This window comes from Euleptes europaea, chromosome 2 (genome assembly GCF_029931775.1).
Source record: "Euleptes europaea isolate rEulEur1 chromosome 2, rEulEur1.hap1, whole genome shotgun sequence".
In the NCBI taxonomy this organism is placed as follows: domain Eukaryota; kingdom Metazoa; phylum Chordata; class Lepidosauria; order Squamata; family Sphaerodactylidae; genus Euleptes; species Euleptes europaea.
The window spans coordinates 7,715,850-7,779,718 of record NC_079313.1 but is presented as its reverse complement, the minus strand read 5'-3'; the positions used below and the strand labels follow the sequence as shown (position 1 = coordinate 7,779,718).

The following is a 63,869-nucleotide window of genomic DNA, read 5'->3' as shown; positions in this document are numbered from 1 at the left end:
AATCCAGCTCACCAGATTAGCCTCTGCCGCTCATATGGAGAAGCGGGGAATCAAACGCTGTTCTCCAGATTAGAGTTCACCACTCCTTACCACTGCTATTAAACACTACTCCTCGTTGGCTCTCTACACCACGCTGGAGGAAGCACAGCTGCCCCATTTCCTAAGCCACACTAACAACACTTGGTTGAAAGAGCACCATTCAAACAGATTCTTTCTTTGGCGTTGACTGCATAAAAATTTGGTGCCAACTCTGGATTGGGAAATCCCTGGAGATTTGTGGGGTGGAGATTGGGATGGTGGAGTCTGGGAAGGGGAATGAACTCAGCAGGAATGTGATGTCATATAGTTCAACTCTCTGAAGCTGCCGTTTTCTCCAGGGCAACTGATCTGGAAATCAGTTGTACTTCCGGGTAGGGTTGCCAGCTCTGGGTTGGGAAATACCTGGAGATTTTTGGGGCACAGCCTGAAGAGGGTGGGGTTTGGGGAGGGACTTCAAGGCCATAGAGTCCAATGGACAAAGAAGCCATTTTCTCCAGGTGAACTGATCTCTATCAGCTGGAGATTAGTTGTAATAGTGGGAGAACTCCAGCTAGTACCTGGAGGTTTAGGCAATTCAAAATAAAAGCACCAGCAAAATTACACAATTGAAGTAACTACAATACAATTGCTATTAGAAAAATATATTCATAAGTGCTTCTTGTTATCACAACCAAAGTTGAGCAAAACAACACAATGAATAGTTTTTTACAATTGGTCTAAAGAAGACCTAATGTGAGGACACAAAGGCGTTACAAAATAGGTAAATATTAGGCACAATTGCTCAGTTCTTTTAAGAGTCCATACACATAAAGTGCAAATGCAATAAATTAGGCAGCAGAGACCGGACGTAGTGCAATGGAAATCCGGTATAATTCCATTTCATGCGATACTTTTTCAAGCTTCATGAGTCCTTCCGTGCATTCATTCCATGAAGGAGTGTGCCTTCCCTGTATGCATGGACGGCAAAATAAGACGTACCTGGAGGTTGGCAACCCTACTTCTGGGAGATTTCCAGCCCCCCCCCCACCTGGAGATTGGCAACCCCAGTCAACAAGCATAAAAATGGAACCACTGGCATAAAAAAATGGCAATATGAAAAAGGTCACAATAGCAGGAGGGGGAAAGGAGCCCTTCATACATCACTTTTCAGTCTTTCCTACCTTCTAGGGTGATCATTGGGAATTGCGGGATGCATTTTTTTTTTAACACTATAAAGGGATTTCTGGTGTTCGGCTTTGGGGATTTGTTTGTCCTGCAAATGAGCCTCACTCGAGTTTTAGGATGCAGTTTGTGTAGCATTTATACCAACAACATTTGCCGTTTACAGAAGATCATCAGAAGAACTGTTCCGGTACATGATTACACCTGTAAGGATTGCTTTGGCTACAAAATGCAAATCTGAGGAGTGTCCAGGAATAGAAGACTGGAAGGACAGGTTAGTAGAATATGTGGTGATGGTGAAACTGGTGAACTATGTGAATAGAAGGCCAAGCAAAGAATTTCAAGACAAATGGAAATTAGATTTCTTATATACTTGAAATCTGGCGTGAGGGTGCAAGCAGACCAATAGATTTTCCCCCTGCTTATTCTGTAAGCTGCTGGTTATTTAAATATATGGTGGCAGTGGCAAGAGTGGAGTATGCAAGAAAGGGGAAAGCAAAAGATTATTCAGATGTAACTGCACGGACCAATAAAGCAGCAGAATTTGCAACTCTGGCTAAGTTAATGTCCTTGGCAAATAATAGTCCAACCTCTGATTTTTATGAAAAATGGGAAGTATTTCTCAATTATATCATTGTTAACTGATAAAAAATAATAGAATGTTAAAATTTAAGTAAGGAATAAGTTATAGTTAAATTGTAGAACTCCCTGCCCCAGGATGTGATGGTGGCTGCCAACTTGGAAGGCTTTAAGAGGGGAGTGGACATATTCATGGAGGGCAAGGCTATCCATGGCTAATAGTAAAAATGGATACTAGTCATGATGCACACCTATTCTCTCCAGGATCAGAGGAGCAGGCCTATTATAGTAGGTGGTGTGGAACACAGGCAGGATAATGCTGCTGCAGTTGTCTTGTTTGTGAGCTTCCTAGAGGCACCTGGTTGGTGAACAGACTGCTGGTCTTGATGGACCTTGGTCTGATCCAGCAGGGCCTTTCTTATGTTCTTATGTCATTGAATATGCAATTATAACATTCAAAGAAGGTATAATGGAAGTTATATGTAACTTCTGTTCTATTATACTTGCATCAATATAAATATAATATTAAAAGAATTATAATATTCCTTGGTATAATTATATACTATAATGTAAGAATTTGATGTGTATGTTTATATGCTTCTATGTCTTGTAATATCCGTTTGGAAAAATAAAAAGCTTTTTAAAAAACCCTCAAGGAATAAGACAGCGTCCTTACAAATCCCGGGCCAGTTGTTCTCACAATGGCAACCTTTGATTCTGAGACGTCTTTCCTCCCTCTCCCGCCCATCAGAAGCTACAAATTGGTTCCGACACATCGGTCAATATCCCTGTCACCTCCTGGCCGCCTGACGGCTACGCACCTTTGCTCCTGAAGGGACCTTAACCGGCCTGATTTTCCTAATAAAGAGCTTACACCGGGAAATTAACCATAGAAAGTTCTTTAATGAAGCTTGATCAATAACTCAGACAAAGGGAGGCCTTGGGGGAAGGATGGGGGGGATCAGCCACTAACTCCCAGAGAGACACACCAGGGGATTCGCGCACAGAGAGACACATGTTAACACAACAGCCTCCCGTTGGCGATGGTCATGCTGCCGTCCAGGGTAGGGTTGCCAGCTCCAGGTTGGGAAATACTTGGAGATTTTTGGGGCGGAGCCTGAGGAGGACAGGGTTTGGGGAAGGGACTTCAATGCCATAGTGTCCAATGGCCAAAGCAGCCATTTTCTCCAGGTGATCGGATCTCTATTGGCTGGAGATCAGTTGTGATAGCGGGAGATCTCCAGCTACTACTGGAGGTTGGGAACCCTAATCTAGGGGCACTGAGGAGATGATACCATAGCCCCAATTTCGCTGCACCGAGGATCAAACACTTGGCAGAAGTGTTCCCGATAAAGGGCATCCTTTAAAAAAAAAAAAAAAGTTTTTATTGAATTTTTAGGGTACAGAATAAAAAGGGAAGTGGGGAGGGAATTGGGAAAAGAGTGAAAAGTTGGTTTCTGTGTCCAAGTATATTCAATACATTTGTTACCATTTAATATATTGGCACTTACAGCGACTAAAATAATCAATCTTGTCAGTACTTAAACTAATATACACTAAAGCTTTGTCGCAATCACACATATAACTATAACATTTCTAAATTTTTATTTGCAGCCTCATAGACCAGTTGATGTAAATATTTAATTACATCCTTATGTATATTTATCCTAAAAGGGTTTCCATTTGCGCCCAAAAATTATCTAGTGGTTGTTTTTTTAACAAAACAAGTTAGTTTTGCCATTGAAGCGAAATCAAGTAGTTTTTGAATCCATTCGCTTTTCGTTTGCGGGCATCCTTTTAACAAACCATTCAAGGCATATTTTTACAACCCAGAATTTTATTTCATGATGCGCAGGGATAAAGGATGCCTCACATGTAAATTAATTATAAAAATAAGGTGGGGGGGCACACACACTTCCATGTTTGCATGCATTTCACCGCAGCTGCAACTGTAGAGGTCAGTGGGCTTGTCTCTGTACGAGTCCCCACTCCAGGGATGCCTTCTGATTGGCATAGCTCAAGCAGGGATTTACACAGGGGCGGTTCCTTCTGCTAACAAAAGTCAAGTTCAGACAGCCTCTTTGATTTCCGTTAAGTCTGTCTTTGTCGGGGTGTGTGTATGTGTGTGTGACGTGCCACCAAGTCTCTTCCGATTCATGGCAACCCTACAAATCAATGTCCTCCAAAAGGTCCTATCCTTAACAGCCTTGCTCAGATCTTTATTGGTACCTCGTTGTTTTTATCATTGCATTTGTTGACTTAGCAAAAAATAATAGTTTTCTTTCCTATTTTAAGAGTGTGGGTGTCTACCGGGTATTGGTCCAGGATTAGGATGGAAAATGAGATCTACATTTAGCAAACGAACATACTGGTGAGTCTGTTCACCAGAATCTGATCAGACACGTTTGATCAGACAACCTAGGGCAGGGAGGAGGAGAAAGATTGAGGTGGTGGCTGGAGATCTCCTGCTATTACAACTGATCTCCAGCACATATAAATCAGTTCTCCTGGAGAAAATGGCTGTTTTGTCAATTGGACTCTATGGCACTCCCCTCCCCAAACCCTTGGACTCTATGGCATTGAAGTCTCCCCTCCCCAAACCCTTAGGTCCCTATTCGCCACCGGTGGGAGGTTTTGAGGCGGAACCTGAGGAGGGGGGGGTTTGGGGAGGGGAGAGACTTCAATGCCATGGAGTCCAATTGCCAAAGCCGCCATTTTCTCCAGGTGAACTGGAGATCTGTTGTAAAAGCAGGAGATCTCCAGCTAGTACCTGGAGGTTGACAACCGTACAAACCCTGCCCTCCTCAGGCTCCGCCCCCACAATATCTAGGTATTTCCCGACCCGGAGCGGGCAACCCTACTGTGCTACAGCCCCTTTTGGCAAAAGTAAACCTTTGGCTCAGTGGCGCGGATTGCTACATGCAGTCGCTGGCTCCAGAATCTGATCAGACGCCTGTGACCAGACAACCTAGGGTGGCAGGGCAAGGAGGAGGAGAAAGATTAGAGCCATGATTTCCAGATGCAGTTGCTGGCCGGTGAAACAGACTATTGGTCCATCTAGCTAAGGAATCCCCCACATTTTTTAGTCTGTGGGTACCTTTGGAAATCTGACACAGTGTGGTGGGTGCAGCCACAAAATGGCATCTGCATAGGGTTACTAGGTCTGGGTTGGATAGGGTTACCAACCTCCAGGTGGTGCCCGGAGATCTCCCGCCATTATATTATAAGAAGTTAGATGGTCATCTGTCAACAATGATTATTCTATGACCTTAAGCAGATGATGAGATGGAGGTCATCTTGGCCATCTTCTGGGTATGGAGTAGGGGTCCCTGGGGTGTGTGTGTGGGGAAGGTAGTTGTGAATTTCCTGCATTGTGCAGGGGGTTGGACTAGATGACCCTCGTGGTACCTTCCAACACTTTGATTCTATGATTCCAACTGATCTCCAGCCGACAGAGATCAGTTCACCTGGAGAAAATGGCCGCTTTGGCCATTGGACTCTATGGCATTGAAGTCCTTCCCCTCTTCAAACCCTGCCCTCCTCAGGCTCCGCCCCAAAAATCTCCAGGTATTTCCCAACCCAGAGCTGGCAACCCTTGGGTTGGGATATACCTGGAAATTTTGGAGGGTGGAGCCTGAGGAGGGCGGGGTTTGGGGAGGGAAGGGACTTTAATGGGGTATAAAGCCATAGAGTCCATCTTCCAAAGCGGCCGTTTTCTCCTGGTGAAGTGGTCTCTGTCCCCTGAAGGTCAGTTGTAATCCCAGGAGATCTCCAGCTACCACCTGCAGGTTGGCAATCCTAGCTCAGGGGTTCAGCAATCTCTTCCCCCAACCCCAGGGAAAAAAGGCTGGCGCTTTGCATCTGAAGCATAGGTCTACTTCAACCATTCCACAGAACATGCAAAACAGAAAGGTTCAGGAGAGAATTTCTATAAAGGGAGATATACAGTTTTTATAAGGGAACAGGATTCTGATTTATTGCAATGTTTATTGCGGGGCTAAGTCTTGCTTTCAGGCCCTTGGCGCCTTCCGTCTTTGCAATCCCACTTTCTGCATTGTTTATCATACACCTTGCCTCAGACAGCTGGTTGTTCAGCCTGTAATCTCCGTCCTATCGCATTGTTCTTCGGCCATGTACGGTGTCCGATTGCATCGTGTGGACATTCGGTGACGCACCTGGCGTCTCAGCAAGAAGAGCTGGCTATAAACAAACAAGTCCAGAGCCTGCATGATATAGCTGAACCAGTCTGGGGTGGGGTGGGGGTTAATAGTGCTGGAGTAGGATCTGGGAGACCCGGGTTCAAGTCCCCACGGAAGCTTGCTCAGTGACGCTAGGCCAGTCACAGACTCTCAGCCGAGCCTACCTCGCAGAGGTGTTGTGGGGATAAAACGGAGCAGGGGGGGTGCAAACCACTTCGGGTGCCTGTCAGAGATAAAAGTGGCATATAAATAGGGTTGCTAACCTCCAAGTAAGAGCCCCGTGGCGCAGAGTGGTAAGCTGCAGTACTGTAGTCCAAGCTCTGCTCATGACCTGAGTTCGATCCTGACAGAAGTCGGGTTCAGGTAGCCGGCTCAAGGCTGACTCAGCCTTCCCATCTTCCGAGGTCGGTAAAATGAGCTCCCAGCTTGCTGGGGGTAAAGGGAAGATGACTGGGGAAGGCACTGGCAAACCACCCCATAAACAAAGGGGGTTCCGCACTTTGTATTCCCAGCGATGTATTAAGAGTTCGAAAATGTTATAAAAAACATTGCTTTAAAAGGGTTTTTGGATACCACGGCTTATAAATGGTTGGAACACGTCTTCACAGCTAAAGGGGCTAAACAAAGTGCGGACAGTATTTTTTATAACGTTTTCAAACTCTTAATACATCACTGGGAATACATAGAAAGTGCGAACAGTATTTTTTATAACATTTTCAAACTCTTAATACATTGCTGGGAATACAAGTGCGGTAACCCTCAAAGTCTGTCTAGGAAACGTCGGGATGTGAAGTCACCCCACGGGTCAGGAATGACCCAGTGCTTGCACAGGGGACCTTTACTTTTTAACCTCCAGGTCCTAGCTGGAGATCTCCTATTACAAATTATCTGCAGCCGATATAGACCGGTTCACCTGGAGAAAACGGCCGCTTTGGCAACTAGACTCCACGGGCAGGACTTTAGTGGCTTCCCAACAATTGCATGCTTCCTGTTGTCCTTTTGACAAGACACGGTTGACTTTTCACTTCTCCCTCAAGCCTCTGGGACACGTTCACCCACAGACTGGGTAAAAAAAAAAAGAAGAAGCTTATTGCACTACCTTGCAGATCAGGAGGAGGTGGGGAAGAAATGAAACCAAAGCCTCAAGAGGGAAAACTCTGGAAGTTTAATTGGGAACAGAGCTCTCTCTAAGCGGATAGCAAAAATCCAGGTACGTGTGCTAAGATAGCATAGGGCTCCTCAGCTTGCATCCTCATGGGAGTATACACATTTGAGATTTAGTAGGACCTTCAGTCATTAGGTTAGGGCCATAGTGCCGTTTATCTTTGACAACCTCCAGGTAGTAGCTGGAGATCTCCTGCTATTACCACTGATCTCCAGGCAACAGAGATCAGGTCCCCTGGAGAAAATGGCCGCTCTGGCAGTTGGACTCTATGGCATTGAAGTCCCTCCCCTCCCCAAACCCTGCCCTCCTCAGGCTCCACCCCCAAAAACCTCCCGCTGGTGGCAAAGAGGGACCTGGCAACCCTATCTCCAGGTATTTCCCAACCTGGATCTGGCAGCCTACCAATATTGCAATTTTATGTGCTGAGTAAATCATGAATGATGTATTTCGCATTGTTAAAACAGTAAAATTGCTTTAGGTTTAATAGGATAGTGAGTATTGCATACATTTTAATTCCCCCCCCAAACTTCCCTTTTCCCCCCCCTCCAGAAAAAAAGCGGTTTTTCCCCTTATGGCTTCACAATTTTCGGAAATTTTACATCTCTAGGCTAGAGGTCTATCTTGCAAGGAAGTTCCTATCAGATGTTCCAGTTACAGCTACAAACTCCCAGACGGGGCTCAAGCAAACTGTTCACTCTCGGCCTTAAGTTTCCCTAGCTGGAAAACGAGCACAAGGGCAGAGGTAGTTCTGAAACAGGTTGAGGGAGTTTTGATGCTCCACCTTCCAGATTATAACAGTCATTTCTGTTAGTAAAATTTAAGAGGTCGTGCTCCTGCTTTATGCTTCCTGGAACCCTTTTTTCGCCACTCCTACACATGTAGCCAGCTGGGTGACCTTGGGCTAGTCACACTCTCTCAGCCCCACCTACCTCACAGGGTGTCTGTTGTGGGGAGGGGAACAGAAGGGGATTGTAAGCCGGTTTGATTCTTCCTTAAGTGTCAGAGAAAGTTGCCATATAAAAACCAACTTTTCTTTTATGAATCTGTCTAATCCCCTTTTAAAGCCTTCCCCCCACCAAGTTTTATACTTGTACTCTGCTTTGAGTCCCAGGGAGAAAGGTGGGCTAATATCCCAAAACAAAGGATCTTTTTTTCATTATACTAAAACGTTTTTTGGAGGGGGGACTTCTAAACCTTCTCTTCGGGCATTCTTTCACCATTTAACTCTTGCCACCAACTGAAAGCAGGACTTAAACTAGAGATTCCCCCACGCCTCCCTAATTCTGATGCAGAAAAACAAACTATGCAGCTCCCTGTGTTAAATATGTAATATTTGTGTGGCATGGGCAATGCCAAAGCCCCCAACGTCAAGCCAAGCCACTGGCCCATGGGCCAAAGGGGGTTCTGATATCCTTTTACCGGAAGACCCCAGATCCCATCTGTCAGCACCCCCCCCCCAAAAAAAAACAGAACAACTCATTTGGAATTTTGTTTTTATTAGAAACATTTACAAAATAGTGTTAAACAGGTTTACAGTTGCTATGTACAATGTCTACATGTTTCATTATTATTACTGTCCAGTGTTAAACAGCCCGTAGGGTAGAGGCAGGAAGGAGGAGGGGCACAGAAGAAAAACTGGTAGCATCAATGGATGATATAATTGGGGTGGTGGTGGAAAGAACAGAGGCCAAAAGGCTCGGTTGAGATCGTGTCGGCCTTCGGGCACCAGGAGGAAGGACAAATGTCCGGCTTCATCCGCTGAGCAAAGTTTCAATCACTAGATGAGAAAACGGCCTTTCCTCCTGGGCAGGAAATCGGTGCCCCGAGGGAGGGCAGGGCCAGGCCGCCACGCCAAGCAACGAATCCCTGAATGCCCAGGGTGGTGCAAACCAGCGGACACTTGACAGTACAAAACCAGTCTTGTGTTTGTAGTGTGTGGTAAACAAGGTAGCCCGTGAGGCATTTTCCTTACCCCGGCCTCCCAAAACTGCATTCACGCCAATGGCAAAGAGAAGGTACCACTGAAGGCAGAGCGAGAGGAAGAGACCGCCACCCTCTTTCTCTTCCTGATATCAAGCCAGGGATTCTTACTGCTGATCTGTACCTGCGCCCCACTGGGGGGGGGGGGATCAAATTTACCCGGTTTCTAGCTGAGAACCCCAGCAAAAAGCAATACGAAAGAAGCTAGTCCCCAGAAGACTTGTGGCAAGGAGAGAGGGGGGAGAGAAATCATGCACACAACGTGCACCCTGGCTCATTCCTCTCGGTTTCAAAGTGCTTTTGCGGCTGGCCCCGGAAGGGCAACGGCCGTCCTGTATTTTGGAGAAACAGCCTAGGGTGGCCAGGCGTTCCCCTGGTACTGTGTGTGTATCTTCACATCCCCCGTTCTCTCTCCTGGGAGGAGGAAGGATTGAAGACCTGTAGTGGTAGATGAGACAATTCGGGCCTCCCCTGAAAGACACCCCCTGCCCCCAAGCCGCTATAACAGACAAGGTGCAAAGCAATATACCAATAGGGGAATGGGTACCCAAAGCACATGTACACAGAAAAAAATACCACCATGCAACTGAATGTAATAAATTATATAATTTCCAAAGGTTATTTCTAATTCGACATATAGACTTATAATATTCAAAAACCTTATATCCAAACAATGCAAACTATGCAAGGTCTCACGATTTTATCCTTGTTTTGCATCAGCTTAATCAGAACGTTGCTTTTTATTTTGCTATTTACAGGAGAATCTTGAGCTCGTCTTTTCGTCTCTCTGATTTTATTAACTTAAACATATCAATTCTAGCTTGCAAAAGAATTATACTTAGCAGCAGAATTGAGGTGTTTAAGCTAATAAAATCAGAGAGACGAAAAGAAGCGGCCAAGGTTCTCCCATAAATAGCAAGATAAAAAAGCAACAGAGTTCTGATGAAGCTGATGCGAGACAAGGATAAAATCGCGAGACGTATAGTTTGCATTGTTTGGACATAAGGATTTTGAATATTATAAGTCTGTATGTGGACTTAGAAATCACCTTTTTGAAATTATATAATTTATTACATTCAGTTGCATAGTGGTATTTTTTTCTGTATACATGTGCTATAACAGACAGCGCACAACTGTGCACTGCTGAAACCCCCACCACCACCGGGCATTTCCACTCAAGTCACAGATTCCAAGTCACAAAGGGGACCGAGAAAACGGGCTGGGTGTAAATTCCCCACGGCCCCCCCAAGGCATGGTATGCCGCCTGTCCTGACGACAACGCTATAATGCCGGGGAGCCGACCGGACTCTGAAGCCAAAGAGGGGAGCCTTGCGTTGAACATACGGGAAGGGGGTACGAAGAGCACATGGAAGATGCATCCTTGGAGCTTACAGCCGGGCAGATCCGGCTGTTGCTGCAGATCGCGCAGGGCAATCCACGAAGCTTGCGGCCGACCCTGGGAGCGGACACGCCGACATGCCCCTTGCGCCCCCTTCCCCTCAAGGGTGTAGCAGCCCCAACCCCACCCCTCCCGACTTACACGTAGCTCCCGTTTGCACGGACGCAGGGGCCCTTTCGCATCATGAGCTCTTTCCATGCATATGAGAAAAACCAGGGCTTTAGGACCTGGTAGGGAAGGAAGGACACGTGCCCTTAAAGAGATGGGGGCCTCCTAAAGCACCAGTTGGGAACAAACTAAACCCCGGGGCTTCGGTCGGAGACGCCACCCTAGCCTCGGGGAGCTGAAGGCAGCCAGCAGGCACCCAGGGGGGAAATGATTCAAGTGTTTTTAAAAAAGGACTGCTTGGGAAGGTGGGGACTGTGCCCCCCCACTTCAGAAAACGCAAGAGGTAGGGGATTTTGTTCTCCCCGGCTGGGTTGCCAGTCCAAGAGCCGCAGATGCCTTTGGCTGATGGGCTGCCCCCTTAGTGCACAGGGCTGGGGGGAAAAGAAGGGGGTCAGACCAAATGTTTTTTTTTTTTTAGGAGGGAAGGGGGACTGGCTTTCTCTTCCCCCTCGCTTGCAGGTCAACGTCCCATATTTTGGGAAGAAGCGGCCTAGGGCAGCCAGGCGTTCTTGGTACCGTGTGCGAATCTTCACATCTCCCATTCCCTCTCCTGGGAGGCGGAAGGACTGAGTACCTGTAGCGGCGGAGGAGACAATTTGGGTCTCTAGGTGCCTCTAGGAAGCACGCACTCCCCCCCCCCCAGGCCTCCGAGTTTGACAGACTCTTGAGCACGACCCTTCCGGCCACCCACTGCATAAATGGCCACAGGGCCAAGCCCGAGGGAGCAGGTCGTTCCAGCTCCTGGGCAGGGGTGTACACTGTCTCTCTCTCCCCCCCCCCAAAAATGGGGAGCAATACCCCACCGTTTCCTGAACCTGGTTCTCAAATGTGGTACCGGCCTGAGAAGGCACGCTCGGATAGTCCATGAGAATGGATTCACACATACAACCCACTTGCAAGCATGATCCCAAGGAAGGGGCCTGTTAATCTCTCTCTCTCGCTTTCTGGTCTTTGATGCTCCCCAGCTGACATACGCCCTTCCTCCCAAGACACGCCCAATGACCAACATTGGCCTGCCCCAGACCTCCCTCCTGCGGCCTTCTGGCCATTCATGTCTCCCCCACCCCAACTCCCTCTGCCCGCCTCCCTGGTGGACTCGGCGCTGCAGCCACCCCCTGCAGAAACGTCCTCGAGCTGCGGAATGGGCGAAAATAAATTAGAAGCTTTCTTCTCACGGCCATAAATAAAAAAGGAAGGGAGGAGGAGAAATAGTGCTCTAGAGCCCACCTGTGAGCTGGGCCTCGGGAGAAGGGGGTTTCGGTCCCAGCCTGTGTGCCCAGAGAGGACAGGTACCCCGTCACGGCCCCAGCGGCATCTCCTAACGCCCGGTGATTCCTCTGGACACGGAAGGGGAAGGCAGAGAAACGCCCGTTGCAGGAACACAGGCCGGCTTGCTCTGGAGACCTTTATTGCACTGTGCCAAAGCCGCGAAGGTGAAGCCACCATAGGGAGGGCAAAAGTCACCGCTTCACTTTTGCATCTTCTTTGATCTTCCAGATCATCAGCTCCATGCATGCTCGGGCGTCCTCGCTGGAGTCATGACCGTCCACTGGCAAAACGAGAAAAGGGGACGTTTTAGTTCTGGGGGCAAGTGACGGGTGCCTCATAAGAACATCAGAAAAGCCATGCTAGATCAGACCAAGGTCCATCAAGTCCAGCAGTCTGTTCACACAGCGACCAACCAGGTGCCTCTAGGAAGCCCACAAGCAAGACGACTGCAGCAGCATTATGCTGCCTGCGTTCCAAAGCACCTAATATATTTGGCCTGCTCCTCTGATACTATAGAAAATAAGTATGCATCATGACTAGTAGCCATGGATAACCCTCTATCTCCTCCATGAACATGCCCACTCCCTTCTTAAAGTCTTTACAGTTGACAGCCATCACATCCTGGGGCAGGGAGTTCCCCAATTTAACCATCTGTTAGTTGGCTTTGCATGTGTCTTCTATAAAGTTTGTATCTCCGGTACCTGGCATTAAATTTTAGCGTACATATGCCCCGACCAAATGACATTTATGTCATATCCAGCCCTCGTAACAAATGAGTTCAACACTCCTGCTCTAAACTGAGTCAGCAAGGCTCAACTGAAAGCGGGGAGCACCGCGTCCTTCAACATATCTGCCTTCCAGCCATCATTAACTCTGTACTTAGACGTACAAAGGAACCTAAGCAAAGCCCTGATGGATCAGACCGCGGCCCATCAAATCCAGCAGTCTGTTCACACAGCAGCCAACCAGGTGCCTCTAGGAAGCCCACAAGCAAGACGACTGCAGCAGCAGGCGGGAACGGGTGGGGATTTGGTTCAATTTTTCCTGCGAGAATGCAGGAATTTTTAAAGGTGAAGAATGGGAGACATAGAAACACTACAGGGCAGCCCCTCCGGCCTTCTCCACTCCCCCCTCTCTCACCACTGTCCTGAATGATGCGCTTGAGGTAGTCGGCCATCAAAGTGCGCAGCGCCCGCTTGTAAGGCATGCCCAGCCGATGGGGAAAGACGATGGCCGTGTCCACCACCGTGCTGTGGAGGAGCTGGCAGAGGGAAGACAAAACAACACCCTGGTCATTTTGATGTTACCACCCCCATCTGGCGTTTCTGAGGCTGGTAACGTTTGGAAGAGGTGCATACATAAGTATGTAAGAAAAGCCCTGCTGGATCAGACCAAGGTTTGAACTGTTTGTATATGCATTTATTATTTCTGTAAACGTGTGCAGGCTTAACATGTGTTTTAATTAACCACTGATGAAGGCCCAATAGGCCGAAATGCATTTGGTATGTGGTTACAGAGATCAACCCTAGGAAATGCCATTGTGCTATTTTAATGCTTTTAAATATTTTTAACCTTTAGCACTTCTAATAAATTAATTTTTTTACACACACACACACACACACACACACACACACACACATATATATTTTCTTTCTACCCAACCTTGGGTACCCAGCTTCTGTTTTCAGCTTGGGTTTTATTCCCCTCTTTTTTCTTCCATTACTGGAACTCGGAACCTTTTGCAGTATCAGGGATTTGTGGATTACTCCTATTTTCCATGACATTGAGGAGCTGTCAAGCACCCGATAAGGGTCAGAAAGTCTTGGCAGGCATGGATTTACGAGTCACATTGGGTGGGGCCAAATATTTTTGCTTATGAAATTAAATTCAAAGGTCCTTTGAGAGAAGCTCAGAAAAGGACCTTTGAATTTAATCTTTGAGAGAAACTCAGAAAAAAAAACCTGACAGGGGGTGGGCAGAGCTAGGGAGCTCACTCTTTTCTGAAGTAGGGAGGGAGTCTGTTTTTGGAAACCTGCGTGTCCCGTAGCTGGGTTTGACTCTGGGAACCGGAGGGTTCAGATTTGCCTAAGCCAGGGTTGGGGAACGTCGGGGCCGTTTAAGGCCCTTGAAACCCTTTGTGGGTCCTGGCAGATCTCTAGCTCAGAAGGATCTAAGACTGGCGATCCGCCCCCTTCCGCGGACAGGAATAGCCTCTATTCAAGGCAGATGTGAGTTTGTTTTGCTGAGGAAAAAAAAAACTTCTTTCCCCCCTTGCAGAAGAGTCGTTAGCTATGGAGCTGCTAGGACCGCCCAAGAAACTGTGTTACCCCTTTCCCACCTGGACCATGGAGAAAGATATTTTCTCTGCACTACAAGAGGGCTGGGGGCGGAAGTGGCGACAATGGAGGGGTTAAAGGGGTCAGGGCCAAAATGCGCGTGGGGGGGGAGTTCTTAGCCAGTGTGTCCTCATTTCACCCCTGCAGACAGAGGTAGAAGGAGCTGGCTGTAGAAACTGGTCCCAGCCATGCAGAGCAGGAGCAACTCTGGTGTGCAGCTGGACGGCTATGCCCGGGTGGTGCAAAAGACCATCCTGTGCCACCAGGTGGGCAAGTGCGCCACCGGTTGGATGCCTGCCTGATTGCCCGTGCCGGGAAGGGGTCATCTGGGGCAGCTGCCTGTTGGGGCTTGGTCGGCTAATTTTTAAGTTGATAATTTTGTATGGCCTTCGAATGATGTTATAAATATCCAAATGGCCCTTGGTGGGGGAAAAGGTTCCCCACCCCTGGCCTAAGCAGTTGTGAAACAACTCCTGTGGAGTGACAGGCAGAGACTGGGAGGAAAGGGACCCTTTCTCAGGTCACTGGAAGGGAATCTGGGTAGGAGATATTCCAAATATAGGGTGTTGTTGAGGGATTACTGCCACAAAAGTGGGGTAGATCTATAGAGAGAACTGGGAGAGAGATCTGAGGAGCAATCTCCATCCTTCTTTGTTCTCTGGGGGGGAAAGATCGTATAATCTCCACGCTTCCCTGTTAGCTAGGCAGCAGAGTGAGTAGAAACATCCATGGAAGGTTCTGGGAACGGAACTGAATTTGGGATCTTAATTTAAGAACTGTAATTCTGCACTAAGCCATCTAAAATCTATGACTTCCCCACCTATCGTTTTCCCTCCAAGTCCATCCCTTGTACAGTGTTTAATAAATCTGTTACTTGACTGTTAACTTGAAAAAGTCTCTAGTGCCTCATTTCTACTGAGGTAAAATAGGTAAAGGGACTAAGGAGAAAAACTGTAACTCCAATTGAACATTTTGGCAAGCAGTCTCTCGGTTCGCACAGATCATGATAGATCTCAAGCGCGGGAACTGGTTGGTTTATTTAAATTATTTATTTTTCAGCCGTGTCTAGCATCACTGTGCTCAAGGCCTGCGGGCTAAATGAGCAGTTATCATTCAAGTAAAGATGGTCGCCTCCTTCAACCAGAATGGGCGGCTTTTCGGCAGCTGAGGTGTGCCTCGTGACCCCACCCCACACCGTCACACTGCCCACAACCCCTCCTTAGAGTGCCCACACAGGCACAGGTAGGAAGGGTCCACTTGCCCATTACCTTTAGTGCAAATAAATCGCTCTCCAAGCTGTGCCCGATGAGGATGGTGTCTGCGCTGAACATGTTCAAAAGAACGGCTTGGACGTCTCGCAGTGTTATAGTCACGTCCTCCAGATCTGCCTCCGTCACACCTGAGAATCTGCCAGGGAGGAAGTTGGTACTGAAGTTGGGAGGGGGGAGCAGAAACTTCCACATTCCAACTCAATGCAATGAAAAGATGCTTTGAGCTGAGTAGCGGATGGGGGAGGGTAGGTTGGTCGCCTTGAGAACACCGGTCTCACAGCCTTACAGATCCTGAACTTCCAACAGCCAAGGCATGATCCAAAAGGTTCACTCTCTGATTGGGTCAATGTTAAGAATGACAGGCTAGAAGTGGAACCGAACCCACCCTGTCTCCCCCCCCCCTTACATGAGACCCCAACCTGGGCCGGAAGGAATCAAAAAACCATGAACAGCAGCTCCTGCAAAGGCACAGCAGGCAGCCTCCCTGGTAGAATGGCCTTTGGGGTTCGCAGGAGGTATCTCTCTTGAAACCAGCTTCCCGATACTCGAGCCTCGATTGACGGGGCTGACCCCCCTTCGCGCCTTCAGACCCCCTCACCTGGTGTTGTAGTCCACCACTCGGCAGTCCGGTTTGACAAAGGTGTCGTAGACCACCTTCAGGTCCGAGTTGATCACGGTGACTCGGGTCAGCTCCAGGCCATGCTTGGTGTAACACTATGAAAAGCGAGGGAAGAGGGTCACTGCGGGTCTCTTCGGGGGGGGGGGGGGAGACGGCTGCTCACCCATGCCGAGACGCTGCAACCAAATCTTTCTAAACAGGCAGTTGTTGGCTTCAATGGGGGATTTTCACATTATTTACCGGTTTTTATTTATTGCTTTTACTTACGCACGGAAACCTACCTAAGAGCCCGGGGTACTGAGTGCCCAGGATATTCATGTTTTAAACAGACGGGGGGAAATGGCAGGCGGTTGTGAGTGGCACCACAGAGGGGCGGGTGTGCCCATGTCACCCATACTTTGCCCCAGCCAAAGCAGAAGTCAGGACAGCAAAAAAATATTTGTTTTTAAAGTTTCGTTTCTATCCAGCCTTCTCTTGCACCCAGGATCAAAAAGACAGTACTGGTGGAGTAGCTCTTATCCAGACTGCTTGGGACCAGAAGTGGTCCTTATTTCAGATCTTTACGTGTACTGGAATATTTTGGAATTTTTGCCTAACATAATCAGATGTCTTGGGGATGGGACCCAAATTCATTTATGTTTTATATACAAAATTCATTTATGTTTTATATACACTTTATACACATAGCCTGAATGTCATTTTAAATGATGTTTTTAATAATTTTGTACGCACTGAACACAGGGATACAGGTTGAGTATCCCTTATCCGGACTGCTTGGGACAAGAAGTGGTCTGTATTTTGGATCTTTACGTATATTGTAATATTTTGGAATTTTTGCATATACATAATTATAGAATCATAGAATCGGAAGGGACCACTAGTGTAATCTAGTTCAACCCCCTGCACAATGCAGGAAATTTACAACTACCTCTCTCCCCCCACACCCCCAGTGACCACTACTCCATGCCCAGAAGATGGCCAAGATGACCTCCCTCTCATGATCTGCCTAAGGTCATAGAATCAGCATTGCTGACAGATGTCCATCCAGCCTCCGCTTAAAAACCTCCAAGGGAGGAGAGCTCACCACCTCCCAAGAAAGCCTGTTCCACTGAGGAACCGTGCTAACTATTAGCAAGTTCTTCCTAACGCTTTTGATTTAATTTCAACCCTTTGGTTCTGGTCCGACCTTCTGGGGCAACAGAAAACAACCCAGCACCATCCTCTACATGACAGCCCTTCAAGTACTTGAAGATGGTTATCCTATCCCCTCTTAGTCTTCCCCTCTTTAAGCTAAACATACCCAGCTCCTTCAACCTTTCCTCATAGGGATCTTGGGGATGGGACCCAAATCCGCTTATGTCTTATATACACTTTATACACATAGCCTAATTTTTAACAATGTTTTTTAATGATTTTGTGTACACTGAACCATCAGAAAGAAAAGGTGTAACTATCTCATTAGAATACCTGTACCAGCTGTTAAACAGGAGCAACAACAAACTAACATCGTCTGGCTTTCAGTCTCCACCTACGATGCAGTGTACACAGTATTTTAATTTTTGGGACAGGAAACATTGCAAGCAGGTAGCACAGATCTGCCTGTGTGCCGGCTCGAAGGGTCCGGGCTTTTGGATCCGTCCAGATATAAGGATGTCCGGATAAGGGAAACGCTACTTGTACATACCCAGCCATGAAGGAGCTAGAAAAGATTCTCAAGTGTAAGGATGTTTCCCTGGCCACCAAGATTAAGTTAATTCATGCCGTTGTATTCCCTATTACTATGTATGGGTGTGAGAGCAGGACAATGAAGAAAGCTGATAGGAAGAAAGTAGATTCCTTTGAAATGGGGCGTTGGAGGGGAGGGTTACGGATACCATGGACTGCCAAAAAAACAAATCAGTGGGTTCTAGATCAAATCAAGCCTGAACTGACCCGAGAAGCTAAAATGACTGAGCTGAGGCTGTCGTACTTCGGTCACATTATGAGAAGACAAGAGTCACTGGAAAAGACAATCATGCCAGGAAAAGTTGAAGGCACCAGGAAAAGTTGAGGGCAGCAGGAAAAGAGGAAGACCCAACAAGAGATGGATGGACTCAATAAAGGAAGCCACAGTCCTCAGTTTGCAAGATCTGAGCAAGGCTGTCAAAGATAGGATATTTTGGAGGGCTTTGATTCATAGGGTCGCCATGACCGCACTTAACACGCACACACACACACACACACACACACACACACACACACACAGAACTTCTTCCAGCCAGGTTCAAAGCAGACCCAGACCAGAGAGGTGGCTAAATTATATCCCAGGTGCCCAGGGAACAGAACTTGGGTGCTCCAAACAGAAACAATGCACGCAAGACGAGCAGGTGCCCCGTTTATTCAGTTATGTGAAAACGTGAACGAATTGAGAGCATAATTCCACAGGGGTTCCATTCACACGCCTCTCCCTCCCCCAGTCCTCCGGGCTAAGCCCGGGTACTCACCATTTCACAGTCTAAGGCGTAGATGCCCGGATAGCCCACCGCACTGGGAAGCTTCTCGAAGGTCTTCACAAAGCCCGTCAGATTCTCCTTCCGGCCATCGTGGACGTGTTGCTGGAGAAAAGACAAGAAAGTGAACATAAGAACATAAGAAAAAAGCCCCGCTGGATCAGACCAAAGGCCCATCAAGTCCAGGAGTCTGCTCACACAGCGGCCAACCAGGAGCCTCTAGGAAGCCAGCAAACAAGACGACTGCAGCAGCATTTATCCTGCCTGCGTTCCACAGCACCTAATATCATAGCCACACTCCTCTGATCCTGGAGAGAATAGGTATGTATCATGACTAGCATCCATTTTGACAAGTAGCCATGGATAGCCCTCTCCTCCACGAACATGTCCACTCCCCTCTTAAAGCCTTCCAAGCTGGCAGCCACCACCACATCCTGGGGCAGGGAGTTCCACAACTGAACTATGCCTTGTGTGAAGAAATACTTCCTTTCCTCTGTTTTGAAACTCTCACCCTCCAGCTTCAGCAGATGACTCCGCGTTCTGGTATTATGAGACAGGGAGAAAAACGTCTCCAAGTCCGCTCTCTCCATACCATGCATAATTTTATAGACCTCTATCCTGTCTCCCCTTAACCGCCTTCTTTCCAAACTAAACAGCCCTAAGCATTTTAACCGCTCCTCATAGGGCAGTTGCCTCTTGATCATTTTGGTTGAGGAAGCGACGCTTAGTCCAGAGGGATTTTTAAAAGGGGGGGGGGGAAGCGCGAGAGACTGCTGGCTGACCCGAGGCTTTCCCATTTCAAACAGTTGGAGCAGGGAGAGCCAAGTTTGTAAAAGCCGCCCTGAATAAATGCTCTCTAGATTTCAGGGGAACCCAGACAACGGATCAGGTGAACTTTAGAACTGCTCTAAGTCCCGGCCGCGTGAGAACAGATGGGCGGGGCTGAGGCTCGGGGCTTTCTTTGCAGTGGCCCCCTGCCTGGGGAACTCCCTGCCACATGAAGTCCGCCTAAAGCAGTGCTGCACTCACTTTGGCCACCTGGCAGCCTGGTGATCCCACCACTCCTGAGCAGCAGCTGTAGTGTGTCTCCCAGCCACCGGGCACTAAAAAACAAAAACAAAAGAGAGACAAAGTGAGAAAACTGCTGGCATGCTCACGAGGTTCAATTCCCCACTCCTCCACATGAGCGGAGAACACTAATCTGGTGAACCGGGTTGGTTTCCCCACCCCTCCACATGAAGCCAGCGGGGTGGCTTTGGGCTAGTCACAGCTCTCTTAGAGCTCTCTCAGCCCCACCTACCTCACAGGGTGTCTGTTGTGGGGAGGGGAAGGGAAGGTGGCTGTAAGCCAGTTTGATTCTCCCTTAAGTGGTAGAGAAAGTCGGCATATAAAAACCAACTCTTCTTCTTCATCATCAGTGTTTGGCTCGCGTGGCCCTTTCTTACATGCCGAGGGCAATGCTGATTACCACTGGGGGGGGGGGGTCAGGAAGCAATTTTCCTCTAGGCTAGATTGGCCAGGTTCTCTAGATTAGAGTCCGCCGCTCATGTGGAAGAGTGGGGAATCAAACCCGGTTCTCTAGATTAGAGTCCCCCGCTCCTAACCACTACACCATGCTGGAACTCGAACCCAAATCTCCTCTCCTCGACCCAAGGGTCTGAACACTTCTCCCGGTGAGCGAGCCGGGGTCAGCAAAAAAAACCCCACTTGGGGGTTCACGTTACCCCTTTGCTTGCGCAGCTTCCCCCAGTGGTGCACGCACTCCTCCTTCCTGACGCAGTTCCCGGCCGGCGTCACCATGTACTCCGTCCCGCAGCGGCTGCAAACTCGACAGGAACCTTGAAGAACATAAAAAGGGGGGCTGAAGGGCAAAGATCCCGGTCTCCCCCCGCCCTTGCAGGCATCTGCTTCTCATCTTCTTCTCCTCCGTTTACAAGAAGAGCTTTGGGAACCTGCTCCGACGGGGGAACAAACCCACGGGGGAACAAACCCACTTTGCTTACGGGGACCGTCAGCGTCAAAGAGGGTTCAAGCTTCTCACAGTGTTTTGAATTCGGCATCATTGTGCCACCTTGTGGTGCAACCAAGAACTGCAGCACAGACCTGGACACCAAGGTTGTTTATGCATGGGAGTTGAACCCATGAAACTACCTTATACTGAACCAGACCCTCGGTCCAGCAGTCAGTATTGTCTACTCAGATCGGCGGCGGCTCTCCAGGGTCTCAGGCAGAGGTCTTTTGCATCACCTACTCACCTCTGATCTCACTGGGCGAAGGCACAAAGCCTACATGCACAAGGATGCTGGCCCCTCGAGCCCAATATAATCTGCGTGAACTGTCCACGGCCCCTCAACCACTGAAAGACGCATCAGTCTCCCTTCCGGCTTCTCAGACACCCCCACTATTGGCACGCTTTCAATCCTACTTTCTCAAACACGAGGACTAGCCCCATGTCTTTTCAAAAAGGAAACATTCCCAGGCAGCTGAATTCCATGATCTTTCATTTTCACTCCAATGAACTACAAGCAATTCTCAAGTTTCTAGCCCTGAGGAGTTGTCTCCAATCACATGGCTCGAATTTTCCAGAGGATGGGAAGGGTTCCCAACTTCCAGTGGGCCCCACCCCCCACCCAGCATATCACATGAACACATGAAGCTGCCTTTTCCTGAATCAGACCCTGGATCCATCAAAGCCAGTATTGTCTACTCAGACTGGCAGCAGCTCTCCAGGGTCCCAGGCAGAGGTCTTTCACATCACCTACCTGCCTAGTCCCTTTAACTAGAGATACCAGGGATTGAACCTGGGACCTTCTGCATGCCAAGCAGATGCTCTACCACTGAGCCAAGCCCGCCACACATATCCAGGTGTGGTATGTCACATTAAAGCAGGGGGGAAATCCACACCCGCAGTCCTGTGGCCTGCCACGGCCGGCACACGCACATTTCCCAGACAGGCACAAGGTGGCCCCTTACCGTCAGCCGTCTTCTTCTCTTCCACCGTGAACACGATGGCCCGGCCAGCCTTCTCGGGGCACGGCAGTGGGTAGCCGTTCTCTTTCAGCTGCTCCTCGGTCATCAGGTATTCCTTGAGCCTTCGGAACAAGGCAGCTCCTGGAGACGTGCAAGGAAAGAGAGATGTGGAAACGGCTGGGACTCCTGCGGGGACACGCGCGATGGGCCCTCGACCAAATGAGGCCCCAGCTTCCGGCCTTCTCACCCGCCAAACTCTTTGCACGGGGTCCCCAACCTTTCTGATCCGGAAGGCAGCTTTGGAATTCGGACCTAGGGCGGTGGGCGCAGCCACAAAATGGCTGCTGTGGGAGGTGGAGCCAACCACAAATGGCTGCCGCAGGAGGTGGAGCCAACCACAAAAGGTCTGAATCCCCTTCCAGGTGGCCCTTGCTTGGCAGTACCAGTCCACTCCTATACGCAGCACTGTAAGGTGGGGGGGTGGAGAAGGAAGTGAAAATATTTAAGCCTTCCCCCACCCACCACCAAATGTGGCTCAGTCATGTCACCTCCCCCCACCCCCCGCTTCACTGTCAACTAGACTGAACGTAGACATACAAACGTCTTCGAATATCATTCCCACGTTTTCATCACGGCACCAGTTAACAGAAATATCTTCTGTTTAATTATCGGATTGGGGCCTTCAACAAATGCTTGTTCCTTGGCCGCATCTCTCAGCACCACACAGGGTGGCTCCTACGAAGTCCATGGGATCAGCTCACAGCCCCGCTTCCAGAAAGCCAGCATAGCCATTTCTATGCCCCTTCAAGTAATCGATTAAGCCCATTCTGTTGTGGTAGTTTATGGGGGGTTTTTTTCATGTAAAAGAAGGCTCAGTCTTTAGACGATGCCATCGGGTTTAATCTGGAGTGTTTACAGATCGAGTTACTTTTTGAACGCACACATGAATGCATGAAGCCTTATACTGAATCAGACCCCTGATCCATCAAGGTCGGTCTTATCTACTCACACATAAAAACATAAGAAAAGCCCTGCTGGATCAGACCAAGGCCCATCGAATCCAGCAGTCTGTTCCCACGGTGGCCAACCAGGTGCCTCCAGGAAGGCCACGAACAAGACGAAAGCAGCAGCATTATCCTGCCTGTGTTCCACAGCACCTAATATAATAGGCATGCTCCTCTGATCTTGGCGAGAATAGGTATGCGGAACCCAAAGGGGTTGAGCTAAACACTGTCTACTATAACAAAAAGTACATTTTTTGACTAAAACGAGACTAGACACGTTTCGGCCCTTTAAAGGCCTTCTTCAGTGGTCATACATGCATAATTTTACAATACACATCCCGACATTTACACAGACGTCATACAAGGTAAAAAAAATATATAAAAGCCTATTATTCTGTGTGCCTTTATATAAAAATATTTAGTCCATGTGTCTTAAAACATGACTTACGGCTCACACCTTGTAAACAGTTTCCAGCATTTCAGGATGTGTATTACATCAACAAACGTTAAGAAATTTTGGTCATTGTATGTACTAACATCAACTGTATACGTGTTGGTAGTATTTGTAAACATTTCTGGGCTTTTTAGGAAGCCTCATTTTAGGCCCTGTGTTTTTAAATACAATTGTGCACAATATATAATAAAATAAATGTATTTTTTTTTTGTTACAGCAGATAGTGTTTAGCTCAACCCCTTTGGTTTCCTCTAACTTTTAGGTTGAGTTCCCCCCCCCCCCGCTTTTTCTTCAGTTGAGAATAGGGATGCATCATGACTAGTATCTGTTTTGACTAGTAGCCCTGGATTGCCCTCTCCTCCACAAACATGCCCTCTCCCCTCTTCAAGCCTTCCAAGTTGGCAGCTGTCACCACATCCTGGGGCAGGGAGTTCCACAATTTAACTATGTGTTGTGTGAAGATACACTTCATCTGTTTTTAATCTCTTACCCTCCAGTTTCAGCAGATGACCTCTCATTCTGGTATTATAAGAAAGGAAGAAAAGTTTCTTCCTGTCCACATTCTCCGTACCATGCATTATTTTATAGACCTCTATCATGTCTCCCCTTAACCACCTTCTCTCCAAGCTAAACAGCCCTAAGCTTTTCAACTGGTCCTCATAGGGACTGGCAGCAGGTCTCCAGCAGAGGTCTTTCATGTGACTTCTGACCTGGTCCTTTAACTGGAGCTGCTGGGGATTGAATCATGTACCTTCTAATGTGCCAACCACCGAGTCATGGCCCTTTCCTAGTCATCCACTGTTCCATGCCACCACACACACCCAGTTGAAAGGAGGGACAAAGAGGAATGAATGACCCCCCCAACTGAGCGAAACCCACCTGGAGTCACCCCGTGAGCTACAAAAAGAGGGACGCACCTGTCAGGTCCTCTGCTTGCAAGCTGGTGGAGCGGTTGAGGGAGAAGCTGATCTTGGTGGCCAGTTTGCCACCCAGCATGGCTTCATGGGACACCACCTTCTGGTTGTTGGGCTCTGGAAGAGGGCGCAAGGGGGAAAGGAAAGAGTCAGACGTGGCCAGCTGCGTATCACGCAAGAGGAGTCTCTTCAAGCCCCAGGTGTAGTTTTGCTAAGGTGAGCCGAGGCCCGAAAGACGAGTACATACTGCTCGTGCCCCGGGAAGGGCTGGGCAGCAGGCTCCGAAGCTTCTTCAAGGTGTTCACCGCCACGTTCAGGTAGATGTTCCGGCTGGTGCTGCGTTCGTAAGCCACCTTCTCCTCGGACAGAGCCTGCGAAGGACACCGGTATTAGAGAATCATAGAGCTGGAAGGGGCTGGACAGGCCATCTAGTCCAACCCCCTGCTCAATGCAGGATCCGCCTAGAGCAGTGGTTCCTAAACTTTTCAGGCCGCTGCCCCCTTGGTTCCACAAACGCAACCCCGGCACCCCCTACCCTATCCTATAAAAAGCATAATTCAAAACAGGGGTTTGCAGGACGTGCTAAAGACGACAATAACAACAAAATTTCGAAACAGTAACAATTAATTGCACATCTATTCAAAATCAAATTAAAACTTTTTAGTTGAAGTTTATTCAACAAAACTGATGAACTTGATCCAGTGGTACCAGCTCTTCAAAGTCTGGGGGGGAAATTCTGAACGTTTCCGCCAAATTTGCCAGCATGGTGCCAGAGCTTGATCGATTGTGAATTAGTGAACAACACAGTTGAAGGGGCCCCACCTCTAGCGCCCCCCTGCTGCCCCCTTGCCTCTTAGTGCCCCCCTAGGCAATCCCAATGCCCCCCCAGGGGGTGGCACTGCCCACTTTGGGCACCACTGGTCTAGAGCATCCCTGACGGTTGCGTGCGTGTTGGATTCACCTCAGCTGATTTTTACGCTCGATCCAGATCTGCCTTGGCATCTCCTCGGAGGAGAGGAGAATGTCGTAAACTGCTGTGGGCCCCCACTGGGAAGAAAGACCCCTGCCTTTATAAAGGAAGTAAACAAAACAAAAAATACGAGCTGGACAGCAACCACGGGGGAAGACTATAGCTTCTGTGCCTTTAAGCATAATTCCAGGGGCATTTGGTCAGCCCTTTGGGAAACAGGATGGTGGATTTATTTATTTATTTAACTGCACTTTTGCCCCACCCTCCCTGGTCCAAAGGCCAGGCTCAGGACGGCTCACAAATTCGCTGGTCTCAACCATAAGCCCGGCGGAATAGCTCCGACTTACAGTCCCTGTGGAATTCTGGAGGTCCCGCAGGGCACTGATCTCATTTGGGAGACTATTCCACCAGTCAGGGGCCAAGGCAGAGAAAGCCCTGGTCCTGGTCGAGGCTAGCCGGACATTCCTTGGGCCGGGGACCACCAGCAAGTTGTTATTCTGCGATCTTAAGTTTCTCAGGGGATCACACCAGGAGAGGCGGTCTTGAAGACTGGATTGACTGGCAAAACCCAGCAGGGATTCGCACGTTTTTGACTGAACGTTCTCCTATACCCAATTATTTTAATTTTTTTAAATCACTTTTGCCGTGTACCCTGAGTGCTAATGGCACAGATGACCGAACAAAAGCAGTCTGACAATTTCTGCAGAACATCTGTTTTCAGCCATTTCCTCCCTGCTCCATCCTTCGTAAAGATGACATCTGAATCAACGGCCGCGGGCCTGGAAAATGTGTTTCATTTTTTTAATTTAAGATTGATAAGGGATGATCTGTATGCTTTTCTGATTTCACTGACACCTGCAAGCATTTTTTGTATTATTCTGATTCTTTCATATTTAATCATTTCAAGAGCCATTGGACGGACTTGGAAGTCAAAAAAAGATAACGCGAGTAATCTTTGTTGGGGATACAAGGTTTTCATTTGATTCCTGGAATAAAGACACTTCTGACCACTTCAGTCAGATAACCTAACAACCTGTAGAGGGGATTATAGTGGAGAACAATAATCTCAATACAACCCTGTGGTTTAGAGGTTAAAGTGCTGCTTTGGAACAAAGAGACTCTTAATTTCCATGTGTCTGTTTTAACAGGAATGCTTCCCCCACAGAGAAGTAAAAAGACTCCTGTCCACTGCCATGGAGAAAGCTAGCACTTCAGGGAGAAAAGTTCCACCTTTGCCTTCTTCCCAACACACTAATTTTCTCAGAGGAGGTTTATTCTGGCTGTTACTGGGTAGGGTAGAATATTTCCGTTCCGTCTCACAGCCTGAAATGGTCACAGCCGAGACAGCCGCCTCCGTGAGCCTCAAGTGATGGGGCACGGCACTCCTCGCTTGACTACATTTCTGTCTAAAATGGGGGGCAGACACCATTGGCAATTTTTTTTTTTTAAAAAGGGAGAAAATTAAGCACAGGCTTGAGTGTATTCCACGGGGCTCCAATCTCACCGGGCCTTTTCTCTTTCTTCCCGCCCCCTCATGCCAGCTGCCCCCAGAGACTGGCAGTTACCAAATTTTTCCGTGTATAAGACGCCCCAGTTGAACCCAAAATTAAGAAATCGAGGCTGTCTTATACATGGCAGCGTGTACGGAAAAATACAGGCGGGGGAGACAGCAGGGACCATGGGAAGGCTGGAGCTGATGGGCAGGGCCAGCGGCGACCGTGCATTCCGTGTATAAGACAACCCCCAATTTTTTACTAAATTTTAAAAGAAAAAAACCTCTTCTTATACACGGAAAAATACGGTAATAGGCAAGAGGCGAAAATGGTGACGGATGAGCTGCTGTTTGTACCCCACCAAAAATATATATTCTTCCCCCCCCCACCCGCCCCCCCCAACACACACACCTTGTCAAAGGCTTCCTGGTGGGAAGAGCAGATCTTCAAGCACACGTCGATGAAAAGATTGAGGTACCTCTGACGGATGTTGGTGGGAACCTTGGCGCCAAACTCGGTAGGAATAACCGGCCGCTTTAAGGTGGCGCTCTGGAAAGAAAAAAAAGGGAGGGAGCCAATGTTGCTTAAGTCATCCAAACATCTGCATAACTCTGAAAGTTCAAGCTCTCTTATAGGCAGCCTCTAACCGAACAGATGTTGGGAACGATCCTCCTGAGCCCAGGACTTTGGAGGTGCCACTGCCAGCCAGAGCAGGCAATACTGAGCTAGGTGGACCAAGGGTCCCACTATGCATCATAAGAACGTAAAAAAGGCCCTGCTGGATCAGGCCAAGGCCCATCAAGTCCAGCAGTCCGTTCACACAATGGCCAACCAGGTGCCTCTAGGAAGCCCACAAACAAGATGGCTGCAGCAGCACCATCTTGCCCGTGTTCCACAGCACCTAATATAATAGGCATGCTTCTCTGATCCTGGAGAGAATAGTGATGCATCATGACTAGTATCCATTTTGACTACTAGCCAGGGATAGCCCTCTCCTCCATGAATATGTCCATTCCCCTCTTAAAGCTCTCCAAGTTGGGAGCCATCACCACACCCTGGGGCAGGGAGAAAAGCCCTGTTGGATCAGACCCAGGCACATCAAGTCCAGCAGTTTGTTCACACAGGGGCCAACCAGGTGCCTCTAGAAGCCCACAAACAAGACAGCTGCAGCAGCATTACCCTGCCTGCGTTCCACAGCACCTGACATAATAGGCCTGCTCCTCTGATCCTGGAGAATAGGTATGCATCATGACTAGTATCCATTTTGACTACTAGCCACTGATAGCCCCATCCTCCATAAGAACATAAGGAAAGCCATGCTGGATCAGACCAAGGTCCATCAAGTCCAGCAGTCTATTCACACAGGGGCCAACCAGGGGCCTCTAGGAAGCCCCCAAACAAGACAACTGCAGCAGCATGATCCTGCCTGTGTTCAACCGCACCTAATATAACAGGCAGGCTCCTCTGATCCTGGAGAGAATAGGGATGCATTATGACTAGTATCCAGGGATACCCCTCTCCTCCATGAACATGTCCACTTCCCTCTTAAAGCCCTCCAAGTTGGCAGCCATCACCGCATCCTGGGGCAGGGAGAAAAACCCTACTGGATCAGACCAAGGCCCATCAAGTCCAGCAGTTTTTTCACACAGAGGCCAACCAGGTGTCTCTAGGAAGCACACAAACAAGGCAACCGCAGAGTGGATTCCTAGTGGATTTTACCTGCAGAGAGGGGGCGTGTGCTACCCTTCTGGGGACGTTCGTGGTGGTGGTCTTGGAGGCCATTCCGGCCAGCGTGCGGGCTTTCAAGGACAACGCGTCGGTACCATTGGAAGACGCCGTGCTTCTGGGTAGGATGGTTTTCTGAGGACCTCCAGGGGCTGGAAGGACATGGAGCAAGAATTGGCCCACACTCGACTTTAACCCAAGAACCGCAGCGTGCACCCAACAACTGTACACGGGAGCAAGGAGCAAACCCCAGTCAGGCCCTGCCAGAGTCTGCCAGGATTAAAAACCTGAGTGAAACGAGGAGTTTTGGTGTAGCGCCTAGAAGAAAGCAAAGTGGGTGCTAGGTGAGCTTCGAAGGGGTAGGCATGGAAAGGGGAGGTGCCACCACCAAAAATGCCCTGCGTTTAGTTACCCCCCCACCTTGCCTTGAAAAGGCAAGGGCACAGCAAGCAGGGCTGGAGGGGCTGATCTCAACGGGTGGGCTGGATAGTACGGGAGGTGGCAGCCCTTCCATTACCCGGGCCCCAGCAGTTTAAGGCCTTAAAGATAAGAACCATTACTTTGAACTGAGTTAGAATCAGAGTTGGAAGGGGCCACAGAGGCCATCTAGTCCAACCCCCTGCTTAATGCAGGATCAGCCTAGAGCATCCCTGTCAAGTGCTTGTCCAGCTTCTGCTTAAAGAATGCCATTGAGGGGGAGCTCAACACTTCCCTAGGCAGCCGATCCCACTGTTGAACAACTCTTACTATAGAAATTCACCCCCTAATATCCAGCTCGCAATACCTTTCCTCCCGCAATTTAAACCCATTATTGCGAGTTCTATCCTCTGCTGCCAACAGGAACAGCCCCCCGCCCTCCTCTAGGTGACAGCCCTTCAGATTCTTAAAGAGAGCAATCCTGTCCCCGCTCAGCCTTCTCTTCTCCAGACTAAACATTCCCAAGTCCCTCAGCCTTTCCTCGTAGGGCTTGGTCTCCAGGCCCCTGATCATCCTCTCTGCTCTCCTCTGTACCTGCTCTGTTCTGTCCACATCCTTTTTGAAGTGGGGCCTGTAGAACCGCGCACAGTAATCCAGGTGCAGCCTGGAATCCAGGATCACCACACACAGCCTGATCGCGTCTCAACTCCAAAGAGACCCTTGAAGGCGCACAATTACTTTGCAAACATCCTGGCAGGCTGTAGGGATTCGAGTAAAACCAGACAAAGTCTGCCTGGTACACGGGCCATGTCATTCAGAGGGCTCTAGTGCGGTTCTGGGGTTTGAAAATAAGAGGCTGGAGAGATCCATTCCCGATGGAGGCCTCTTAAGATTTCAGCTAGGGGGGCAGGCCCAAAAGGCCGTCCAACCCACCACCCCGTCACCAACCTCCCAATTGTTTGTCCTGGGCATGTAGCAATCCGAGATGGACCGCTCTGAGAGAACCGTGACTAGTCCAAGGTCACCCAGCAGGCTTCCTGTGGAGGAGTGGGGAAACCAACCTGCTTCTCCAGATTAGAGTCCGCCGCTCATGTGGAAGAGTGGGGAAACCAACCCGGTTCACCAGATTAGAGTCCGCTGTTCCTAACCACTACACCTCGCTCATTTCAATTCCCCAGAAAACCTTTGGGGCCAGGAAGAAGGGACTGCAGGATGCCGGAAGGCAGGCCGGGGTTAAAAGGAGGAAGACTGTTGCTGGTCTGGAAGCTGATCAGGGGGGGAAGTATGTACCCTTTTCAAAGCGCATGAACAAAGCAGGCCTCCAGTTACAGAACACAGAAAAAATCCATGGTGTTAAGCGTCGAAAAAAAGGATACGTGGTGTTGCGAAGGGCCCATGGGACCAGATCGAGAGCAGCAAGAAGACGTGGGGGTTCCAAGTAGGGCTGGAGGTTCGGCCTGAACAGCTACTAACCCCCAAACCGTGCCGTCCCGACTAGCGTCAAGAGTCAAGGTCAACAAGTGTTTGACCCTCGCAGGCGAGAAATGCTCACTTACCACACCTGGTGGCCGCAGGCAGAGCTGTGCTGCTGGGCACGTGGGCAATCCGCTTCTTCTCTCCCTTGTGCGGCACAAGGGAGCTCCCCGGGGCCGGCACAGGGGCCGGCGTGGACCGCCGCAGGGCCAGCTGAGCTGCCTGCTGCTGCGCCAGGCGGATCCTCTGGTAGCAGACCTCCTGGGCAGAGGGCGGGCAGTAAGGCCGGACCACTGGCTTGCTTGGAGTTTCCACCTGCAAGAGCCGAGTGGCACAGGGTCAGTCGGCGCCGGCCGGAGAGTCTCGGATGGCCCCGGGCCACGCGGAATCCAGTCCCTGGGGAGGCCATGTTTATTCTTAACGGGGGGTCCGCCATTTTGAACAGACCAGATTCCGAAATGCGGGCTGGAGCTGCCATATTGTTACCGGGAAAGACACAGGCAAGAGGCTCTATAAATACACAAGTGAGTCCAATCCAAAGAGAATTTTTCCAATATGCTATCATGGGGGCGAGAATTCTGTATGCTTCATATTGGAAAAACCCCAAGACTCCAACACAGAAAGAATGGACTTACAAACTATTTGACTTCGCCACGATGTCAAAACTAACCTGTTTAATAATAAAAAAAAAAACACTAGATGATTTTAGACTTAAATGGCAACCTTTTTATGATAAATATGCATAATATGTACTATTGCTATTCATAGTTAATTTTATCAACAAGCGAATCAGATTAAATAAGTATTAGATATATCCAGGGATAGCTATTAAGGAAAGAAAACTAATAGATGGAGTACTTTATATTTTAACATCACATTCTAACAGAATGATCGGGTGCATTTTAAATTGTTTTTGAGGCATGCAATTATTGTATTTATAAAACTCGGGGACTGAAACTTATACATTTACCCCCCTTTTCCCTCCTTCCCATATCGTTTTTAATTCTGTACCCCAAAAAACCCAATAATATTTTTTTTAAAAAATACACATATGACTGAAGTGCATTCTGCTTTTTAGCTATTAAGAAAAGAAATGCACTCACATGTAAGGAGGTGGATTAATGGTCTTAGATACACAGCACTAACTTATATTGTAGCAGAGGCTCACAGAATTTACTTTCGATAGTCACATAGCTATTCTTAGCTTATATAACCAATTCGGATTTTTAGTTTCTGATTTTATACAGCTTTTCCTCTCTTTTTATAACTACTGACCGTAATTTGTACGCATGCTGGTCTCTGATTGCAATAGTAAACGAACCGGACAGAACTGACAAAGGGCGAAAACGCATGGTCGCTTTAGCCTCCTTTATTCCGTTTCAGCCAGGATTCAGTCAGGATCGAACGCATGCGTTTTCGCCGAACGTGCGTTCGATCCTGGCTGAAACAGGGAATAAAGGAGGCTAAAGCGACCATGCGTTTTCACCCAGAAGAGCCCATCTCTGCTAGTTTTGCTCCCGTTCACCCATGTCTTGAGTTTTTATAAGGGGAGAAACGATTCACTGGGAGAGGGGGTTAAAGGACGCTTTGCCTGACTCTCGTTGAAGGGGCACGCTGAGGTTATCGCGGCACGCTCTGTTCTCCCCATCTCCACACGCAAACACCTTTGCAAAGTGGTTTGTCGTGGCAAATATTTGAGCTACGGCCTTTCCGACCCATTTAATGCCGATCCCTTATCTCTGGCTGTTGTTGGGTATTGGGGGGGTGGGGAGAGAAGTTAATGGAGAAATTTGACCAAGGGCACACAAATGGCCAGGTGCTTATTTGCACTGACCTCAAAGGTTTTCCTTGTGACAACAGAGAGCTTATTGACCAAGGAAAGGAGTGGGGGGGTCGGTAAAGCAGGAAAGCTGGCATGCCTGGCCAACAGAAGGCCATTTCGTCCCAGGAACCCTGCCCAATCTGGTTTAGAGGGAAATTCCTTCTTGACTCCAAAGTGGAAATCGGCATTGCCCTAGGCATGTAAGAAAGGGCACGAGAGCCAAGCACTGACCCTTCCTGCCTTCCCTCTGATTATCTGCCTAAGTTCACAGAATCAGCATTACAGTAGATGGCCATCTGGCCTCGGCTTAAAAACTTCCAAAGAAGAGCCCACCGCCTCCCGGGCAGAAAGAGTTTGTGCCACGCAGAGAGAGGCTCGGGTATTAACTTGTTCTGTCCGAAGCTGAAGAAACGCATCTGAACGCTGGCATGTGTGTGTGAATGTACACAATCCCAGACAAAGATGCCAGCTGCACACGAGTTATGTGTGAGAGCCGGTGTGGTGTGTAGTGGTTAGAGCAGGGGTGTCAAATATAAGGCCCGCGGGCCAGATCCGACCCCTTGAGACCTCTTATCCGGCCCACAAGCCAGCCACGCCCCCCCTACTCTCGATCTGGGCTGGCAAGGCATGGCCTGGCCTGACCAAGTGACATTTATGTCATAACCGGACCTTGTAACGATTGAGTTTGACACCCCTGGGTTGGAGCATCGGACCAGGAAACTGGAGACTCAGGTTTTAATTTACGCTCCACCGTGGATGTTTGCTGGGTGGCCTTGGGTTGGGGGAAAGAAGGGGAAGAAGAAGAAGAAGAAGGAGTTGGTTTTTATATGCCGACTTTCTCTACCACTTAAGGGAGAATCAAACCGGCTTACAATCTCCTTCCCTTTCGCTCCCAACAGACACCATGTGAGGTAGGTGGGGCTGAGAGAGCTCTAAGGGAGCTGTGACAAGCCCAAGGTCACCCAGCTGGCTTCATGTGGAAGAGTGGGGAAACCAACCCGCTTCACCAGATTAGTGTCCACCGCTCATGTGGAGGAGTGGGGAATCAAACCCTCTCAGTTGTCTCCTCTCCAGGCTAAACATATTGAGCTCCTTCAACCTTTCCTCATAAGACTTGGTCTCCAGACCCCTCACCATCTTCTTCGCCCTCAAGTCCCTTGCCAGCATGGGTTCAGGGATGCATGCTGGCTCACCAAGGTCCTTGTGGTGCCCCCCCCATGGCATTTCACACCTTCAGCGTTGCTCCAAAAGAGCCACTTACACTTCCTTGCTTGGTCACGTGGGAGATTCTCCTCTTCTGACCCGGGAAGAGTGTGGTTAAACTGTCCTCCACCACCTTTTCATCAGTCTCTTCCTCTCGGGACAGCTAGAAAGGGAAGGAAGGGGTGGAGAGACAAAAAGTTTCAAAATAATATTTTAAAGTATTCAAAGATTTTTTCCCCTCGACGAGGGCCAGGGCTTTTTCAGCCCCAGCCTGGTGGAACAGACTCCCTAGCTACATCAGGGCCCTGCGGGACCTAAATGAGTTCCCGCAGGGCCTGTAAAACGGAACTGTTCCACCAGGCTTACAACTGAGGGCAACCACAAGTTTATCCACCGTGTCATTGGTTGCTGGCCACCCAATCCTTCTCCCAGCTGGCTTATGGGGGCTCACTGCTTGGCCAGGTTTTTCTAGTGGTCACAATTTATTAGTATTGAACGCCATCCTGTTTATTAATTATACAGAGTACAGAATTTTTATGCAAGCACCGGGTCATTTCTAACCCATGGGGTGATGTCACATCCCGACGTTTACTAGGCAGACTGTGTTTACAGGGTGGTTTGCCATTGTCTTCCCAGTCCTCTACACCAGTGGTTCCCTAACATTTCGGGCCACGGCCCCCTTGGTTCCACAAACTCAACTCCAGCGCCCCCTCCCTTTCCTATAAAAAGCATTATTCAAAATAGGGGTTTGCATGACTCACTAAAGAAGATAACAACAATACAATTTCAGAACAGTAACAATTGCACATCTGTTCAAAATCAAATTAAAACTTTTTAGTTGAAATTTGTTCAACAAAACTGATGAACTTGATCCAGTGGTACCAGCTCTTCAAAGTCTGGAAAAAAATCCTGATCGTTTCCACCAAATTTGCCAGCATGGCATAGCTTGATCCAATTTGCCATAGCTTGATCCATTGTCAATTAGTGGGCAACACAGTTGAAGGGGCCCACCTCTAACTCCCCCCTGCTGCCCCCTTGCCTCTTAGTGCCCCCCTAGGTAACACCACCGCCCCCCAGGGGGTGGTACTGCCCACTTTGGGAACCACTGGTCTACAATGTACCCCCAGCAAGCTGGGTACTCATTTCACCGACCTCGGAAGGATGGAAGGCTGAGTCAACCTTGAGCCGGCTACCTGAAACCAACTTCCATCGAGATTGAACTCAGGTCGCGAGCAGAGCTTTTGACTGCAGTACTGCAGTTTACCGCTCTGCGCCACCAGGCTCATGAGGTTTTAAGGTCTGTTTTAATTGATGTTTTTATTATGCACTGTTGTAACCCACTCTGAGCCCGACCTGCTGGGAATGAATAAATATGAATAAAAAAATAAATGAGTATCCTGCTTTTCTTCCTGTTTGCTGCCCGCATGGACTTCCCCATCAGCTCTGGGAAGCTGGGGGCATGGGTGGCAGAGAGTTTGCAAGCAAATGGGCAGGGAAAGAAGACGAGTTTTTATATGCCACTTTCTCTACCACTTAAGGAAGAATCAGACCAGTTTACAATCACCTTCTCTTCCCCTCTCCACAACAGACACCCTTTGAGGTAGGTGAGGCTGAGAGACCTCTATCAGAGCTGTGACTTGCCCAAGGTCACCTAGCTGACTTCATGTGGAGGAGTGGGGAAACAAACACAGTCCATCAGATTAGCCTCCGCCACTCATGTGGAGGAGTGGGGAATCAAACCCGGTTCTCCAGATCAGACTCCACCGCTCCAACCACCGCTGTTAACCACTACACCATACTGGACATGGACAGGTGGCAAAGGAGGCAGGTGTGTGTGGGGGGGGTCCATGACAGCAGGCCCCACCAAAAGCCCTGAGTCCCAGCAGCTGCCCCACCTAAGGCTACGCAGACACCGAACCTGCAAGCAGTATAAATGAACTAACAAACAAAAACTACATCTGGGACTGGGAATCGACAGCAGGCTCATCCGACGGCGGCTTCTGCCAGCCTGCCTGGACTTCAGCATCTGCACGGAGAGGTGAACTAGCTCAGCCCAGAGGGAACTTGGCTGCTGCTCGCTGAATTACGGTTTTAAGCTCCAGAAGATGATGATCACAATGATGAAGGAGGAGAAGGAGGAGAAGAAGAAGAGTTGGCTTTTATATGCCGAGTTTCTCTAACACTTAAGGAAGAATCAAACAGGCTTACAATCTCCTTCCCTTCCCCACGACAGACACCCTGTGAGGTTTTTGGGGCTGAGAAAGCTGTGACTAGCCCAAGGTCACCCAGCTGGCTTCATGTTGTAGGATTGGGGAAACCAACCCGGTTCACCAGATTAGCCTCTGCCGCTCATGTGGAGGAGCGGGGAATCGAACCCGGTTCTCCAGATTAGAGTCCACCGCTCCAAACCACCGCTCTTAACCACTACACCACGCTGGCTCTCCAGCCTCAGCCAAAATGAATGAAACTGCGATGGAATGCTGCTGGGGGACAGCACGGAAAACTCAAGCTGCCTTTTAATGTGGTGTATGCTTGGATAGGTTTAATTGTTGCATTTTAGCTTGATGTTAGCGCGATCAGATGTATTACAGTCTCTGTATATTTTATACCAATGTTAGCCACCCTGAGCCCGGCATTCCCAGGGGAGGGTAGGATATAAATAAAACATTATTATTATTATTATTATTATTATTATTATGGGAAAGCTGCTGTTTTACAAAAGAAGAAGAGTTGGCTTTTTTAAATCCCAATTTTCTCTACCTTTAAGGAGTCTCAAACCGGCTTACAGTCGCCTTCCCTTCCCCTCCCCACAACAGACACCCTGTGAGGTAGGCAGGGTTGAGAGAGCTGTGACTAGCCCAAAGTCACCCAGCAGGCTTCATGTGGAGGAGTGGGGAATTGAAACCATTTCTCCAGATTAGAGTGCGCCACTCATGTGGAGGAGTGGGGAATCAAACCCAGTTGTCCAGATCAGAGTCCACCGCTCTTAACCACTACACCATGCTGGCTCTCTCACACAAACGGCACTTTTCATCTCCCTTCTCCACAGCACTTTCCAGAGACAGGGGCAAATCCTGATGCAACTGTACCAGTGCACCAAAAAGCTTCTTGCGTGGTGTTTCACCCATGAACAGAAGGCCCTGTATGCATTACTAAAGTGACGCGCATGCAGGAGCACACGCAAGCCTTGACGCACTTGTACGTGCAACCGCATCAGTGTTATGTTTTGTTGCAGTGTGTTATCCACAAAAGTGTGCATTGGTCTGTGAGGGTGAAGGAAAATAAATTCTCCCATCAAGCCAGAACTGAGGAAGGAGCAGAAAGAAAAATCCCTGATCCTCTTCTCATCCTGAGACGAGAAATCCACTCGTCAGTCAGGCCCTTAAGGTTTGTGGAGTGTGCTGTTGTGCATGAAGAAACTCCCTCAAGCAAGAAAATATTGGAAAATGATACATGAAATGCTAAGAATATGATGAAATGCAAAGCCCTACCTACCACCCAAGGTGTCTGTTGTGGGGAAGGGAAGGTGACTGTAAGCAGGTTTGATTCTCCCTTAAGTGGTAGAGAAAGTCTGCATATAAAAACTAACTCTTCAGCCATTTTTGCATGGTCAATTTTGATGCTCGCTCAAAGCTCTTTCTAAAAATGCGACTTTAAAAATGCCTTTTCACGGTCCCTACGCAAAAGGAGAAGTTCCACACACCCCACTCGCCTGCTCCTTTGTTCCTGTTTGCATAGTCATTAGCATAAGCATAGCTAACGCGCCTCTGTTTTGCATTGTTCCTTGAGGGTGATTCTTCATGGCAAACACCAAAGGTTGGGTTAAATGGGCTCTTTGGTAACGCGAAGCAGGTAAGCGCTGGCTTCGCAGTCACTTCCGGAATGATGGTTCAGCGTGGAAAATTTAAAAAAATACGCGGAGCAATTCAGCCTGGAATGCGCTGCTAATTACCTTGCAAAAATGACCTTCTTTTTATAATATCAGGCTGCAATCCTAGTAACATTCCCCCTCCCAGATCCCATTTTTACCTGTTTACCCAGCCGGCCTTTGTCTTCCGTTTTCACAGCCGTGGACTCGTTAAAAATCCGGAGGCACTCCTCCATGGGGTCGGACTCGAGATCCAGGTCGTTCTCAAGGAATGAGTAAGCGGCCTCGTCGGAAGAGGAGGACGAGGAAGGGGAAGACAGGGGAGCTTTGGACAGCTTGGGACGTTTCTGGCTGGGCACCCCATTGCGGCGGGGCACAGGTGAGGTGCCGCCGTCTCCATCTGAGTCCGAGCTTACGTCAGGGAAAACCATCGGGCGGGGCCGAGCCAAGGACCCCTCGTCCCCGCTCTCATCGCCAAAGAGGTCAGTGTGGCTCAGGGTCCGCTGCTTAGCCGGGCGCTCACCCTTGCCGCTGCCCTTACTCTGGGAGTCGGCCAGCTTCGCCTTCAGTTGCGGAGATGCCAGTGGCTTGCCGTCTCTCTGTTTACCCCTGCATGCCCCCTTCTTGCCCATTGCATCAACAGGTCTTTGCTTGGAGTCCTTGTTGGAGCTTTTGGCTTTCTCGCTGCTAGACGCTTTACTTTGTCCTTTGTTCTTGTTCTTTCCAGAGGTTTCCTGCCTCCCACCCATCTCTTTCCCGGATTTCCACTTATCAAGTTTCTTTACCGGTCCACCATCATGAGGCTTGTCGCGTTTCTTCTCGCTCCTTTCCCCATTTCTCCTGTGCACCGTTGCACCAGCTTTCTCCTTGCCTGCAACCTTGTCTTCATCCTTCTTACCTTCTGCACTTTTCTCTTTCACTTGGTCTTTTGTTACCTGTTTATTTTTCCCTTTCTCTTTCTCATTCCTGTTGGAAAGGGCCTTGGCCAACGTCACATCCTTCTCCAGAGTGTCTTTGACGACTGTCCCCCGAGGGCTTTCAATATCTCCCATGTCATACTGCACCGCTGTCTCCTTCATCTGCCGAGAACGCAAATCGTCCGGTCGGGCCCCTTTCGCTTCAGCGACCAGCCGTTCGCTCCCCTTGCTATCCGAGCCGCCTTTACTTTTCGGGAGGCTGGCTGAAGCCGCTTGGCTTCCCGAATCCTGATCATCTTCCGAGTCGGAGAACCTTGAGATGGGCTCAGGGCTGGAGGTTGCGTCGGAGTGTTTCTTGAGCGGAGGAGAATACGTGTCCTCCCGCTCAGCGGCCCTCTTCCTTTTGGTCCCCTTCTGCTCCTTGCCACTGGCTTTGCACAAAAGCCTTGCAGAGTAATTGGAAAGAGGGTCATACTCCAAATCTGTCGAAGGCTTGGAGACATCTATAATGTACTTGTTGTTGGCAACAGAACGGCTGTACTTCTTCTGGGTGACCACTGTAGGGACGTACTCCAGCGAGCTGCCCTTTGATTTGGCACCGTTGGGACAATCCAAGGTGTACTTGTTTGACCGGCTTGCAGCAGCCGTGGCAAGAGGGGTGGGATTGTAGTCGGCACTGCCGCTCGAAAAGTAGGTGCTTGGGGTATATTCCAAGGAAGAACGGGAGTTGGCTTTGGTCATGGAAGCCGGCCTGGCAGCCTTGGGGACCAGCGACGGAGGCTCGGACGCGCCGTACTCCTTCGTGGTCTCCAGAAGCTCCTCGTATTTCTTTTGCTCGCGCTCGACTTCACTCCTGACGGCCTCGATCTCCTGGTTGACCCGCTCCAGCTCCAGAATACTCGGGGCCGAGTCGGTGACATCCTCCAAGCTGCCGTTTCTGCTTTGGGCTGAGGGGTTGGGGAGTTCGGGGTTGTACGGGTCGTAGCCGCACTCTGCAAAAGGGAAAGGATACATTTAAGACCAGTTGTGACGGACTAGAGAGGAACATACAGGGAGCAGGCGGAACTTAAGGGAAGAGACTCTGAGCTGCTGGGAAAAAGGGTTTTTTTTTACTCTTGGTTCCAGTGTGAGGGGTTGTGCCTAGTGCGACTGAGGAAAAAAACACTTAAGGGTGACGAAAGAGAGCCTGGGGGGAAAGGTCCCTATTCTAGTCACACAGGGAAGGAATAGCCTCTGAGGAAAGAGGCATTGTGAGAAAATTACTTTAAATGCTGTGAACATAAGAAAGGCCGTGCTGGATCAGACCAGGGTCCATTAAGTCCAGCAATCTGTTCACACAGTGGCCAACCAGGGGCCTCCAGGAAACCAACAGACAAGTCAGATGCAGCAGCATTCTCCTGCCTGTGTTCCACAGCACCTCACAGAATAGGCCTGCTCCTCTGATCCTGGAGAGAATAGGGATGCATCATGACTAGTATCCATTTTGACTAGTAGTCATGAATAGCCCACTCCTCCATGAACATGTCCACTCCCCTCTTAAAGCCTTCCAAGTTGGCAGCCATCACCACATCCGGGGCCAGGGAGAAAAGCCCTGCTGGATCAGACCCAGGCCCATCAAGTCCAGCAATTTGTTCACACAGTGGCCAACCAGGAGCCTCTAGGAAGCCATAAACACGACGACTGCAGCAGCACCATCCTGCCTGTGTTCCACAGCACCTAATATAATAGGCCTGCTCCTCTGATCCCGGAGAGAATAGGCATGCATCATGACTAGTATCCATTTTGACTAGTAGCCATTGTGGCAAGAATGTTTATAATTTGGGTTAAGAATAACGACATTCATACCTTAATATTATAACCTATAGTCACACAAAACCTGACTAAGGCTTTCAGAAAGCAGCCCTCTAGCTGACCCCAACTTTTCCATTAGGATCCTGACCTTAGAAAGTAACAGGAGATTTGCACTACTAACAGTTAGTCACCCAGAACACATTAGGTACCTAGATATTATGTTCAGGGGTAACAAGGTCATTTAAAACGGACAGCAGAGTGCCTGCTTACACAGGAAGGAAATTGTTTATGAACAAGGAGTAATGGATGAACGGATGGCTGTCAGAGACCTGGACATGGCAAACTTATTATGGAACAAGATATTTCTAAACAATTTTAGCCATGATTTGTGAAAAACTCATATCCTGAAGAATGTGACAAGGAGGGGTCCGTTTGAGACCATCTCTTCATGGTCCAGCCTATAAAAAGGCGGTCCAAATGTCCAGTCTTTGTCCTTCCATGGAGAGACCAGAGCTCCACTTGGTGGTTGCCATCTCTCTTTGGAATGACCCAAAGGCCTTTGTTACTGTCTGTCTGTTATATTCTGTCATATATATTTAGTTAAGTATTACCTTTCCCTATGTCTTATATTCTTTTGTGAATCCAATAAAACTGCACAGTTACTGTTATCTGTTCTGTGTGCTGTTTAAGAGTGGCTTGTGTGCAAGGTTAAATTCTCTGAACCTTGCTCCTGGTAAGTAGCAGGCAGAGAGATAGCTAATCACGAGGGGCCGAGAGAAAGGGGGAGGGTAGTAAAAATTCTCCCCACAGCCATTAATACCCCTCTCCTCCATGAATATGTCCACTTCCAAGCTGGCAGCCATCGCCACATCCTGTGGCAGGGAGTTCCGCAATTTAACTATGCGTTGTGTGAAGAAATACTTCCTTTTATCCATTTTGAAACTCTCACCTTCCAGCTTTAGCAGATGACCCCACTTTCTGGTATTATGCCCACACTCTCCATACCTTGCATAATTTTATAGACCTCTGTCTCCCCTTAACCGCCTTCTTTCCAAGCTGAACAGCCCTAAGCATGAAGTAATTCCACAGAAAGGAAAAAGGAAGAAAGAAGGGAGATTCGCCACACTTCCTAGTTTTAGGCACCAGAGTATATACACACCTCTGTTTGCAGGTTCTGGGACTAAGCTACCTTAAAGAGTTGGAAATCTGGGTTAGATAAAATAACATCTGTGCTGTACTTGTTGTAAAGGTTCCCTGTGCAAGCACTGGGTCATTCCTGACCCATGGGGTGACGCCACATCCCGACATTTACTAGGCAGACTTTGTTTGCGGGGTGGTTTGCCAGTGCCTTCCCCAGTCATCTTCCCTTTACTCCCAGCAGGCTGGGTGCTCATTTTACCAACCTCGGAAGGACGGAAGGCTGAGTCAACCTTGAGCTGGCTACCTGAAACCAACTTCCGTCGGGATCGAACACAGGTCGTGAGCAGAGCTTTTGACTGCAGTACTGCAGCTTTCCACTCTGCGCCACGGGGCTCCTACTTGTTGACCGACTCATTATTTATATAGAAAATTTGCACCTTTCCTTAATACTAATCCCCCCCTCTAAATCCCTTTCCTGTGAAGTATAATAAAAAGAGCCTTGGCTACTTACCGTGAAGGCTTCTTCTGCTCAGAGGGACGAAGGGCATCTTCAGAATGGGTGTTTCCTTTTCCTCTTTGCTCGGGAGGCAGGATTTAATATTTAAATTTTCCCTTGACTACTGAGGGTAAACGCCCCCTGAAGCCAGTTAAAAACTTTCCAAGCCTTATATAGGTAACTGAGAAAAAACTTGTAACATTTAAGTCATCAGTAAGTTATAAACCAATTAGTAGTAAAAGACGCTGAGAGTTTAGAGTAGTCTTAACGAGACTAAGGTCTAAGTGTAAATGGAAGTAATGAACCATGGTAAAGAACAATAGGAAATAAAGCAGACGTCTGGGAGGGCAAGATGCCCTTCGTCCCTCTGAGCAGAAGAAGCCTTCACGGTAAGTAGCCAAGGCTCTTTCTCGGCTCAGAGGGACAAAGGGCATCTTCAGAATGGGACATACAAGAGCAGTCCCCGCCCAGGGTGGGTTAGACGTCCTGTAATATACTTTGCAACACTCGTCTGCCGAATGCTGCATCTGAAGATGAGTATAGGTTCATCTTATAGTGTCGTACAAAGGTAGACACCGACGACCACGTGGCTGCCTTACAAATTTCATCTATGGGGGCCTGCCTGTCGAAGGCTGTGGAAGTTGCTGAACTTCTAACTGAATGTGCAGTAATGCCCCCAGGTATTGGTAGCTTGCTTTCCTTATAAGCTGTCTTAATGCACAATGAGATGGTGCGACTGATAGAAGCTCTTGACATGGGTTTACCTCTCTTTGGCTGTGATATGTTAATGAACAAGGCTTCTGAAGTCCTGATACTTTCTGTTCTGGACATATAAATGTGAATGGCCCTCCTTACATCTAGTGTATGCCATGTCTTTTCCTTTGGAGTCTTAGGATTGGGACAAAATGAGGGCAGAACTATGTCTTGATCTCTGTGGAATTTTGTATTGCACTTAGGTAAGAATGAGTGATCATGTCTGAGTACTACCTTATCCTTGTGGAAGGTAATGAGACCGGGGCGGATAGATAATGCGCCTATTTCTGAGACTCTACGTGCCGATGTTATGGCTGTTAAAAATATCACTTTCATCCTAAGCCATTTGAGCCCTACCTTCGAAAGAGGTTCGAAGGGGGGTTTTGTGAGTGCTGTCAAGACTGTGTGTAGGCTCCAAGTAGGAAACCTGTGTTTTGTTGGAGGATTGATGATGCTTAAGCCTCTAAAGAATAATTTAATGTGAGGATGTTTGGATATTTTATAACCTGCCACTCTTGGAACGATGGTGGCTATGGAAGCTAGTTGCCTGTGTAGTGTAGAAGTGGCTAAGCCCATCTGTTGACCTTCCTGTAAAAAGGACAGGATGCCAAGTGTTCTAGGTTTGAGTGGGTTAAAGCCTTTGCGTCTGCACCACCTAGTAAAGGCCTTCCATGTAGAATTGTAGATTCTTTGAGTTGAAGGTTTGCGTGCAGCCTGGATGGTATTAATTATGTCCTCACTGTAACCTAAGTTGCAAAGTCTCCTCCGTTAAATACCCATACGGTCATTTTGTACCATCCTGGATTGGGATGGCATACTGGGCCCTGTATCAGAAGGTCCTGTCTGTCTGGAAGTCTCCAGAAGTTGTTGTGAGACATTTGAATTAAAATCGGAAACCATGGCCTTCTGGGCCAGTAAGGGGCTACGAATAAGACGTGTGCGTTTAGTGTTTTTATCCTCCTCAGTACTCTTGGTATGAGAGGGAGTGGAGGGAAAGCGTATAGCATTCCCCTGGGCCAAGGAGCCGTTAGTGCATCCGTCTGTTCCGCCCCCTGTTGTGCAAATCTGGAGTAATACCGGGGTAGTTGGTGGTTCGATTTTGAGGCAAATAGATCTATTTGAGGTGTCCCGAACCTTTGTGTGATGTGCTGGAATATGTCCGGGTGAAGGGACCATTCTGCCTCGTTTATTGTCTCCCTGCTCAGCCAATCTGCTTGAACATTCGTGACTCCCTGAATGTGTTCCGCCTGTAGTGAGGTTAGGTTGGTTTCTGCCCAATTCAGTATTTTTAGTGCTTCCTTGTGTAGGGGTGATGACCGTGAGCCCCCCTGTTTGTTCAAATGTGCCTTTGCGGCCACATTGTCCGTTCTTACCAGTATGTCCTTCCTTAGGATTAGTGGAGTGAAGCTTTGTAGAGCTTTGTATATCGCTCTGATTTCTAACACGTTTATGTGTAATTTTTGTTCCTGGGGGTTCCAATTGCCTTGGGCTATGTGCTCGTGAAAGATTGCTCCCCACCCAGTCATGCATGCGTCCGTGTAAATTTGTTCTGGTATCGGGTAAATGAATCGGAGGCCCCTTGAAAGGTTGTTTCTTTGTGCCCACCACTGTAGACTGTGTTTGACTTCCTTGGGAAGGAGGATGTTTATGTCTCGTTTCCTTTGAATGTCCCTTTGATAGGGTCTGAGTAGCCATTGTAGAGGTCTCGAGTGTAGACGAGCCCATTGTATGGTGGGGATGCAAGCTACCATGTGCCCTTGTAACTTGGCGAGAGCCATGAGTTTGGACACCCTGGAATTGCATGCAGCCTTGGCTAGGGATGATATGAGAGTGATCTTGTCCTCCGTCAGGAAGAGTTTGTTTTGTTGAGTGTCTATGAGAACGCCTAAGTGTTTTAGATGTTGTGAAGGAGTTAACTTGCTCTTCTTGTGATTGATTAGGAAGCCGTGGCTTGTCAATTTTTCTACTACTTGTTTTGTGTGTTGTAGACTTTGCTGTTTGGAATCTGCACATACCAGAATGTCGTCTAAGTAGGGATGAATGCGTATGCCCTCCTTGCGTAATTCTGCCACCAAAGTAACCAGTACTTTGGTGAAGACCCTTGGGGCGGAAGTTAACCCGAAGGGGAGGGCTCTGAACTGGTAGTGCATTCCTTGGTAGAGGAACCTCAGAAAGCGTCGATGTTGTGGATAAATGAGGATATGTAGGTACGCTTCGGTGAGGTCTATGGATGTTAGAAAGTCCATTGGTCTCAATGCCTCTGAAACTGACTTCAGTGTCTCCATTCGGAAGCGTCTCAATGGGATAAATCTGTTCAGAAACTTCAGATCTAGGATGGCCCGCCATCCCCCATCTGTTTTGGGAACGGTGAAGAATACTGAATAGATTCCCAATGAGCGTTCCGAAGGAGGCACTATCTCTATCGCTTTGATGTCTACTAGATGTTGTATCGCTTCTGAAGTTCTTTGTATTTTTTGTTTGTTCTTGGATGTTGGTGATATCTGAAGTCTGTCTGTAGGTATGTGAGAGAACTCTATTTGGTATCCCTGAAGTATTATGTTTTGAACCCACAGGTCTACATGAGGGGTCAACCACTGTGGGTGAAAGTGACTGAGCCTGCCCCCCACAGGCAGCAGGTCGGCGTCACTGTTTGGACTGTTGTCCTGGTTTATTCCCCTTGTCACTTTGAAAGGAGGAGAATTTTGAATTCCTATTGAATCTACCTCCTCTCCGAAAGGAAGTACGATTTTGTCTCCACTGATTGTTTTGACCCCAATGATTTCTGCGTTGGTCAGGTCTGAATTTTTGGAGAGTATGGTAAGATCGAAAATTGGTAGAATTGGAGGAGCTTTTAAAATCTTTGTGAAGAGACTTGGGTAAGGCTTGCTTTTTATCTTTAGTCTCCACTAGGATGGTATCTAATTTGTCTCCAAATAGGCGTTTTCCTTGATATGGATAGCCCATGAGGACTGACTTTGACCGGTGCTCCACTGACCAAGGGTGAAGCCATAAGGCTCTTCTAGCTGCGGCTGAGGTAGCTAAAGCTCTGGCAGCGTAAGCCATGGTGTCTAAGGTAGAGTCTGCCAGGAAGGAGACAGCTCTTAGAATTCTAGAGACACCTTCACAAGCCTGTTTTTCCTCCTGAGGAATAATCTGAGTCAATTTTCTGGCCCAGATAATTGCTGCTCTTGACACCAGAGCAGATGTAACCGAGGCCTTAATTGCCAGGGCTGAGGCCTCATGTGACTTTTTGCATGCCAACTCTGCCTTTCTATCAGCAGGATCTCTGATCAATGCCTGTCCCTCTTCAGTGACTGTGTCTGAAGTATGTAGTGTAGTGACCGGAGCTTCCACCGGGGGTACCTTGAGCATTTCTGAGGTGGCCTGATCTACATTATAAAACTTTTTTGATGTTACTGGGAACTGTTTTGAACCCATTGGTTTCTCCCACTCTGACTTAATGAGTGATAGGAAATAATCAGGTACAGGTATCACCTTGTCTGGAATGTCATGCATATGAAAGAATTCTTTCATCCCCTTTTTTCTTTGAGTGTTTGCAATGTCAGTGTCATCTGAAAGATCAAGGGCTGCTAGGGTTTTAGACAATAGCAGAGGAAATTCCTCAGCGTTAAACACTCTAGACTGTTTTGGTTGTTCAATTATGTCTTCCCCATCCGAACTGAACTCGCCCTCCTCTCTTTCAGACATGGAGTCATCTCCCTCCTCCCCTTGCATAGCCTGCTGAGCTGAAGTGTCCTTTAGAGCCGCCTTAGTAGGCCACTTGCCGTCCCCAAGGTAAGTACTGCCAGCACTTGTTTGTTTTGGACGGGCACCCAAGGACGTATAGTCCTGTAATGTCTGGGCTTCCATGGCTGAGGAGGTATGGGGATAGGTTGGAGGAGGGGGGGGTTGGGCTGCTCTCAAGCCTTCTGTGAAGGCATCTTTAATAAGAGCTGAAAGCTCCGCTCTAAGAAAAGCTAGCCCGCCATCTTGAAACAGGGGGGGAGGAATCCTACCGGTAGCCGGTGTCTCCGCAGCCGCTTCACGTCCTTGCACTAAAGGCGAGCCGCCATAGGACGAAGCGGTAAAAGGCAAAGGCGAGCCGCCAGCCTGCTGTTCTTCCCCTGGGAGTTGCTGCACCGGAGGAGCGGCAAGAGCCGCTGTAATCTCCGTGGCGCTAGCCGCTGCGGGAACTCGTCCGCTTCTTTTCGGAGCGCCTGTGAGCCGGGCGGCGTCTATGAGGCGTTTAGCGCGCTTGCCGCTGGTCGAGACGACCCTCTTGCGCTTGCCGCTGCCTCCGCCGCTTGAGCCGTTTTTCTTTTTATTTTTAACCCCCGAGTCAACTGGTTGACTGGTGGAGGGATCAGAAGGACCCGGCATAGCTGTTAGAAGGCTAGGGTCCAAATCGGCTGAGGCGATATAATCGTCTTCTTGCCGATCCGCCATCTTGTTTTGGTGGGAATTTTTTTTTTTTTTTTTTTTTTTAAGCCTTCTATCTAAGATAGAAAAGGTAGAGAAAATATAGATGTGAAATTTAGGTACAGGAAAGTATAGATAGGAACAGATAAGGAATAAGAGTAAAAATTTGTTCTCCTTGAGCTGAGAGCTGCTTAGAGGCTGCTCTCCCGATAAGGCAGGAAATAGAACTGGCTTCAGGGGGCGTTTACCCTCAGTAGTCAAGGGAAAATTTAAATATTAAATCCTGCCTCCCGAGCAAAGAGGAAAAGGAAACACCCATTCTGAAGATGCCCTTTGTCCCTCTGAGCCGAGAACTCTGCTATTTTATTGCCGAACTGAGTAAAGCCTCTGGTGACTCAATTATCTGAGGTTATCTGAAGTTAAACAAAGTGGGAGACATGGGAGAGATCCCCCCCCCCAGTCACACCAGTCTGAGCGGGGGAGGCTAATCTGGTGAACTGGATTTGTTTCCCCACTCCTACACATGAAGCCAGCTGGGTGACCTTGGGCAAGTCAGTTCTCTTAGAGCTCTCTCAGCCCCACCTACCTCACAGGGTGTGCGTTGTGGGGAGGGGAAGGGAAGGTGATTGTAAGCCGGTCTGAGTCTGCCTTGTGGTAGAGAAAGTCAGCATATAAAAAACAACTCCTCTTCTTCTACTACTCTTTTCTACTTTGGGAAAAGGAGGAAGAGAAGGACCGTCAAAGGATTAGGAGAACTCCGACCATAGTGATGGCTGTAGAAGACAAAACCACAGCGAGGCTACTGGAATAACCAAGAAGGAAGTTTAGCTAATGGAGCAAAGGTGGGCCAACACTGGCTGAAAGACAAAGGAGGGGGCAGCGCACAAAAGCAGCCAGGACCTTTGGCTCATGTTCCAAGTGTGAAGCCCTGGCAGAGGTGCCCCTGCAAGGGTACACAGCCCACGGTGTCCAAAGCAGGGCTACAAACACCTGGAAAGCAATACCAAGCATTTGTTCTTAAAACTACGATTCCCAGAATCCTGTGAAACCGCAGCTCACACGAATGCCTTCTCTGGAACTGGCTAGGCAACCTGGGCAGAGGAATGGGTTTGGGAAGCGTGCAAACTTTTGACAAAGAGCCCTCTCCCCAGCATCCCTCCCCTTTAAGGACATGAAGAAGAATAATTGGTTTTTATATGACGACTTTCTCTACCACTTAAGGCAGAATCAAACCGGCTCACAATCATCTTCCCTTCCCCTCCCCACAACAGACACCCTGTGAGGTAGGTGAGGCTGAGAGAGTGTGACTAGCCCAAGGCCACCCAGCTGGCTTCGTGTGTAGGAATGGGGAAACCAATCCGGTTCACCAGATTAGCCTCCACCGCTCATGTGGAGGAGTGGGGAATCAAACCCAATTCTGCAGATCAGAGTCCACTGCTCCAAACCACCGCTCTTAACCACTACACCACGCTGGTTCTCCCATGGGGCAGAAGGGGAGAAGAACCACTCTGCTCTCTCCAGCTTTACAGAGCCAAGAGTTCAAAATGAAACCACAGCACTTATAGCATTAAAAAACAACATATTTTTTTAAAGGATATGGGATGGGATAAAATAAAGATTTTACTGCAAATTTCCTCAGATTTGTAGAAATATCTTCCTTTCTGTACCCAGCCCTATTGTATAGATTTTCTGAGCTGCACTCCAAGGCCAGGTTCAGAATTAGCCTGAGAACAACTTCAGTGAAATACCTATAACCTAACTTGAAAACCTAAAAGGGAGAGAGGCTGAACAGAAACCTTCAAAATAATCAAAGCCTGCCCCCATATACTGGGGCATTTAAGATCGGGCACTTTCAGGAATCTGCTTAGGTTGCGCTCGAAGCTCTAGTAACGTAGGAAAGTATAACTGAAAACGCAACTCGAAAGTCACTTAAAAATACCTCCCTACGGGTTTCACTCTTTGAAACAGGGATTAAAAAAAGGCACAACCACTAGCGAGCACCTGTGGTACAAAATCTAGCCTCTCGTCTATCATTTGCAGATTGAGTACTGGATCAAGTTCAAGGTTTTGGTATCGCCCTTCAAAGCCCTAAATGGTCTGGGACAAGTTGCATGTGCAGGACCGCCTCTCCCAGAGGCAGATCACGATGGGTAGCCGTGTTAGTCTGTAGCTAGCAGAAGAGTCCAGTAGCACCTTAAAGATTAACAAAATTTCTGGCAGGGTATGAGCTTTCGTGAGCCACAGCTCACTTCTTCAGATACAGCTAGAATGTGACTCCATCTATCCTTAAGTAGAGATGCGCAATTTAGATACACAATGGCAATGTAAATGTCAAAAGCAAGCAAATGACATCAGCAGGCGTGACTGGATTACCGTATATACTTGGGTATAAGCCGACCCGAGTATAAGCCGACCCCCCAAATTTGAGGCCAGAAAAGGGAATTTCTTATTGACCCGCATATAAGCCGAGGGTCAATAAGAAATTCCCTTTACTGGTAATGCTGCACTCTAAAATGGTGGCCGCCATTTTAGAGCGCAGGGATGGTCTCGCCCCTGCCCCAGGTCGCCCTCCTGGCCTCCCGGGCCCTCCTGACCCACCCCGACCCCAGTGCCATCCAAGAGGGGGAGGGGAAGAGCCCCTGAACCACCTACTCACCGGGAGAGGTGGCGAATTGGCGGCGGCACGGCCTTCCTGGGCCTGCAGGAGGCCCCTGCAGGCCTCTGCCGGTCAGAGGAAGCCGTGAGGGCCCGGCGGCGGCAGCGCAGCCCTCCTGGGTCTCCAGGAGGCCCCTGCAGGCCGCTGCTGATCAGAGGAAGCCATGCGGGCCCAGCGGCGGCGCGACCCTCCTGGGTCTCCAGGAGGCCCCTGCAGGCTGCAGCCGGCCGGAGGAAGGTGCACGGGCCCGGTGGCGATGGGGGCGGTGACGGCGGTAAGTTCCCTCCTCCCCCCTCCCTCCTCTACTGTATTGACCCACGTATAAGCCGAGTTTGGCTTTTTCAGCCCTTTTTTTGGGCTAAAAAATTCGGCTTATACACGAGTATATACGGTAGGTGTGAGATGCAGAGGGGTAGAAGAAGAGTTGGTTTTTATATGCCGATTTTCTCTACCACTTAAGGGAGACTCAAACCGGCTTACAATCACCTTCGCTTTCCCTCCCCACAACAGACACCCTGTGAGGTAGGTGAGGCTCAGAGAGCTGTGATTAGCCCAAGGTCACCCAGCTGGCTTCATAGGTAGGAGTGGGGAAACAAATCCAGTTCACCAGATTAGCCTCCACCGCTCATGTGGAGGAGTGGGGAATCAAACCCGGTTCTCCAGATCAGAGTCCACCGCTCCAAACTACCGCTCTTAACCACTATACCATGCTGGCTCAACACTGGCTCAGCATGCTGGGCCAACACTAAACTAAACAAAGGAACAAAATCCTATATTTAATTGAATTGATTTTATTTAACGAAATGTGTTTTTATTATTATTGATTGTATACGATTGATGGATTCCAGTATGCTGGAAGCTGCCCTGAGCGTGGCCTTGCTGGGGGAGGGCAGTGAACCAATTGGACAGAATAAAATAAAATTAAAAAATAGCAAAGTAAGACTGGGGCAAGCATGGAAAAAATCAAAATGTAATGCCAGAATCTCCCCCTCCCAAATGCCTTTTTAAAAAGTAACCCCTTTAGACATAACCCCAAAACAACAGGAAAGTAATATTTCATTAGGACTAAAGTAGAATCGAATAGTGAGAATGCGTTTGAGTTCACAAGAACACGTTAAGCACCCTGGTGCTCAGAAGAAAAACTCCATTGGGGGGAGCATGCAGCCTCCATAGGCACAATAAAATCATTGGGTTATGGAACAGGAGGACACATGAACACATGAGGCCTTACACTGAATCAGACCCTTGGTCCATCAAAGTCAGTATTGTCTCCAGGGTCTCAGGAAGGGGTCTTTCACATCACCTACTTGCCTAGTCCCTTTAACTGGAGATGCTGGGGATTGAACCTGGGACCATCTGAATGCCAGGCAGATGCTCTACGACTGAGCCACAACCCCTCCCCATCTGCCAATCAGATGGTTCACTATTCAGCCATGGCCCCTCCCCAAACACATATGAAGCTGCCATCTACTGAATCAGCCCCACGGTCCATCAAAGTCAGTACTGTCTACTCAGACCGGCAGCAACTCTCCAGGGTCTCAGGCAGAGGTCTTTCCCATCACCTGCTTGCCCATCACCTGATTGCCTTGTCCCTTTAACTGGAGATGCTGGGGATTGAACCTGGGACCTTCTGCATCCCAAGCAGATGTTTTACCACCACTGAGCCACAGCCCCTCCCCAAAAGGGAACACATGAAGCTGCCTCATACTGAATCAGCCCCACGGTCCATCAAAGTCAGTACGGTCTACTCAGACCGGCAGCGGCTCTCCAGGGTCTCAGGCAGAGGTCTTTCCCATCACCTGCTTGCCCATCACCTGATTGCCTAGTCCCTTTAACTGGAGATGCTGGGGATTGAACCTGGGACCTTCTGCATGCCAAGCAGATGCTCTGCCACTGAGCCACAGCCTCTCCCTTGGACAACCAAATCCAGTATTTTCCAACCCTGTGGTATTGATTAGAAAAGATCCAACAAGCTTTTTTTAAAAAGTAAGACCACAAAAAAATCACACAAAGTCACCAGCAAACTTCTGAGCCACCCATAACTCTGTTATAGCACCACTCCCAGAAATGCTTATGCTCCTTTCTTAACAAAGCAAGCAGAGAGTCGCGGCGGCTCCCTGAGCGCCGCAGATAACATGATACGCCTAATCGGAAGAGTCTTTGCTGCCAAACAGACCGCCTTCACCATAAAGCCACCTCGCCCGCCAGCTTCCGATAAGCTCAAGGCAGCATCCCTCAGAATATCTTGCTTTAAACTTCACAGGAAACCCGCTTGCCCACAAAGAAGCCTCTCCTCTACCCCTACCCTGCTATAGTACATTTCCCTACCAAAGGTAGCCACCAAAGACATGTGCAGAGAGCCACACTATGGAAAGTCATCACAGCGCCGGAGTGCTTTCTTCGGCAAGAGCCCCATATGGCGCACAACACGCCAGGGGCCCCCAACCCTATCCAGCCTGCGGGCACCTTTGGAATATCGACTGGGGGGGGGGGGGGAAGGGGCACAACCACAAAACACACTGTGCCCAGGTTGAAGATTTTGTGCTTAGAGGAGGCTTTGGGGCTTTGGGGAAGGGGATTGTAAGCCGGTTTGATTCTGCCTTAAGTGGTAGAGAAAGTTGGCATACAAAAACCAACACTTCTTCTACTTCCCGCACAAAGTATTCCCAGCGATGTATTAAAAGTTTGAAAACGTTATAAAAAATACTGTCCGCACTTTGTTTGGTCCCTTTAGTGGTGAAGTCATTTCCCACCATTTATTAGCCGTCACATCCAAAAACCGTTTAAAAGTGATGTATAGGTATTCTCCATAAGACCATGAGGGAAGCCAAATGGCTGCCTTGGGATGAGGGACAGGAAGCAGAGGGGGAGGTGTCATTACATGGGGCACCTGGAGAAAGTGGGCGTAGATGAAGGGGGTCTCAAGGCGACCCCCACCCACTACAGCACTCTGCATTATTTTGTATTCAGCCCAGGGGGAAGAAGAAGTGTCCAGTTAAGGAATCTGGGGTCTTTCAAACCCTACAAGAATCTTGAAGTCTAATTTAAACTGGAGATGCTATCTTTGCATAGCTGCTCTAAGTGCTATGTTCATGCAAACCATGGTTTGTTCCCCCCAACTGTATTTATCTACATTATTTGTAGCCGCCTTTCTGACTGAGATACAAAGCAGAGTATACAGTTTAAGTCCAAGACGATGAACAGGATGGGACATCTAATGAACAGTGCAATAGGGTGCGGATTTCAGAAATCTAATAAAGAGCTGAAACACAGCAGAAGCATTAACGCGACATTAAGCGATTCAGAAATTACACTGCAGATTACAACTACAGACAGGACACAGAAGTATCATCTGCAGAACTTGTCGCTTTACCAAAGCTCCCTTCTGAACCATCTGCATAGCATGCAGAAAACCAGAAGGGTGGGAGCCTTTTGTCAGGTTTCAGCAAACTTACAGCGTCTCAGGCAATAGAACTCAATTCAGACGGAGCAGTGATTCAGAGAGTTTATTCATGAGGTAGTAGTTTCAGCAAGACGGAGGTTAGAATGCAGAGCACTGGGAATTGCTACATTTATAGCACGGATACAATGGATGAGATTGAGTTACAGCAATACAAAGGAAACAATATGATTTCTTTCTCCCGGTAACGACTTCAGCAAACCAAGTACCGGATACTTAAGGGCAATCAGAGGTGGGGTTGGTGGAGTTCCTGGCATTGTGAGTGAGACCCAGTATCAGATGAAAGATTTACACGGGCGGGTCTCCATATAATTGTAGATCTCTGACCAGAGCTTGTGTGCAAAACAGGAGGGGAGGGGGGGAGTGCACAGAAGGATCCATGTTGTCTACAGAGGAACCAACTTGTTTGGCCCGTGCTGTCAGAAACCCTATCTGACACCTTTCTAGCCACATCAGGCAGGCCGTTCCATCAGGTGGGGGCCTCAATAGAGAACGCATGTGTATGGGCATAAGAACATAAGAAAGGTCCTGCTGGATCAGACCAAGGACCATAAAGTCCAGCAGTTTGTTCACACAGTCACCAACCACGTGTCTCTAGGAAGCCCACTAACAAGACAACTGCAGCAGCATTATCCTGCCTGTGTTCCAAAGCACCTAATATAATGGGCATGCTTTTCTGACCCTGGAGAGAATAAGTACGCATCATAAAAACATAAGAAAGGCCATGCTGGATCAGACCAAGGCCCATCAAGTCCGGCAGTCTGTTCACACAGTGGCCAACCGGGTGCCTCTAGGAAGCCCATAAACAAGACGACAGCAGCAGTATTATCCTGCCTGTGTTCCACAGCACCTCATAGAATAGGCATATTCCTCTGATCCTGGAGAGAATAGGTATGCATCATCACTAGTATCCATTTTTGACCAGTAGCCACTGATAGCCCTCTCCTCCATCAACATGTCCACTCCCCTCTGAAAACCTTCCAAGTTGGCAGCCAATACCACATCCTGGGGCAGCGAGTTCCACAATGTACCTATGTGTTGTGTGAAGAAATACTTCCTTTTGTCTGTTTTGAATCTCTCACCTTCCTGCTTCAGCAGATGACCCCGCGTTCTGGTATTATGAGAGAGGGAGAAACACTTCTCCCTGTCCACTCTCTCCATACCATGCATAATTTTATAGACCTCTATCCTGTCTCCCCTTAACCGCCTTCTTTCCAAGCTAAACAGCCCTAAGCAATTTAACCGCTCCTCATAGGGCAGTTGCTCTAGTCCCCTGATCATTTTGGTTGCTCTTTGCTGCACCTTCTTAAACTCAGCAATGTCTTTTTGGTGTGGTGACCCGAACTGTACATAGTATTCCAAGTGTGGTCTCACCATTGATTTGTACAAGTTGCTGATTTTGCCCATTTGCAGGGTGGCACCTGCAGAGGGCCCCCATGCTCCAAGGAGCACAGCGGTAGATGTTCTATTCAGTCACGTTTCCAGTTTCTCAACTGCGTTTCTTTTAAAACCCAGACCCCACTTTTGGTCTGTCTGACCCCGACAGCTGAGAAGTAAGTGCTTGGAAACCAAAGATACCAAGCAACACTAAACAGCACGAAGCAGTTAAGCACAAAAATATGGTGCGGAGGGGGCTTACAAACTACTCATAAGTATCCCAGCCTGCAGGCAGGAAGGCTCAAACCACGAGCCGAGCAAAGGGAATTGCCTTCCTCTACAAGTCGGGGCAAAAGGCAATTCTGGCTGGACTCCTCCGCAGCCAAAGCATCTCAGCAAACAAATGCAGAAGAAGAGGAGTTGGTTTTATATGCCGACTTTCTCTGCCACTTAAGGCAGAATCACACCAGCTTACAATCAACTTCCCTTCCCCTCCCCACAACAGACACACTGGGAGGTAGGTGGGGCTGAGAGAACTGTGACCAGCCCAAGGTCACCCAGTTGGCTTCATGTGTAGGAGTGGGGAAACAAAACCAGTTCACCAGATTAGGGTCCACCACTCATGTGGAGAAGTGGGGAATCAAACCCAGTACTCCAGATCAGACTCCACAGCTCCAAACCACCGCTCTTAACCACTACACCACGCTGGCACTCACAGGGAATTGCCTTCCTCCACATGTCGGGGCAAAAGGCAATTCTGGCTCGACTCCTCCAAGGCTAAAGCGTCTCAGCAAATAAGTGCAGGAGAGAAACGGAGGGACGTTTTACCTGTGCTCTCATGAGTTAGCAAGCAACGGAGGTACTTGTTCATCTCCACCCCCCTCCCCGAGGCCTCTTTTCAATATTCTTCCTTGCACCCTCCAAGCACCCCTGCCTGCGAGGATGTCACAATACCCGGCCACGACTGTGCTGGCCCTGCACGAAAGAGATAACTCAGGCTGAAGGAGTGCGAGCAGGAAACCGGCCAGGGGCCCCACCTCTGCACACATGCTGCTCTTAAAGAGACATTGCCCTCCCCAAAATGAATGAGCCCCAGTGGGAGGGCAGGTGAAGACAAAGCATCAGTTTCACTTGCTGGGCCGGAAAGTCTTCTGTTTGACTTCCAGGACCAGGGGTAGCTTGAACAAACAAACAAAAGTGCCATTTTTAATGTACGTTTTAGCGAGTACATAAGAAAGGCCCTGCTGGATCAGACCGAGGCCCATCAAGTCCAGTAGCCTGGCCAACCAGGTGCCTCTAGGAAGCCCACAAACAAGATGACTGCAGCAGCATTGTCCTGCCTGTGTTCCACAGTACCTAAAAATAAAATAGGCTTGTGTCTCTGATCCTGGAGATAGTACGTATGTAGTACGTATGCATTATGACTAGTATCCATTTTGACTAGTAGGCACTGATAGCCCCATCCTCCATAAGAACATAAGAAAGGCCCTGCTGGATCAGACCAAGGCCCATCAAGTCCACCAGTTAGTGGCTCAGCCAGGTGCCTCTAGGAAGCCCACAAACAGGATGACCACAGCAGCATTGTCCTGCCTGTGTTCCACAGCACCTAATATGATAGGCCTGCTCCTCTGATCCTGGAGAGAATAGGCATGCATCATGACTGGTATCCATTTTGACTAGTAGCCATGGATTGCCCCATCCTCCATAAGAACATAAGAAAGGTCCTGCTGTATGAGACCCAGGCCCATCAAGTCCAGCAGTCTGTTCACACAGTGGCCAACCGTGCGCCTCTAGGAAGCCCACAAACGACCACAGTAGCATTATCCTGCCTGTGTTCCAAAGCATATATTCAGCATGCTCATTTGATCCTGGATAGAATAGGTATGCATCATGACTGGTATCCATTTTTACTAGTAGCCATAAATACCCCTCTCCTCCATGAACATGCCCACTCCCCTCTTAAAGCCCTCCAAGTTGGTATCCATCACCACATCCTGGGGCAGGGAGTTCCACAATTTAACTATGTGTTAGTTAGGAGCAGGCCCCTAAAGTGCACTTTATGTCCAAACAATATTTCGGGTCCAGAATGCTGCTACAGAAATTTATAGGGCACAACGCATCGGTGGAACGTAGGGCGACTGAGTATATTTCGGAGTGTAGCATAACCCCATTTACACCCATGCACTTTCAGAAAACAGAACTGCAAATAAGGAAGTCGAAGCACAGCCACCTTTGCTAAGACAATCTGCCCCTTCGCCATGGATTCGCTCCCCGCCCTTTTCCCCAGGGCCCGATCAGGCCCATACATGGGAAAAAGGAAATCATCCAAGAAATACCTGGACAGATACATTCTTCACGCACACCAAGTCTTGGGGTTTAGAGAGGAGGCTAACGATATTACGGGGAGGAGGAAAGAGGTCAAGTTCACACATGACGCTGCCTTACACTGAGTCAGACCATTGGTCTGTCAAGGTTAGCATTGCCTACTCTGACTGGCAGCCGCTCTCCAGGATCTCAGGCTGAGGTCTTTCACATCACCTTCTGCCTGGTGCTTTTTAACTGGAGGTGCCAGGGATTGAACCTGGGACCTTCTGCATGCCAAGCAGATGTTCTACCACTGAGCCACGGCCCCTCCCCTGTTATTAAAGTCAAAGGAACACAAAACAGTGCACAAGCTTTCCCGTTCTCTAGAACTCTTCATCAGGCTGTTTGCCATTGCACCGATCCCCCAAGACATATTTGGTCAACGGACTGATTAAATATTAAAGCTCTTTTTAGATGCCCCCCTTAAAAAAAAAAAAAGGAGACACTTGAATCATCAACAGGTTTTAGACTCCAGCCAATTTTAAAAAGTCAACTGTACTATGAAACCCTCAAAGCTGTAGTTGGTTAGAACAACTTTTAGCCATGTCATGCTGGGCCTGATTCACTGAACACCTCCTCTCTGGCTTTTATTATGAAACACCAGAATCAACCTCTGGTAGCAATTTAAAAAATGAAAAAGAAGCAGAAATAAAAGCAATAACTAATATTTTTAAAAAGTCCACTTTTAAAGGCAGTGGAACTTAGTATGCAGCAAGCCAATTGCGTCTTATGTATAATTTGACCTTATATTTTATATACTGTCTGACCTTATGGGGCTAATTTTAGACGTCCTTAACATAATTTTCATCACATCTAGAAAACGACACATAGAAAAATAAGCAGAACAATCTTAAATCAAGGGTGGGAGGAGAGTCATTCTTTGCTCTCTCCTTTCTGCCCCAAAAGAGAAGCTTGTGGGAAATGAGGAGAGTCATAATGATAAATATATTTACTTAATTTTTACCCCAATGTTCTTCCTAATGGGGACCCAAAGCAGCCTGAGAAGAGCCATTCAGGAGGCAAAGATAACGTTGTAGATCTGGATGCAGAGTTAACAGAGGCAAAACTTAAATTCAAAACACATAAGAACCACCCGACTGGATCAGACCAAGGGACCGCTGGGAAGTTAACAAGCAGGGCTTGAAAGCAACAGCCGCCCGAGCTGGTTTATGCCCAGCAGCAGCTGCTTACAGGTAGACTGCCCCTAAGCATGCAGGTTCCATACTACTACTATGCTGGAGTTAAACGTAGGCAGCCACTCGGCAGGAACAACTGCTTGTCAGACCCAACCATCCCCCAGTCCTCCCTCCCGCAGGGACAGAGAGAGAGAAGCAGCAAGGCCTCTTTCCACCCACGTGCGTGGCATGCTGTTGTTCCTGCATGAGTTTTCATTTTCGAAGGGGGGTGAGGAAGGACTCAAACACAACAAATCAGTAATAAACGGACACCAGTAGCCACCTCCAAGAGGCGCAGTTATGAAAGAAGAAAGCGCAAATGGATCACCGCAAGCCAGTTTTAACGGCAGCTTCAGGAGGAGATTGTGAGGGAGAGGGAGAGACATGGGGGTCTAAGACACCCTACTTCAAAGAGTAGCAAGAGCAAGAAGGCCTTAGGGCTGTTTAGCTTGGAAAGAAGGCGATTAAGGGGAGACATGACAGAGGTCTATAAAATTATGCATGGTATGGACACAGTGGACAGGAAGAAGCTTTTCTCCCTCCCTCATACTACTAGAACATAAGAACATAAGAAAGGTCCTGCTGGATCAGACCAAGGCCCATCAAGTCCAGCAGTCTGTTCATCACAGTGGCCAACCAGGTGCCTCTAGGAAGCCCCCAAACAAGATGACTGCAGCAGCACCATCCTGCCTGAGTTCCACAGCATCTAAGATAATAGGCATGCTCCTCTGATCCTGGAGAGAATAGGTACGCATCATCACTAGTATCCATTCTAACTAACAGCCATGAATACCCCTCTCCTCCATGAATATGTCCACTCCCCTCTTAAAGCCCTCCAAGCTGGCAGCCATCACATCCTGGGGCAGGGAGTTCCACAATTTAACTATGCGTTGTGTGAAAAAATACTTCCTTTTATCTGTTTTGAATCTCTCACCCTCCAGCTTTAGCAGATGACCCAGTGTTCTAGTATTATGGAAGAGGGAGAAAAACATCTCCCTGTCCACTCTCTCCAAACCATGCATAATTTTAGACCTCTATCATGTCTCCCCTCAGCTGCCTTCTTTCCAAGCTAAACAGCCCTAAGCGTCTTAACCGCTCCCCATAGGACAGTTGCTCTAGTCCCCTAATCATTTTGGTTGCACTTTTCTGCACCTTCTCAAGCTCTATAATATTCTTTTTTAGGTGTGGTGACCAGAACTGTACACAGTATTCCAAGTGTGGTCTCACCATAGATTTGTACAAGGGCAGTATGATATCAGCAGTTTTATTCTCTATTCCTCGTCTAATTATGGCCAGCATGGAATTTGCCTTTTTTACAGCAGCCACACACTGGGTTGACATCTTCATTGGGCTATCCACTACCACCCCAAGATCCCTTTCTTGGTCTGTTACTGCCAGCACAGATCCCATCAGTGTATACGTGAAGTTGGGATTTTTTGTCCCAATATGCATCACTTTACACTTACTCACATTGAATCTCATTTGCCATTTTAATGCCCATTCTTCCAGTATGCAGAGATCCTTCTGGAGCTCTTCACAGTCCAATTTTGTTTTAACCACCCTAAATAATTTGGTGTCAATGCAGGGTCATCTGCTGAAGCTGGAGGATGAGAGATCCAAAACAGATAAAAGGAAGTATTTCTTCACACAAGGCATAGTTCAATTGTGGAACTCCCTGCCCCAGGATGTGGTGATGGCTGCCAACTTGGAAGGCTTTAAGAGGGGAGTGGACGTGTTCATGCAGAGGGCTAACCATGGCTACTAGTAAAAAAGGATACTAGTCCTGATGGATACCCATTCTCTCCAGGATCAGAGGAGCATGCCTATTTAATTAAGTGCTGTGGAACACAGGCAGGAGAATGCTGCTGCAGTCGTCTTGTTTGTGGGCTTCCTAGAGGCACCTGGTTGGCCGCTGTGTGAACTGACTGCTGGACTTGATGGACCCTGGTCTGATCCAGCATGGCCTTTCTTATGAGCTCTCTTTGCTTCCTCCCTTCCCCACTCACACATTGTAAAGAGCCTCTGAACATGTGCAGTTTGGCAAGAGGGCGAATCTGAGCACGGGCAAAGGAATTCCTCTGCACTATTGAGAGCTTACCTGCCTTGGGTTGTTGTTGAGATTCACACTGTTCTCTTATTCTGTAACCTGTGCGATTACCTGGTTCGTTGATTGTCTTATGCTATCTGATCGCATTGTTTTTATACTGTGTAATTACTCTGCAATCAGCCATGGCCCCGAACCGGATAGCCCAGGCTAGCCTGATCTCATCAGTTCTCAGAAGTTAAGGAGGGGCAGCCCTAGTCAGTATTTGGATGGGAGACCTCCAAGGAAGTCCAGAGTCGCTGGCAAACCACCTCTGAACATCTCTTGCCTTGAAAATCTCATGGGGTTGCCATAAGTCAGGTGTCACTTGATGGCAAGATGCTTTAGAAACATGGTCTTTCCCCTCAAGCCATACTGCCTCCAGGTTACCAAAAAGCCAAGGAAATGATCAAACAAAGACTCTGGGATCACACCCTTCAATCAGATAGGGCTCGGGTTCATAAATATTCACCCACCCTGCAATACCTTAAACCTTTCTACTCTGTAGATTACCTTGGATTCCAGGAAGTATGCAAATACCGAAGGGCCTTTACTCTTGTGCGTTTTAACGCCTTACCTTCAGCCCTCCTGGAAGGCAGGTATCACCTTACTTCTTTTTACCAACAATTATGTCCATGCAAAACTGAGAAAGTGGAAACCATAGAACATGCTCTGCTCCAATGCCCTTTTTACAACGACATAAGATCTCAGTACATTCTTCCCATATCGTCTTCCTTTCCTGGGAGATAGGAAGAAGCTAAAGTTTCCCTTCTTTTAGGAGACTCCTCCCGGGAGATAACCACACAAGTAGCCAAATTTTGCCTTCGGTCTTGTGGGATCCGCAAATGGCTGATGGAAAATTCTAACCCCATAGAGGATCTTTCCCAGAACCATTAATAGTCTTACTATTTTAACCTAACTTAAAAATTTTTTAACTGAGAGCTGATCTTGCATCGAAATATATTTGATTTGACTTGATGGCCAAAAAAATAAAATAATAATCAGCCCTGGGGAGGGAAGGTGGCACAGTAGGAGACCTGAAAAGTCTTAGCTGCCTTGAAAGTCTCTTGCTGAGACTGCCACAAGGCAACTCTGATTTGGCAGCACTCACGTACATAATACGCCTTCAGTCTTGACAAGAAAAGCAAGACTATAACAATTAATCAAATAGATCACGATGGGTAGCCGGGTTAGCCTGTCTGCAGCAGTAGAAAAGGCCAAGAGTCCAGTAGCACCTTAAAGACTAACAAAATTTCTGGCAGGGGTATGAGCTTTCGTGAGCCACAGCTCACTTCAGGGACAGCCAGAATGTGATTCCATCTATCCTTAAGTAGAGAGATGTGAATTAGACACACAATGGAAATGGAAATGTCAAAAGCAAGTAAATGACATTAGCAGGCATGACTGGATTAAGTGTGATATGCAGAGTGGTAGCAGGCATGGAGAAATTAGCACTGGTAATGAGTCAGGAATTCCAGAGCTCTATTAAGTCCAGGAGAATGCAGTGTTGAGCTTCATGATTAGTTGTAGAGAGACTGCTGAATTACAACTAATCATGAAGCTCAAGACTATGTATTCTCCTGGACTTAACAGAGATCTGGAATTCCTGTCTCATTACCAATGCTAATTTCTCCACTCCTACTATCCCTCTGCATCTCACACCTTATCCAATCACACCTGCTAATGTCAATTGCTTGCTTTTGACATTTGCATTGTCATTGTGTGTCTAATTCACTCATCTCTACATAAGGATAGATGGAATCACATTTTGGCTGTCCCTGAAGAAGTGAGCTGTGGCTCACAAAAGCTCATACCTTGCCAGAAATTCTGTTAGTTGTTAAGTGCTACTGGACCTGGGATTCCTGACTCATTACCAATGCTGATTTCTCCACGCCTACTACTCCTCTGCATATCACACCTAATCCAATCATGCCTGCTAATGTCATTTACTTGCTTTTGACATGGTGTGTCTAATTCACTTGTCTCTACTTAAGGATAAATGCAAACACATTCTAGTTGTATCTGAAGAAGTGAGCTGTAACTCATGAAAACTCACACTCTGCCAGAAATGTTGTTAGTCTTTAAGGTGCTACTGGACTCTTACTCTTTTCTACTGCTAGTGACAGACTAACATGGCTACCCATTGTGATCTATCATCCTGTATGTTTGTGTGCCCTCACCTGTATAGCCCCAGTTGCTGACTTAAGAGTAGCAGTTCTCTTATAAAGAAGTTTCAAAGGGAGATTAGAAAGAGAGGTTGCTGAATTACAACTAATCATGAAGCTCAAGACTGTGCATTCTCCTGGACGTAAAAGAGACCTGGGATTCCTGGCTCATTACCAATGCTGGTTTCTCCACACTACTACCTTCTACACCTCACACCTAATCCAATCACGCCTGCTAATGTCATTTGCTTGCTTTTGACATTTGCATGGCCATTGTGTGTTTAAATCACTCATCCCTACTTAAGGTTAGATGGAATCACATTCTAGCTGTACCTGAAGAAGTGAGCTGTGGCTCACAAAAGCTCATACCCCTGCCAGAAATAATGTTAGTCTTTAAGGTGCTACTGGACTCTTGGCTCTTTTCCGCTGCTAATAAATCAAATAAATAACAAATAGAATAGAGTCCTCCATTCCACAGAGGTACCCAAAGCAAAGGAAAGTATTTATTATGGTCCATGACCAGCAAATACAGTGTATGTGTGTGTATGATATATACACAGTATATATATATATGTGTGTGTGTATATATATATGTATATATATATATATATACACACACACATATATACACAGTGTGTGTGTATATGTGTGTGTGTGTGTGTATATATATATATATATATACACATACTGTGTATATGTATAGTATATATACACACACTGCGCATATATATATATATATATATATATATATATATATATATATATATACATACATACATATATATACTCACACACTGTACATATACTGCATATATATATATATATATACACACACACACACACACGGGTACCCAAGAGTCCACCCCTCCTTGCTCCCTCACTAATGCAATCTCTGAGCATGTACAGAGTGGTCCCTCCAACCCCCCTCCCCAATTAGAATCCTTCTCTCCCAAACTGGGGTGGACGAAAAGAGAACTCGGAGCATGCGCAAAGGATCACCTACGCCTTCCACTATCATATGCGGGGGTGTTTACAACCCCCCCTCCCCTGAGCATGCGCAGAGTGCCTCCGGGGAGGGCCCACAGCGCCCCCCCCCCATCGCTCAGGCCTCGGGTTTTACCTGCCGACGAGGCGGAGAAGCGTCTGCTGGGGCCGGCCTGGCCGCTGAGGCGGCGGGCGGGGAGGGCCGAGTCGGTGGCCCCCGGCGGGTGCCGGAAGTGGCAGTAGGGCCTCCCGCAGGCCGGCCCGAAGGGGCACTCGACGCCGCGGAAGAACCCCTTGGAGTGGAGCATCGCGACGGCATCGGGAGCGGGGGAGGGGAGGGAAAGCCGCCTCTCGAGACCCTCCGCCGGCGCCTCTCCGCAGACGGGCTTTCTCCGTCAGGCCGCTGCCATCTTAGCTGCGGGCGAGGGAGGCGGCGCGCCTGCGCAGCCCCGAGGAGACGGAGGGGCCGCCATTTTGAATACGGGCGAGGGCGCATGCGCCCTCTGGGGCGCTTGGGGCGTGGCGTCGGAGGCGGAGGTTCGCCGACGTCTTATGTAGGGGCGTGAAGGGAAGCGGTGAAGTGCGCAGAAGCGTGGAAGGACCCAATGGGTTGTTGTTAAGGAGTGGGGGTAACTACGCTGGTGCCTGATGGAAAGTTGAGAAGTAGGAAGAAAAAGAGGGAAGAGGAGGGTGGTCTGCAACTTGGGTTGCCATCCAGGTCGGGAAACTGATTTGGGGGTGAAGGCTGAGGAAGGCAGCGTCTGGGGAGGAGAGGGACAGCTGGGGTATAATGCTATAAGAGACCACCCTCCAAAGGATCCATTTTCTGTAGTCTGGAAATGAGGTGTAATCCCAGGGGATTCCCAGATCCCACGTGGAGGCTGGCATTCCTAGCTGGAACACAGTCAGTGAAAGGCCACAGTATTCTTATTAAAAGGGAATTAAAACAAAATGTGAGACAGTGTTGTAGAACGGTTAGAGCGACAGTAAGCCATGCACAGGTTCAAATTTCCACCGTACCATGGAAAGGTAGCAATTCCAAGTAAATAAATTTGGGGGGGAGGTATGACAAATGGAGGTGTACGTTTGGGGCAAAACATCT

General features: G+C 48.4%; 1 protein-coding gene across 1 annotated transcript; it reads right to left on the bottom strand.

Moving 5' to 3' along the window:
* Positions 1–12,150: 12,150 nt before the first annotated feature.
* On the bottom strand, positions 12,151–63,075 carry REXO1 (RNA exonuclease 1 homolog). Its single transcript, XM_056845058.1, is given in 19 exon segments — positions 12,151–12,239; positions 13,100–13,220; positions 15,564–15,702; positions 16,165–16,280; positions 18,669–18,779; positions 19,704–19,777; positions 20,399–20,512; positions 21,648–21,785; positions 24,020–24,133; positions 24,264–24,387; positions 26,891–27,028; positions 28,199–28,356; positions 30,178–30,409; positions 33,178–33,282; positions 37,149–38,894; positions 41,068–41,084; positions 44,712–44,730; positions 50,914–50,933; positions 62,955–63,075. Coding segments are annotated over 19 exon segments (3,696 nt in total).
* Between the last annotated feature and the right edge of the window lie 794 nt (positions 63,076–63,869).